At 37.1% G+C, this 72089-nt stretch overlaps 2 protein-coding genes across 4 annotated transcripts; one reads left to right on the top strand and one right to left on the bottom strand.

The window, feature by feature from the left end:
• Positions 1-14156: 14156 nt before the first annotated feature.
• LOC140162643 (peroxisomal carnitine O-octanoyltransferase-like) lies at positions 14157-60749 on the bottom strand. 3 transcript variants are annotated; one of them, XM_072185920.1, is made up of 18 exons: positions 60618-60749; positions 59900-60024; positions 54658-54832; positions 52939-53063; positions 50334-50515; positions 49614-49744; positions 47899-48010; positions 46509-46599; positions 45540-45653; positions 43840-43944; positions 42974-43057; positions 41512-41622; positions 37616-37663; positions 30612-30742; positions 29551-29674; positions 26499-26671; positions 15446-15565; positions 14157-14645 (listed from the first exon to the last, which is right to left on the bottom strand). In XM_072185920.1, exons 2-18 carry the CDS (start codon positions 60005-60007, stop codon positions 14525-14527), a joined length of 2055 nt encoding a protein of 684 aa, XP_072042021.1. In that variant the 5' UTR covers positions 60008-60024; positions 60618-60749; the 3' UTR covers positions 14157-14524. The 3 variants fall into 3 exon arrangements, with proteins under 3 accessions (XP_072042021.1, XP_072042022.1, XP_072042023.1); XM_072185921.1 differs by lacking the exon at positions 37616-37663; XM_072185922.1 differs by lacking the exon at positions 59900-60024.
• A 263-nt stretch (positions 60750-61012) lies between these two features.
• LOC140162157 (uncharacterized) lies at positions 61013-70309 on the top strand. Its single transcript, XM_072185429.1, has 7 exons — positions 61013-61089; positions 63284-63413; positions 65256-65405; positions 65774-65964; positions 66586-66699; positions 67737-67802; positions 69778-70309. Exons 1-7 carry the CDS (start codon positions 61074-61076, stop codon positions 69849-69851), a joined length of 741 nt encoding a protein of 246 aa, XP_072041530.1. The 5' UTR covers positions 61013-61073; the 3' UTR covers positions 69852-70309.
• The last annotated feature ends 1780 nt before the right edge of the window (positions 70310-72089 follow it).

Below are 72089 nucleotides of genomic sequence, written 5' to 3'. Positions count from 1 at the left end.
GATCGATCAAGCATCGATGGCCGGTCGATTGAAAGATCAAACTAATTTCTTTCTGTTGCCTTTAAAAATCTTGAGTATATGTTGAGATTTAGCTCATAATTTTAATATTTTAGGTTGATTTCGATCATTTGTTATATAAAAGAGATTAGAAAATGTGTTTTTCAAAAATTGAAATTTGTTTTTGTTACTTGTTTTTGCATCTAATCCTAATTTCTTCATTTTTGAATGGTAAAAAGATCATTTCTTGGAAAAAAGAAAGTCTACCCGGTGATTTCTCACTTACCAGTTAAACAAATCTGCCAAGTAGTCATCTTCTTTATGTGTTCTTTTATCTGAAATCAGGGGAAATATCAAGACTGTTATTTTGGGACTATTTCCCTGGGGTAGTGGATAGGGTGTGCTGCACAAGATTCAAAACCCATTTCTAAATTTTTATTCAAAAACTGCTAAATTTTGCCCTTTTAGGGTGAGACATGGACCTGTTTCTAAGGATTTTTTGTAATTCGTTTTTGACTAATGACCCTACAGACCAATGGGCTATTCCCTCTCCATCACCTACCCAGTCCCCCTCCCCCCACACACACATGTACTTGCACACTCATGTCACTCATTGACTCAATTCCTCATTTGGTCTCTATTCACTCAACCCTCTCACACACACAATAAACACACTTGCACACTCTTTCACTCACTCATGAACTCAGTCACTCATTGACTCTGAACTTATTCATTGATTCCATTGCTCATTGGGTCACTCAATCACACATTTCACTCATTCACGCAGTGACTTCACTCAACGACTGGCTCACCCATTCACTCACTTAATTAATATAGCTCAGGCAGCTAGCTCACTTGCTCACTAATTCACCCCATTAATGACTGATTACTGATTGACTTACACTACTTACTTATATCCTTATACTTACTTAATATGAATGGAAATATGGGTTTGCGTATTGGGCCTGGGCCTGCTCGATGACGACTCTTCTGTCTGGGCTCTGTTGCCACTGAAAGGAACACAAATTCAAAAACAAAATTTTTGGGGCTGAATTTTGTTTTTTTGTTTTTTGAGGATGGCAATCATGAAGATAAAACTGACAGTGCCAATAGCTGTGAGTGTTCGCAGCCGCTTCGCTTGCCAATGATGCGAAATAGGCCTATTATTATGATTATGATCAGTGCAGAAAGTATAAGAACAAGACTACTCTGACATGAATGGAATTGGTCCAGTGTGACATCACGAGGTGTCAATGTGGCTGGAACATATAGGTACTGAAGATATTACCATAGCAATATTGAATACTTTGATATCTATTGAAGAGTGAAGATAGCAACATAGCATTATTTAACACTTAGCTATCTACTGAAGATAGCAACATAGCATTATTGAATACTTTGCTATCTACTGAAGATAGCAACAGCATTATTTAACACTTAAATTGCTATCTACTGAAGATATCATCAAATAACATTATTTAATACTTAGATATCTATCGAAGATAGCAACATAGCCACATTTATTACTTTGCTATCTACTTAAAACATAGCTATCTACTGATAATAGCTAAATTGCACTATTTTATACATAGCTATCTACTGAAGACAGCAACATAATCACATTGAAAACAGCTGTCTACCGACAATAGCAAAATCTCACTATTTAATACATAGCTATCTACTTAAGGCCAGAGTAATGGGAGAGAACATGGACCTTTTCGAGCATCATTATTTCTGAATTGTATGACCAAAGTATATAAAACTATACATTTTTGGAAAGTGAGTAAAGGAATCCCATGGTGACGGTAGATTTGTTCAAAAATCACAGGTTTTTGAAAAAATTACAAAAATTCACTTTTTTACCCCAATTGTTTGGTGACAACTTGGAAAAAAAATCTGTTCAGAGTAAAAAAAATTCAGTTAGCTTTTCATGAAGAAGAGACATGAACTTAGGGAAGGTTTTTTAAATTTTTTTGAAGTTTGTCTCTTTTTTCGAAATATTGAAAAAAACATGGGGAAAAAATCAATTTTGTCACTCTATTAAGCTAAAAATTGCACATAATGGTGTATATTTTTGTTTAAAACAAATATTTTGAAAAAATGAGAAAACCTACACTAGACTTTGATGTATGCAAAAAGTTTTCCTTTTGCTTGCATACTTTTCGAGTTATCTTGTCACAAAAATTGTGCAATATTGTCAAAAGTTGACTCTGAGAAATCGACGTTTTAGTAAAAAAATGTCAAAATTATGCACAAAACGTCCTTATATTTTAAAACGGTAAAAGACTTTCATGCTTGTAAAAGCTGAATCTGGTGCATGGTCTATAGCAAAATTGCACTATTTAATACATAACTAAAAAAAATTAACTATCTACTGGAGATAGCAACATAGCCACATTGAAAACATAGCTATCTACTGATGAAAGCAAAATTACACTATTTAATACATAGCTATGTACTGTAGATAGCAATATAGCCACATTGAAAACAGCTATCTACCGAAAATAGTGCTATTTAATTCATAGCTATCTACTGAAGATAACAACATTGAAAACATAACTAACTACTTAAGATAGCAAAATCGCACTATTTAATTCATAGCTAGTTGTCTACTGAAGATGGCAACATAGTCATATTGAAAACATAGCTATCTACCGAAGATAGCAAAATTGCACTATTTAATACGAAGCTATCTACTGAAGATAGCAACATAGTCACATTGAAAACAGCTATCTACCAATGAGAGCAAAATAATTTTTTAAATAATGCAATTATTGCACTGTTTAATACATAGCTATCTACTGAAGACAGCAACATAGCCACATTGAAAATAGCTACCTATTGCACAATTTAATTCATAGCTATCTACTGAAGATAGCACCATAGCCACATTGAAAACATAGCTATCAACCAAAGATAGCAAAATTGCACTATTTAATACATAGCTATCTACTGAAGATAGCAACATAGCCACATTGAAAACATAGCTATCTACAGAAGATAGCAAAATTGCACCATTTAATACAATGGCTATCTACTGAAGATAGCAACATATCAGAAAGCAACTTACCCATATATTGTCGTTCACGTTTCTCATATGGCCACGCCGCATCACTAAGGCAGACCAATAAGGCCAAGGAGAGAAGAACTACATACACACCTTTCATTATTAGGAATTTTTACTGTGATCTCTTGAAAAACCTATGATAGAAATATCCTGGTTTGAAATATATATCCAGCGCTGTATTTCTCCTTCAATGATCTCCTTTTTTGTTCAGCAGAGTAAAAAGAATGATACATGTAAGTTGTGTAAGTTACGTAATATTAATTCATATTTAAATGGAGCAGTATTTAAAAGAAACTTATAAAAAAACAAAAACAATGAAAGGCTGGAAGGAATGAAGTAAATACATTTAAAAAACAGTGGAAAGAAAGACAGAAAGAAAAATGAAAGGGAAGAATGAAAGAAAGTAAAAAGAAAAGAGAAAAAAACAGAAAAAAGAAAACAGTGAGACACAGAGCGAGAAAGATGCTGGAAGGAATGAAGGAAATAAATTTAAGAAGGAAACCAGAATGAAAGGGGAAGAATGAAAGAAAGAAAAAAGAAAAATGACAGAAAAAGGAAACAATGGAGACACAAAGTGAAAAAGATGCTGGAATGATTGAAGGAAATAAATTTCAGAAAGAAAACAGAATGAAAAGGGAAGAATAAAAGAAAGTAAAAAAAGAGGGTAACACAGTGAGAAAAATGCTGGAAGAAATGAATGAAATTAAAAAAAGGGAAGAATGAAAGAAACAATGAAATGGGAAGAATGAAAAAAAGAAAGAAAAGAGAGGCAGACAGAGAGTGAGAAAGAAAGGTTGAAAGAGAAATAAGAATGAAAGCAAAGACAAAAACAAAATCAATGAAAAAAAAAGGATGAGAGCAAATAGGGAAAGAAAAAAAAATATGCAAGCAAAATTGCTTTAGAGAGCTCACCTGCACAACTCCTATTAGAGAACTAGATAACAGTATGACCACTAACACCACTAGCACTAGTCTAGTAACACCACTAGCACTAATAATGATAGGGCTAACTGCACTAATATTTAAAATGCTGCATCATAGGCCTATCTGATGAAAGCAGTAGAGCGGTGAATCGAATGGTTGCACATTGGGGCTAGGTGTTATTAAATAATGTTAGTAACAGTTCTACTCCATGCCGTTATTTTCTATTTTGCAATTATTATAATCACAGCTTATCACGCAACACATACAAATCACAATTGTTCAAAATATATATTGTTTTTTCTTCATGGGAGTGTGAGTGTGCATGGGTATACATTTGGGTTTAGGAGATGTTGGGGTGAACCAAATCTGCCTGCTTATCGAATTAATCAGTGACAAGGTTATCTCTGAATTTGACAGGTGCTAATTGATGCAATAACATTTAAATATCAATTAGCACCTGTCAAATTCAGAGATAATGTTGTCACTGATTAATTTGATCACCAGGCAGGTTTGGTTCACCCCAGAAGTTCTGGAGCAATGTTAGTAAAGTGTATCTTTTCAATGTTAACAATTGCTTTTACATTAAACGTGTGGGGTGTGTAGGGTGTATGTGGTATGTGTATGTGGATTATTGTATGTTTGGACGTCACTTTTATCTTTTGTCAGCTCATTGATGAGAGTTTGCCAATAATTAATGATGATTGTGCATCTGTAAACATGCACTATTCATGTATTCCTCCCATCCCAGGAATGTGGGGAAATGATGGGACGCTGGGGAATGAGGGAAATGATTATGCTTTTAATTTTTGGGCTAACTACAGTAGACCAACCCCTGGGAACCACTGCAGGTCACACTATCCCATTGTTTTTACAATGGCCAATCCACGGGTTTGTGCAGGGTTGGTAAATCACATGTTAATAACTGCTGAATGCCCTAACCCCTGGGACACTATGATAAATAATAATAATCCCAGCTTATAACCCCCTCAGCCCCACCTTTTCCAGGGGGAGGAGGAAGTCCCAGGGGCACTCAAATTTAGAAGTGATGGGTACAAAATGTTTTAAAAAAAGGGGGGGGGGGGGGGGTCATTGAGACAAACAAAATGAAGAAATAAGAGAACTATTTTGAAAGTGTGCATTATTTATTTTGTGGCATTTTGATGATACAATTTAGGAAAAAAGGGGGTCATTGGGTAGCTGCACCAGGGTCATCGGGTATGACCTTTTTAAAAGGGGGAGTCATCAGGTATATTTGACTTCAAAAAAGGGGACCTATTAATAATAACAGGCATGTAGCCATTCATATACCTTCACTTCTGAATTTGAGCCGCTGTGCTCATTGTTTAATAGGCGCTGTGCTCATTGTTTAGAGTGCCATATAAGTGTTGATTAATAATAATAATAATAATAAGTGTGACAACTCATGACACTGAGAACTAAAAGTGAAGTGCTCTGTCATAAATATTATGTATTACTGTTGTTCTAGATCTGCTAAAGAAATCAGACATGTTTTATGATTGATGAGTTAATTGCCTATATTGGATATAAATTATTAACGCTCTACTAGTAATCCACACTGCCCACGGTCTACAGAGGAATCAAGATATCTTAATTTGTTAATTTGATCAGTTTCTTTTTAAACCTTACAAAATTGGTCAGCCTTTCCTCAATAATGGTTTATTATTATTATCCGTTGGTATTTGTACTGTTTTGTTGTCTTTCGCTGTCAATTCTTTGTAATGATTTTTATTTTAGGCAAATTAATTATGAAAATGAAGAATTGATCAACTTTACCTACACTGCAAGATTCCTTTTGGGGTCGCCTGCACAGTAGACCAGCACCTGAGCAGTACCAGTGCAGTATCTGGTGTTGGTGGCTCCTGTACAGTAGTAGCATTGGTACTCTGTAGATACTCTGTGTGTACCAGTCAGGTACCTTGGCAATGGTGTACCTGTGCAGGCGGCCATAATAGGAATCTTGTAGTGTACCTCTTAATATAAGACCTAAAATAGTTGTAAAACTCAAAAGTCAGAATCGGTCAGTTTACTATTTTCTTTAAAAAAAAATATTTTGCCACATACATAATATTAAATAACACAAGTTCACCCTAAAACAATGATATTTTTTTCAAATCCATCAGAATTGGCAGAACAAATCACAAACAGACAAAACATTTTGCAAATTGTAAACCAAATATGAGAATTTCAAATATCCCCCCCCCCCCCAAAATGCAACCCTATTTTTGGGTCGGTCAGAATAGGGCAAATACACACTTTCCTTTTTTTAGGCCTAATAGAAAGGTCAAAATCTCTCTTAATATTTTACGTCAAAACAAATCAGTCCACATCAATTAATTAAGAATATCAGTGGGTGGAATTTATAGCTGGTTGAAACCATACCTCTGTATTACTAGAAAAGTCAAGTCTTTGTATTGGTCATGTATGTGAAAAGGGTAACATACTTTTAATAATTATAATATCTGTACTTTAATGCCATAATGCGCAATCCATCCAATTTTAATTTTGTCACATGTTATTCTTCACTCAAAATGTTGAAATAATATTTAGTAATATCAGAGCCAAGTGTAAGAAAAATGGAAACCATGCATTGATTGTGTCTAAATGCACAAGTGCGCATTGAGTGTACTACGCGCAGTACTTTTGGACGTATTCATTTTTCTTGCGGGTTGATGCATTTATATTTGCTTGTATTATCCAACACTTTAGTGACAATTTTGTTTAAATCATTGAATTTTTTTCTTGTGTATGAAATAGGTTAATAAATGCGTATCACTTCTTGCTCGTGAAATTGTACAAAGTGGGAGTGCATTAGACACATCAACATCTCAGTATGCGTGCATTATTTTTACTCCCAACAAGTGGAACGCATTCATTAACCTATAACTAATAGCATATGGACTTAAAAGTGCATTTCGTGATCCACAGCCTCAACCTCAAAATAAGATTTTTATACCACTGAAAGCCTCTGGCTACATAATGCTTATGTACAAAAATTTCTTCGTTTAGCAAAAATATCATGAAATTTGAATTACGTTCTGGTGCACCAGAACAAAATTACAACATGGAGTAGTGTAATACACATAATCATGCATAGCTCGCAAATGCAAAATTGGAATCAACTGAAATTTTGGGAGCAAGCTTTTTTCATGAATATCTACTGAAAAATGTCATAAAAAGAGGATGCTGGGATCACGAAATATTCCTTTAAAGGCATGACAAGAAATAAAAGATACATTGACACTTCTGTATTGTTCTGATAATGTTATTTAACCCAAATGTCTGTTAATTGTATAGGCTATTCGACAGTTAATACATCATTTATATTGCAACATATACATTGGACAATTCCATTATATGCATGATTAAAAAACCCTTACTGCCGAATTCAAAATGACTGAAATATTTTGTGACTTTCCCTACATTTCACCCGTACAGCTCATAAACTGTTATTCATTCACTAATAGATATTCATTTTCAAATGTTATCCATTTTTTAATACCAGCGATAAAAAAAATTGAAAATGCAAAAATATTCACACCACTTGAGACAGAATGTGAAATGTAATCTGAATGGGCTAGTGAAATCCATACACCCTATGGAAGACATATGAATCTCTCACACAGGGAGTGTATATTTCAAATGAAGTCACCCATTCAAGTAACCCCATTTGAAATTCACACTCCCTGTGTGGAAGATTAGCATCATGTCTTCCATAGGGGGTGTATGGATTTCAACTGGAGTAGCAGGCCGTTGCAACTCATATACCAACGCAATACAAATAGGTGGGGACACTGTCGGCTTCCCCCGTGTATTATCTGCCGGTGCCATTATCATGTGACTGAAGAAAAATTCTGCTGCCACCACAGAATTAGAGACAGAGAACCGGGACTCGACCGCCATCTTGATACATAATGAATATATGAATATATAATTAAAGAAAAATGCTGCTGCCACCAACGATAGCTAGCGATATAGGCTACGTAAATCGCGTATTTATATAAGGACGTATTTTTTGTCACTGTCCTCACGTCGGTGAACAGAGTCTCAAGTCCATCACACTACGTGCTCTATATTCTTCGTCCATGGGAGTAGCCCCTTCACACTGGATTTCATTCCATCAAAGTTGCTTCACGATATTAGAGGGGCATTCAGATTTTGTAGTAACTGTTGTCTGAATTTTGTAAAATGTTATGGACCATGTCATATATGTTATGCCAAAATAGCGTGTTCTCAACCTTCAGATTTTGAAACATATACTGGTATATTCCTGTATAATGGTGACATTTGTCTAACGTAATTGCACAATGGCCACGTTTGCAAATTATGACCTAAAAATAACACATTGCAACCAAATTTTTTCTTTACAGCATAAAATCTAGTAACTTACAAAAGGTCAATTATGTTATCAACAGAACTCTTTACATGTCCATATTGAGCTATGCCAGTTGAAATCCATCACCCACACTTCCACAAATCATAAAGAATATGTGACCCGCTCCCATCCCACAAAACCAGACATAAGTCACTAATTTTGAAAATTGAGTTTTTGATGTCATCATTTAGTATAGGTCTTCAGCTTTCATTTGATACCAAAATTATGTTTCTGGGACATGTGGTCCTCATTCTACGGTCTTTCAACGGGAGGGGAAAAAAAGAAAAGGCAAATACAAGAAAAATGGCTTTAAAGTTGTAAAATGACATGTTTAAGGATTTGATTTGGCTCAGAAAATGCTATATTTGGGTTCTTTAGACATAAAAGAATATTTTCTTTTCAATGGTAGGTTAAAGTAAACATATTAAGAAATCAAAAAATAATAAAAACTGAAAAACAAAATCTGCAAGGTTTTTCACCCCTTTCCCAACTTTGAATCGCCGAGTGGCTGAGTGCGACTTATGGCGGGTTTGTCAGAGCGGGTCACATATTTACAATTTAAGTTTATTTGTAGATGATCTTATACAGAGGCCCAAGGTAGGATCCTCGGGGAACACCATATCACATAATATTATTTAGCTGTATCTAATTGAGCTAAATATTTCCATTCATGTCTGAGTATATATAGGCTAGCTTAGTACAAAAGGTGATATTTAATTGGTCCATATAAATGCACAATTTTCATGTTAAGACAACAGAAAAAAAAACTCCTGTAAGTCCTGCTCCACAGGTGGATGGGCTGTTCTAAGCACGGTCGGTTAGAACGGGTTTTTTTTTTATAAATGACACTTATTAAAAACTCTTTTTAAAATCACCAAAATTCTCAGTCAAAATCAATCAATCAAGAGTGCCCATCTCTGACCTAAAACAGCTGGAAAAAATCTTGAATTTTGAAAAAAAAAAAAAAATTGAATTCAAGCAAATTCCTGAGTAATATCATATCTGATAATTAAAACAAAACACAACATAACTTGATATGTACATGTACTAGCATGATTTGCATTGCATATGCAGGTATAATATATAGGGACACAGACTACAATGTACATATTACATAGAGAGGGGCAGTACAAATGCATTCTTAATATAACATATTGATTAATTTGTATTACATGGGTCGGTCAGTATGTAATAAGAGTTGACTTGTGACGCCATATATGGATTGTTTTCATGGCATTTCTCAATGATCACATGAACACTATACCTTTGTCTAATCACGGATTAAAATATTTCCTAGGAAGACTCCCGTTTTAATGTTTGGGGATTAGTCAACAGAACTGGCAAGAAAACTTAAATTTCCACGTTTGCTATTGTTGGCAGTATCAAAATGTTTATAGAAAGAAAAGCCTTGTTTTTGTCACACAAAAAAAACATATTTGACCATGCATTTTAAATAAACTAAAACCTTTACAGCCCAACAAACATGGTTTAATGAACTGGAAGTTTGTGTTCTATAATTGTTCCAAAAGGCAGCATTCTCCATACTTTAATTCCCGGGAAAATATCAAATATACAACAATACCTAAAATGACTCATTTTCAGCAGGTAACTCTAGACCATTGATTTTATGCTAATGATGTTACGTAATCATGTGTGTGATACAATTTTAACATGTGTTGTTTGAAAGACATGAGTACAGTGTTTATGTAATCATTGAGAAATGCCATGAAAACAATCCACATATGACGTCACAAGTCAACTCTTATTACATACTGACCGACCCTTGTATGTTCATAAATGTATTTGAGTGTGACTTCATTCACATGGAGCCTCATGATGACTTCTCTTCTCAGCCAAGGTCCCTTTAGACGTGCTAATGCATGGCCTGTTGATTGTTTGAAGAGAACATGGTCATTCTTGAAGAGGTTCATTAGGTTTATACGAACTCATAATATCAATTTCATCTTGTCAAAACAAATTATATTTTACTGACCTGACAGTTCAACCATCTTGGGCAATGGCCATCTGTTGATGTACAGAAGTTGGATAAAAAAACATCACTCTGTGGATGGCCATCACCCAAGGTGATTGAAACTGTCAGGTCAGTAAAATATAATTGGTTTTGACAAGATGAATTTTATATTAAGAACATGGCCATGCTTGTTGATCACATTTGATTTTGTTGAGTATCTCCTGTACACAGACTTTCAACAATTCATGCAGGTCAGTTCTCTATATTATTTAATTTTGTATTCATTATTTGTGTTTTTACAACGTCGGCTTGTTCTGTCTTATTCTTTCTTCTTCTTCTTCTGGCAACCAATTTCAAATTTTGCGTGACTTGCCACGTTTCGCCCTAGCTCTCTTATGCTTCGACAGATTTCAACCATACTTGAGCCAAATGACCACTGGACTAGGCCAAACCTTACATTTGACTTTGACCTGACTGTGACCTTTGACCTTGACCTTATGGCCAAAAATGTTGATTTCACAAAAACTGCTACTCCTTCCACAAATTACATGCAATGATCATGTGACTCATGCATATGAATCAACATGTGGCAGTGCTTAAAACTTATCAAAAAGAATTGAGGTCAAAGGTCATTAAGGGGTCATTTCCGGTCAAAATCTGAAAAATTTGTAAAAAATATTCAAAAAATCACTGTCTGTACAAATTACATAGCAGAGAGTCGCCATTAACACACATGCATTGCTATTAGCCAGGGTCTTTAGGATGTCTACAGTTTTGGGGTCAAATGTCATTAAGGGGTTACTCCGGTCAAAAACCAAAATTATCAAAAATGTTCAAAAAATTTTATCTCAAAAGATAAACAGACCAGAATAATATAACCATCACACATGAATCAGTGTTCCCTGATGTATGCATGGTATTTTTATTTTGGGGGTCAAAGGTCATTAAGGGGTCACTTCCTGTTTTTAGCTGAATAACTTTAAGAATTTTTATCTCAAGAACTAAACATGTTAGAATTTTTAATTAAAATTGGAACAATGCATTTTGTCGGTGTACATAAGGGTTTTTTTTATTTAGGTCAAAGGTCACAAAGGGGGTCAAAAGGTTAATCAAAAATTTAAAAAAAATCAAAATCCATGTATAAGTTCCGATTAAGCTGAAATTCACCAGGAATCTTTCTTATGACATCCTAAGCACAATGCAAGAGCAGTTGACCCCATCCGTAACCCAGGGGTCAAGTTATAGGGGTCAAATTGCGGCTTGTATTCAGCGTCTGTTGACTCTAGTCTTTTATGAATTATGTAACAGGAAAGGAAAGCACTCTGTGTTTGGCCTTAGAAGTATATTTTTCTTTCCTGAATTACCATTTACCTGCAAGTTGTATTATATTGTTTGTATTTTTGTAATTCAAATGTTTCCTCTCAAAGTTAAAATGGACTTTCAGCACAAAAAATGTAACTAACCTTGAATTTTTGATGTGTAACACACACATCTTTATCAGAAGAAGTCCTAGGATGTTGCGATGGACTTGTCCTGTGATTGACCATTGGCAACATATGGTCGAATGAGGGCATTGTGTAATGTTGCTAGTTGTAAGGTCCACTATTAGTCCTAGTCCTAAGTGCTAGTTTAAAAGTTTGCTGGTAAACCAAACCCTGTCTTTTGGTCTAGAGGGCCCTTTTATTTTTTGGATTAGCGAAGCTTTTTATTTTGGACTAGCGAACTTTAGCACTAGCGGTCAGTCCCAATTAGTTAAAGCCTTAATACATACGAATTCATTCAAAATATTTATTTGGTTATTCTTTGCCAAATATTATGAACTATTATTAGTAACAACTGTCAGAAAAATTTTTCTGGTGATTTTAAGCCAAACTAACTAGGTAAAATGAAAGAAAACTCGCTTACTATCTTAGACGCTTCACTATGGTGTTATGGAGGATTATAACTTTAATTCAAACTTGCTTCATTGTCCTAAAAACACACTGAATGTGGTCAAATCCAATCAGGTGTAAGTTGGGACATGTGTGTAAACATTACAAATATGCCCAAAAATCAGGTTTGAAAAAATTGAACAACCTCATTTTAAAAGATCATACATTATTGATAGTACTGCATGATATAAATACACCAACAGATACACTTAAAAATATCAATTTCTACAATGAATTACCTTTCCTCAATAAAAAAAATATACACCTTATTTATACAATATACACAATATTACCACCATTTTTCTAGATGTCATTCATATTTAGATACATCTTTAAAAAAATTATATTTACCTTCTGTACGGGAGAAGGGGGTGGGCCTGAGATGAATATAGCTAAAGAGATACGAAGCCCCATTCATTCATACCTTGTGCAGTGTCCCACGGATATTGTTATGCAAACCACGCTAGCTCTACACTTGCCTGCTTACTGCGCAAATCAATTACATGCCTTCACTTCCGGGTTCAATACACTAGGGTCGAGAAGTTTACAGTATTCGCCGGCTGTGTAAAAAGAACTAACTGGATGCACAAACCAAATTACAAAAACTAACTGTCAGATGACTAGATATGTTAACATTTATCCATAAAGCTGCAATATTGATGCACAAATTGACTCACATTTAGTTCCGTGTTGAAGCTACTGTGGAAGACCTCGAAATATGAATACGATTGATACTTTATAACAATATGGTTGTGCATTGCTTCATAAATAGTTATATTCATCTCAGGGTTGGACAGATGGTAAATCAAATCTGGTTAAAATTTTCAACCGTTGTTGGTTGCCGGATTATGAAAATTGTGAGAAAAGAGGTTCAACCTGGGTCTCTGATCAGGGAATAAAAAACATTGGGAAATGACAGTGGAATTCAGCAATAGTACAGCTATGCAAGTTGCCATTAACCCCACCATCATGTATCATGGAACAGCCCGTCACATATGTTTAATGGGAACACATACTGTGTGCTCTGCTATTTGTGTAGTAGGCTATGTAGAAACTAGAAGTTTCTTTAGCCCCCAATACGTTTCTTCAGCACCTCAGCAACCCAATGGCAACATCCAGGTACATGTGTCTGGTTTCTGACTGCCGACAGTTTGCTTTCAGTTAGGCTATGTAACATGCAAACGAAAGACACCTACGTTCAGTCAGGCCCTTGCTCTGCGCCTGATGATTAGCTACAATCCATTGTAAATTTTGTACCTCTCAGTACCATTTACCCTGCATGCTCTACCACATTACTTCACTATAAAACTTGCATAGAGGGTGTAGAGAACCCCCTTGTAACAGAAACTGAACTCATTTTCATGATTTTGTGACTTGAATCCTTTTAGATCTAGAATACATCACATTTTTGCAAGTTGATAATTTCTTGGTGGGCGCTTATTAAGGCATGGGTGCAATTAACAGAATGAATACAGTAAATCCCATCAAAAGACTACAAAATATAATACAATTCTAAATAAGAAAATAATCTTAATCACAGCATGATTACATATGTATATGAAAGGCAGCTCCAATTGCAAAACATAATGAAGTAAAAGCATACTTACTATATCTTGGCCATAAAACATGGAGCTCTATTAATTTAAAGTTGCTTTGTTGTCTTACAAACACAACACATTTGACTGACTGATTCCATGTAAGGTGTAAGTTGTGACATGTGTAAACATTACAAATATATGACATGATTTGTCCGTGGTAGCCAAAGGCAGCAAATTTGAAATTGAGATAATGGCAATGGAGTAAAAAAACCATAAAATACATAAGAAAATAGACATCACAAAACTTCATAACTTAAGAACCAAGTAAGCTAGACCTTTGGTGTTTTCAGTATTTCAGCCTATAATGTTTGTATAAGGAAATAATTATAGTAACTCAATTTTCAAAAATGCCTCCTTTGGCTTCCATGGACCAGATCGTGTCATATATATGTCTAAACAAACTAACCAATTTTATTTTAAAAGATCATACATTATGTCTTTAACTAGTAACTGATAATACCAATTGCTGACTGCTCTCAACAAAGCAGTTACCCGTCATATTGTTAGGGTTGCCAAAAAAATTGCCCAAATGGGCTAGCAAATGGTGGCTTTGGCAACCCTGGATATTGTCCTTTTATTTTCAGTTGATAAACATCTTTGATGCCACCAGCATGCATTCCATATCCAAAAGGCTGACATTGTTTACATCTTTGATGCTACCAGCATGCGTTGCATATCAAGAAGGCTGACATTGAGATGTTGAAAGAATCTCTTGACATCCGTCTCTGGGCATGACTTGAAAGCTGCCATGTTAAGAGTGATACTGCAAAATGTCGACAGAAAATAATAATTAGTGGAGGACTGACTATGAAACATTTTACAATATCTACAACCCTGGACAAAAGGGTTGGAATGAAATTAGTATGGTATTGCAAATGAGCCCTTGTTCCCCGATCAATGTTGAATCCTGACATTTAGTTCATATGCGCTCAGTAGTTCCCAACATTGATTGGTGGGGTACGGGGGTATTGGGGGTGAGGGTAATGTTTAGACTTGACGCTAAAGAAAGCATGTCATTTCATCGCTCTAAAAATAACAAAAATATGGCCATTACAAAGTGCACATTTTAATTTTTATTCCAACCTATTTGGTCTGGCATTGTAGCTACATTTATTATCGATGCTTCAAACAAGGCTGTTTTTTTCAATACTGATGACCAAAATAACCATTTTCGTTTACATGTCATAGTGATTTGCACAGAAAAACTCAAATTTTGCAAAGCAAATGCAATTGCGCAAGAAAAGGGAAAATTTTGCTGTGTGTTGGGGGATTTTGCCCTGTGAAAATCGTTGGAGCCTGGTCATATCTCCAAAGGCTGCCTTGTGTGATTTTTATTATCACTGTTGTATTTCATAGTGTTATTTCATATTTCGATTTCAATTATGAATAGAGGTCAAGAGGTTGTAATATTGTGATAATACCTCAAAATTAATATGTAAAGTTAATTTTACAGTTTAACTCGCAATTAGATGGCAATAATAATAATAAAAAAACCAATTCACACAAGGCAGCCTTTTGAGATTTGATAATATCTGATGCAGATGATGAAAAGTGATCACCTACCTGTCGTCTGCAAAGCAGTAGAAGATTCCATACCCATTGTAGGTCATCGCCATGACCATACCATGAACGCCAATATAGCCTGTCAGACTGGTGGAGAGGACAAAATTACCGCCACCTCCACTGAAAGTAACAATCAAATACTAGATTTATACAACTTTATTCCAGCAATATGCAAAAAAGCCCTTTCGCAGTCTCAGAATCAAAGTGCACTGTGGGTAATATGCTCGGAAAAGATAAACAATGTGCACATGCCACAATGAGGGTGAACTTTGCACTTTGTAAAAAAACACTTCCAATGTGTGGTTTGCATATTTTTTGGTCTTGATGTCTTTAATTCTGAACACTTGCATAAGACAAGGAAAGTATTGATGAGCTGGCTAGAAACTGCTAGCGTGAAAACAGGCAAAATCACAAGGGAATCCTGTTCAGACACGGTTCATCACACGCATTGTGTGTTGTTTATCTCTCAAACAGACCAATGCGCAGTCTGGTATTTCTAAACTTGCAAAACCCCTTATGTAAACAACAATCTCTTATACATACAATGTAACACGTACGTACACTACATGCTTGATCGTCTTTTATGTGTGTATATTCAAGCAGTATCCCTAAAAGGCTTTTGCAAAGCATATGCGGTAATTAAAGCATGTGTATGAAAGATGTACACCCCTACACTTTGCAGGTAGAACCTTAGGTCCGTATGCACAAAACACTTAGAGACCAGGTCTAAAGTTAGACCTGGTCTAAGTGGAATTTTGTCTCAGGAGAAAGGACAGTTTCCTCTACATTTGCTTAAGTTATTTTGTATTATTTTTGAACTGAGCATTAAAATCTTTAGAATTTGCTAGCTACTATTGGAAGGAAATAATAGTAAAGGACCACTCCTGATGGAACTAAATTCCGCTTAGACCTGGGGTCCATTTCACTAAACTTTTAACCCTTCGTATCTTAAGTAACCGTTCGTAAAGTTACGAATACCCAATACTAGACCTAACTTTACGAAGGGTCCCTGTAGTAAATCCCTATTACTTACGAAGGGTATCATTCGTAAGTATGTTTAGTGAAATGGAACTTACGACTCGTCGTAAGTTACGAATAATTTTGAGACTTACGAAGCTTCGTAAAGTTTAGTGAAATGGACCCCAGGTCTAACTCTTTTGTGCATACAGACCTTATTATTGTTTTGACCAAATTTTGATTTTGTTTTGAGCTGACAGTGCAAAGGGTCAATACCAATCAGGTAGAACCAAAGAGTACCGACTCTGCCATGTTTGCGTGTCACTCATGGAGGGCAAATTATGGACCTCTGGATGTCACCATGCACCTGGCAAACTTCAATTTCAAAAGGCATACTTTTGTTTGCGTTCTACGTGTAACGAATTGTGCCAAAAAAAACACACTAAATGCAGACTTTGCAGAGTGCACAAACTTGCAATGCTAAAGCTTAAAGATGCAAATTATTGCTCTTGCCGAAAGACACTAGAGGTACACTATATAGACGATTCTTATAATTGGCACCTTTTCGCCGTTGATGGCGTTTCCGGCTCGGCTAACTCCAATTTAGCGGAACGGAAAACTGAAGGCGAGGCAGATTGGCCAGGAAGAATATAAACAAAAGTTTCTGATGAACATCAGTTTCAGAAACGTAAGTATATTTTAGTACTTTTTAGATATGTGAGCTGCAAACGAATATGCGCAAAATGAATTTTATGTTATCAAGTTACGTACACATCGAAAATTAGAATAAACGGAAGTGCCAATGCTTCATATGCAGTGTTTTCTTTGCGAATTTGCGAAATGACATGGGTGTCGAATTCGGCATTTATACGTCGAAGCCGTCTTTCAAACAATTGCCACATCCTTATTCTGTGTGGAATCAACGTAAATCAACCTCGTTAGTATCTGTAAAGAGTGATGTTAAAACTGAAGGGGTCGGGAGCATGTTTTGATGCTTGGTTTTGAACCACGGATACTGAATAGGGCTAGGGTCAAATCATGTGGAAATCACAGGGCCCCTGGGCGGCTAGTCACATTCACAAGCTGCTGGGACAAGCTTACATTGGTTGAAAGTATTGTATGGATTGAGAGTCTCCCGATGCGATGACTGACTGAATAAAAGAAAATTGTAGAGTTGTCAAACTGTTTCCTACAATAGTTCCTGCCTTATTTTACTTAAGAACTCTAGACTTCCACGTCCAACTTAGTTTCGTCTGCAGACATTGACTGTTATCACTGACGTTTTTTTAACGGAACACGATGTGACTCTCCACTAAGTTGGATAATAAATAGCCCTGAAACATGTAGCGGAAGATCGTGATGGTCCCCAGTAAGTATGATCCGTACAGCATGCTTGGAGATGGAGAGCCAACATGGCGAACTGCAGGAAGGTTTTACCCGCAGTAATTGAATTTGTGTGCCTGTCTGCTATCGGAGAAATGTACACAACAAATTCCCACCGTAGTGACATAGACACCCATATGATAAAGGACTTAATGCGACGGTGGGATTGGGATGTTTCTTGTAGAGAACTCTAGAGAAATTTGCACACGACTACGCATTCGATGTTAGAGTACGTTGCTATCGTTTTTCGGTCAGGCTGAGACAGCGTTGACATTTTTTTGCAAAAGTTATTTCGATGAGTCAACTGTATCTTTCGAGTAAAATATGCCTGGGGAACAATCCCCGGAACAATCTAACACTTTGTTAGCAACATTTTTGATATGATTGCCCGTCGTGATTGGCTGTGTTTACTTCTGAACTTCCATTGCTTTACAGTGTCATACTTCAGCAAATCCGAAGTGAATGCAATGGTCTTTAGCCTCGAATGTGAAGCTATCGGCAGGGGTGCAAATTGTGAATTCTTCCTCAGGAGCAAGGTTTTTAGGCTCAAGATTTCCTCAATCATACCATGCATAAAATAGGTTTATTCTGCACTTCAAAAGATGAGAATGTTAACATAGCCTGTATTTTAGAGCAACTCTATGTTAAGTCTTCAAGCTTCCAAAAAGGCAAGTAAGAGGACAATGTGCGCGCATAGCGCGCACAAATATTGGTATTTTACACTAGTTTGGGGTCAATTTTGGTGGGACAGAGGCTCCTTTCCCCTTTTATTTTCCTTTGCCCACCATTTCCTCATTCATTTTTGTCAGAGCTAGGAGCACAACTTGTTCAGTGCTTTATGGTTCTTCTTTTTAAATTTCCTCAATATTTTCAAATTTGGCCTCTTCTCAGTGGCATTAGTATTGATACACTGAATTCCTTCATTACTTTTGTTCCCATAAAATCCTCATTGCTGCCTCTCTATAAATTTCCTCAGATATGATTGCCGCCTCTCTGTAAATTTCCTCAGATATGTGCCCTGTTTCCACCTGCCTTCATCCAACCTTTTTTTCCTGTTAAATTACATTGAATACCTCCTATGGGATTGGTGATGAATTGTAAATTTCCTCATATCCCATTACCACTGAATTCTAACACCAACACCTTTCTCTTTTTGCTCTTATTTCTTGAACAATAATGTGAATTCCTCCAAATTTTGCACAACCAGTGTCTTTAAAGATTTCCTCTCTTCCATTCAGTAGCTTCACTGCCTCACAGCCCTCCCCTATTATCTTGTACCTCACTCCTCTTCTTTTTCTTAACTCTTTTCTCCCGTCCTCTCCCCTTCTTTTCAAATCTTCTCTCTCCCTCCTTTTTCCTCTCTTTCTTTTTTCTTCCCATGGCATTATTTCCTCAATTTTGACTCTCATTTCCTAGGAGCGGTGCTCCCAGCTCCCGCACAATTTGCATCCCTGGCTATCGGTGAGCAAATTTGTGGCTAGACTTCTCGAGCAAGCCTTATTAGGGGATAATTTACATTTTTCACCGTGGCTAGTCAGTGTGCGATCTTTTCATCTTCTTCTTCCTTAGGGGTGATGCAATAATTTTGTGTACCCCGGAGAAGAGATGTTTTGGTATCGTACGCCAAAAGGGGAAGGGGCAAAGGTTTTTTGGCAGGTCAAAAGGGGGAAAAGATTTGTTGGCACAGCCAAAGGGGGGGGGCAAGTGAGTTTTGGCATCTGGTCATTTTGCAAATTCACCAACCCAGGGGAACACATAATTATTGCACTTTAGTGTATTATATACAGAGCAGCGCTCAGTGTGTTTGTGTATTTGTATGTAGTATCAATTGGATACCGAGTACGGCCACATGGTTTTCACATGAGGGTTTGCTGATCTTTCACAAGATTGCGATCCATCTGCACTCATTCGCTGCATACACAGTTTCGCATGTTTGTGATCTTCCCACGCTCATTCAAGCGTCAAATGGTTCGTGATATTTATGCGCTCGTTCTCTGGCAAACACATTTTTGCGGATCTTTACACAGTTATCAGGGCGAAATCCCACAAATTTTGTCCTTCTCTGCGCAAACGTGCAAAATTGTTAAAAATCATGCGAATTTGCACAAAAAACAAATTTTACCACAAAGAATCACTCTTGCCCCTGCAATATTTCAAAATATTGTGTTTTCATGTTACATGTGGCGATTTGATGCTGCCTTGAATTTTAATAATCATCAAGATCTGTGAGAAAATGAGACATCTAATTCAGTTGTGTTGTCAGCATCCCATGGGGTACATTAGTGTTCAGTACAAAAGTGAGTATGAGGATATGCTGCTAAATCCCATTCAAAACCCACACATTGTCATACTCACTTGTTTTTCTCTCAAGAGCCCTGTTCTCACAATGTTTTTTTTTTGTTTCTTTTATATCCTTTTTGATCTTATACAGGAAGAGAGTTTTGCAAACTACATGTATAGCTTGGATGAGAGACATTCAAGTTGGACTACCTGGGATCTGATGGGTAAAGGAACCAAGTGGACTACCTACATACCTGGTAGCTGTGGTGTAAAGGACATGGACATTATCAAATAGATACATGTAGCCATGGTGTGATATTGGGCTAATGGGCTTGCAACAGTGCATTTTTGCAGGTGAACTTTTAAAATGAGTGGACTCTAAATTATAACATAAAGCAGAGTGACTGTTTCATGGCATCATGTGAGAAATTTGTTCATGGACTACATTAATACAAATCATGCAAATCATGAAAGAGTGAAGACATAAAGAATCATTTGTCATGAAAGGTAAACCCTTGTTTTTCCCCATCAATTTGTGACACTATATGTAATTCACTAAGCATTCTTAAAGCTAGAAGTGTTTTTTACTCTCTTAATGTGAAAGAGTGAAAACTCATTCTCCAAAAAAGTGACAAGGGTCAAAGGGAGTGAACATCACTCCTAAAAGAGTTAAAACTACTCCTTAAAGAGTGAAAATCAATCCTGAAAGAGTGTTCAAGGTATGATTTAAGGGCCATGAGTTTGGAGAGTGAAATTTTCACTTATTTCAGTCAGAGTGTTATCTTCCTGATCCACTGACTCTCCAAAGTATTAGATCCACATGCTTGGTGAAAATTGTGAGTAAAAGGGTGATGACAAAAATGTTCCTTAAAAATAATGAGCAAAATTCTAGAGTCATATGAGTATAAGAAACTGAGCATCAGTATTTTTATACTTTTTGTGTCTTTTATAGGATAAAAGACACAAAAAGTACAAAAAAACTTCATATTATAAAAGTCACAAATTTAAGTACAAAAATACTGATGCACAGTTTATTATCAAAAGCTACTTAATTCACAAGGATTTCAGGCAAACTATTTTGTGGTGGACAAGGTATTTTGTGCACATACACACCCCACACATATTTCTACCAACCCACCCCTACACACCAAACAGCCCAAGCTAGGAGCAATGTTTCACATCCCTTTCCACAAGCATTGCATTTCAAATATCTTGAGAGTGACATGGCTAGGAACTTTTTACAGTGTGTTTATTTTTACAATACATTGTAATTGTATGCCAATGATGCTATGTTATTATTAGATGGACCTGATCCAAAATTAAGAAATTTTGCACAAAATTGCCACAAAAAGTGGAAATTTGTGTGATTTTGCCTCAAAAGTGGGGAGGAGGCAAGAAAAATATTGGGGGAAAATCCTGCCCTGTAGCCCTGCCACTGCCAAAATTGCAAATACACCAAATTTGCACTTTTATGATACCTATGCTTTTTTGAAAACAAAATCGCCCGGAAATTAAAGCAGAGTCAGCCAAAAACTTTGCACTTTTTTTTGGAGGGGAGGGGGAGCATGAGGGGGAAACTCCCCCAGTCAGAACTCTTGCCCCCCCCCCCGTTACCCCCCAGTAAAAACCAAAATTTCACCATTTATATTTTTGCGGTAATTTTGCATAAAATTTGTTGATTTTCCCCCCCCCCCCATGAAATTTTGGGCACTGTTTGACCCACCAATAGCTTATTGTCAATGTTATATTCCTATATGATCTTTTTTTTCAAGTTTTGAAGCAAAATAAAAGTTCTGGAGTTTATCACAAGTTATTGTATTCTTATCTTTATTGTGTCTTTTGCAGATCGAGTAATTACACATAATCGTTTAAAAATACAGCACAATGGAGGGTAAAATAAATGCACAACCATATTGTGTAAAAATGTTTTACCCATTTCTGAGTAAACCTGGTTACACAACAGTGGGTAAAAACTGTACCCTGCATGCATGAATTTGATCAAACTTATACATCAATGGGGTAAAAAAGGGAACTTGGACACTGTTGTGTAAACTTTACACAGAATTATGTAAAATACAGCACAATGGAGGGTAAAATAATTGCACAACCATAATGTGTAAAAAAGCTTTTACCCCTTTCTAAGTAAACCCAGTTACACAACAGTGGGTAAAAACTGTACCCGCATGAATTTGATAAAATTTACACATCAGCGGGGTAAAAAAGGGAACTCTGTCATCATTGTGTAAACTTTACGCAATTAAGTTGGTGTAAAGTAATTTAAACATAGTGTGGTAAAAAATATATCCCACTGAATTGTAAAAGCTGTACCGCACCATGGTTGTGTAAGGTTTACCCCACTGGCAACTGAGTTCCCTCCGCTTTGTTCCTTTTTACCCCACATTGAGTTTTTCTGCTGTATGACTTACGAATATACTTCTTTCTTTTCCTTTACAATAATAGAAATAAGCTTTAAACAGAGCCAACTACCAATTTACAGGTGGTACTATGTTGCAAGGAGTTATGTTAAAAGAGTTCCCAGTAGGCACAAATTGGGGATGGATTCTTGATTTTTCTTGAACCGAGAACAAATTTTGTTCTACATTTGTATCTAACCAGTCAGTCTAGACAGAGACACGCTTGGGCTCTGATAGGAACAGGCGCAAACAAATTGCTAAATCCCAGGCTAGTAAAAGCACATAAGCATGATATAATGCTCTCAGCTAGTGTCTATCCAATCTTCTCAATACAAAGCGAAACTTAGGAAGCGCCTTCCTGGGAAAACTTGCCAGAAATGTCAGTCACACAATTTTTTTATTTTTATGTTTTTCCTCCGATTTGCAGAGTCATTAGACCTAGAGACAAATGCTAGGATCATTAGTGATTGATTTTAAAAAAATGCCAAAAAATTATAATTTTGTGTTCAGAAAGGGCAACATTTAAAATTTGGACACAAATTGCGATGTTGCCCTTTCTGCATGTTCTGGACATTTGTTTTTAGCATTTGTTTCTAAGCCCAGATAGGCTCTCCAAATCAGCAAAAAAAAAGCGATTTTTTTTTCCAAATGTCAGAAAATGTAACTGGACCCAAAAAACACTGATTTGCTCCACAAATAATGCAATTGAGTAATTATAATAATTATATTTCCTTTGCACTTGCTGTTACAGTCCACTGCTTAGATTTAGTTTCTAGATTGGAACGCATTAATTCAAAAGTTGTTTGTTTATTGTTGCCACACATGACACTACACTGCTGTACACCAGTGTACACATAATACTGTAAACAACTTAATTTTGCAAGCAATTTTGCTAATTTCTGCCTGCTGCTGAAGTTATCGGTGACAGATATACATGTAATCAAAGGTAGCCGAAGACTCAACCCCGTAAACTGCATAGTGCTGCTGCTGAAGTTATCAGAGATAGATTCTCTCCCGGGGGGGGGGCACTCAACACAAATGACCATAATGACCGGAAAGACCCCCTTTTTGGGTTTCGCAGCTCCGAAAGACCCCCTATGTTTGACCAAAATAACGCTCCGAAAGACCCTTGATTTTGATAATTTCAGCTCTAAAAGACCCCAAAATTGCTCATTCCTCATATTTCTTGTTTTTTCAGGCGATTTTCAACCAAAAAGCCAAGAAAGACCCTTGATTTTGACTTTTCGCAGCTCCAAAAGACCCCATTTTACTTGTTCACAGCCCGGTTCGCAGCTCCGAAAGACCCCCCTTTGCAGTGCGCCGTCAGCTCCCAAAGACCCACCACCTCAAAATTCGGGGAGCATACCCACCAAAAATTTTGATGTGCCCCCGGGATTCTCTAGCTATGGCTGTACGTCAAAGATAGCTGCAGATATTAAGGTTTTCATGAACATGTATTCAAAATCCATGGCTGTAAAGAGAGTCTTGAATGGGCTTCAGTCAACCACTTGGCTTACCACAGCAACCTGTAAATTTGAAAAGAAATAGAATAAGATATTTTTATTCTTTCACATTGTCAAACAAGTTTTTTACATGTAAATTGAAAATATCATTTTCACTGGTCACATGCTGCATGTTGACAACACAAAAACATTTTGTGACTATCAGCCTCAGTTCTACATGTGTACTGCATGTACAATTTTTGTCATATTTCTGTCACAACATTTGGTTTACTTAGAGTGAAAAAATTATTTCTTTTTAATATACACATGCAACAGAAAACATGCCCATTTACCCAAGAAAATTTACAACTTATCATTAAAGCAGACTTGCTCGAGAAGTCTAGCCATGAATTTGCTCACCGATATCTTCACATTCGAGGCTAGAGACCATTGTATTCAAAATCTAGTTGGATTCGCTGAAGCATGACACCGTGTAAAGCAATGGAAGGTCAGAAGTAAACACAGTTATTAGCGCCAATCCGGCTTAAAGTGGGGGGGGGGGGGACAATCGGCCTGAATTGTCAAAAAGTGGCGGAAATTAACTAAAAATTGGTCATTTTGCTGAGGGGGGCAGAGATGTACTTTGCCTATACATTGGTACTGGATCATCCAAGTAAAATTTAAAATCCAAGTAAAAAAGACTGGCAACACGTCCCCCATCTCCCTCTGTCCCCCAAGATTGAGGATTGACACCCATGAATAGGCCTACAGCCGATCACGACGGGCGATCAGTGCTGATCACATCAAAAATGTTGCTTAAATTGCACTGCAACAAAATTTTAGACTGTTCAAAATAGGCAAATTTTAATCAAAAGATACAGATGACTCATTAAATTAACTTTCATCCGAATGTCAACATTAACACAACATTAACACAATAATAACACATAATGTCAACGCTGTCTGTCCGAAAAACGATAGCAATGTACTCTAGCATCGAATGCGTAACTATAGTGTGCAAATTGTAAGCTAGAGCTCTTAAAGCCATATTATAACATTTGCGGAGGAGAACGCCCTCAAAAAAATTTAAATTCAGGTTTTTGCATGATTGTAATGTACTTTAGTAAACAAAGATTCTCTGCAAAAATCAAGACTTCAGGTGCTATAGTTTTGTCAAAATCCGAGATTTTGAATAAACCGCCTGAATCAGCGTTTTATTATTACGATGGAAATATTAGTTAACGCGTATTCGATGTCAACACACCCCTACGCATACACGGCGTATGCGTGACACACACACACATGCCAGAGGATCGTACCATATTACAACCGCCGGAGTAACATGCATTGGCGCTAGTAGTAAATTCCAATTTTCTTTGCTTTACCTCACTTGTTAAAAGGGAACATATCTGACAGTAAAAGCTACCATTTTATGGAAAATAAATACTAATCTATTTTTAAAGAAATGTTATAATATGGCTTTAAAGGGCATTTCGTGATCCACAGCCTCATCCCCCACTTTTCTCAAAAAAAAGTTGAGATTTTTATATCACTGAAACCTATGGCTACATAATGTTTGTGTACAAAACATTTCTTGCAGATTAATTCGTTTAGCAAAGATATCGTGAAATTTGAATTTCGTTCTGGTGCACCAGAACGAAATTACAACGTATTGTCTATGGAGCAGTGTAATACACATAATCATGCATAATTCGCAAACGCAATATCGGAATCAACTGAAATTTTGGGAATATGCTTTTTTCTTGGATATGTACTGAAAAATGTCATAAAAAGAGGATGCTAGGATCACGAAATACTCCTTTAAGTAATAGCTGACATATATTATGATGTACCAAAATGATCCCTAGAATGCTAGCTACAAAATCAATTCTCGAGCTCTGCATATGACTGCACTCACTGCCTGCAGCTAGTGCTATGTTGTGGTAGATTCGCATTGACACTCTCTTTTTGACTATTGGCTGAAGCGGAATTTGACATGCACTAGGCTATCAACAATTCAAACCTTAAATCAGAACTTGATAATCACTCTTTTCAGATATTAATGACGTCGATTCCACACAGAATAAGGAAGTTTCAATTGTTTAAAAGATCGCTTTGACGTATAACTGCCGAATTCGACACCCGTGTCATTTCGCAAATTCACAAAGAAAACACTGCATATGAAGCATAATTGGCACTTCCGTTTATTCTAATTTTCGATGTGTACGTAACTTGATAACATAAAATGCATTTTGCGCATATTCGTTTGAAGCTCACATTCTAAAAGTACTAAAACATACTCACGTTTCTGAAACTGATGTTCATCAGAAACTTTTGTTTATATTCTTCCTGGCCAATCTGCCTCGCTTCAGTTTTCCGTTCCGCTAAATTGGAGTTAGCCGAGCCGGAAACGCCATCAACGGCGAAAAGGTGCCAATTATAAGAATCGTCTATATTTGACCACAATAAAGCGAAAGAACAATATGGCGGCTGTACCATAAATTGACAGTGTTACATACAGGGCAATTTTGAATTGGTACTCTTTGAGTATTATCTCTTTGGGTGGTCAATACACACCTTTTTGTAAAAGCTGGATCTGTGAATATCTCTGGTATAGATATGCCTTCTTCTTGAGCAAGGATTAGAAGGCCCAGGAGGTGTCGGTCACAGCCGTCTCCATTGGCACATTCCTTGAGTAACAGAAGATGCTTGTCATGTGCTGCCTTGAAGAGTGATACTTTATCTGCATTCTGAGAAAAAACATTGATTGATTGATTGATCGATTGATTGGTTGGTACTTGACTATTGATTGATTGACATAAATGGACAATAAGTTTGAAGTTACACCCAAGACTTTTTAGAATAAATCAAAAGTTTCTTACAAAATTAAAACAATTATGGTCATGCGCCATGAATTGGGGTATAGGAAAAGGTGGCGGTGTTACATTTTTTTGTTTTTTCCCAAACATTTTGTCCCAGATCTCAAGAATGGATAGGTGTACTGAACTGGTTTTGGTCTTATTTTCTTGCTAATTTATCTGGCTAAAATTGTGGAAAGTAAAACTTTCATACTATTTTTACTTTGTGAGATATTGCCAATCAAAGGATGTTAAGTCAGGGGTGGTGGAGCCTACGGATGAGGAGCCACGGATGAGGCATGTGTTAAAGTATAGGGAATATTGTTTTTTGGTGAATCTCAAATATATTTTTTACTGTAACTTCATAACCCAGCAAGGTATTGAGATGGATTATGTACCATTGTTTTGGTAATTATGTCTAGTAGGTAATGTGACCAATTTTACTTTAAGCAAGTTTAATTTGTTCTAAATGTGCTGCATTCTGTGTCATGGTCTAGGTTTTTCCTATACGTTACTGTACTAAGCATGCATTTATGCTCCGAAATGTTCTGAATGTCATATTTCTTGAATAAGGTACCCTACTTCTGTAAAAGTTATCATTCCTTAGAAGGAAATTTGATGAGAAATTCAAATATGCTATTGGTTTTTGTGTAGGGCATGAAGGAAAAAAGTTTTGATTGAAATTATAATAAAAATCATAAAAATTTTGTACGACTTTTGAACACCCTGTATCTCAGTTAGGCAACATAACTTGTCCTTACAAGTTTGCTTTTTTTGAAAGTCTACAATGTTATTAGCACATCTAAAAAGGTTTTAACAGACCAGGTGTTTATGTTAGTAAATAAGAGAGGAACAAAATTGTATACTTTTTTGACCCAAATTTAACTTTTCCACCCTATATGACATTTGTGGCACCCTGTATATTGACCAAATGTTTGTATGTGTGTATTCCTGGTACTCTAAGCTTTACAGTGATATATAATTTTATAGGGTTTTGATGAACAGAATATGAATTAGATCAGTTTAAGTACAAAAACATGTAAATTGTTGAATTTTTTATTATGTAACGCATTTGGCCCCCAATTCATGGCACACGACCTTATATATAAAGGTAGTTGGTAGCACATTTTGCTTGACACAACTAGTCCAATTTACAGTTTCATGTATTCATCAATCTTCCATGTGAATTTTGCATTATTTGGATCCTGACTGAGCCTTTCCTTCACATACTGCCATATTTACAGCATTGGGCTATTCCAGTTGAAATCCAAACACCCCCTATGGAAGACAGGACCTTGCTCTCCCACACAAGGGAGTAAATTTCAAAAGAAGGCACTCATTCGGGTAACCCTATTTGAAATACACACTTTTTTGTGACAACTTAGAAAAAAATCCGTTCGGAGTAAAAACAAATCAGTTAGCTTTTCATAAAGAAGAGACATGAACTTAGGGAAGGTTTTTTTATTTTTTGAAATTGTCTCTTTTTTCAAATATTGAAAAAAACATGTGAAAAAAGCAATTTTGTCACTCTATTAAGCTAAAAATTGCACAGAATGGTGTATATTTTTGATTAAAACAAATATTTTGAAAAAATGAGAAAACCTTCCCTAGGCTTTGATGTACTCTAAACGATAGTGCAAAAAGTTTACCCTTTGCTTGCATATTTTTCGAGTTATCTTGTCACAAAAATCGTGCAATATTGTCAAAAGTGAACTCTGAGAAATCGATGTTTTAGTAAAAAATGTCAAAATTATGCACAAAACGTCCTTATATTTTAAAATGGTAAGACTGTCACGCTTGTAAAAGCTGTATCTGGTGCATGGTCTAAACATGCATCTTTTTGCACCAATGAATCTATAATGTCTGCTTTCAGTGCGCCAAAATTCAAAATAATTAAAAAATCTAAGTGGCATTTTGACTGCAAATTTTTGTTTTGTTTACACCACATTTGCTGGCGTGAACAACAAACCGAAAGCGCCTAGACTGCGTTGGACATACGCGCAGAGTTGCGCGCGTCACGCTAAGCGAATGCTGGCAGTAATCAAGATATTTCAGATTCAGCGCATTTCTGACTCATTATTTCCGCCAATTTACTAAGCTGTCTTGAGCCATGTGACTTTTTAGAGTTGAAAAGAGTGAAACAAATCAAGCAAAAATACGAGTACATAATTATTAGCAAGTTGTATTTTATCAGTTTCAAGTGAAAGAATATATCTTAGTGTTGATAAATATCAAGAAATTCGGGCGTGAACGAATGTGTCTTCCATTACTCTGGCCTTAAGATAATGGGGGGGGGGGGAGAATTGATTTCAACTAGAATAGGCCATTAGCCTATATTTATAGCAAGACAAAACCCTTCTATGTTACACTTTAGGGAGATGAAAACAGTAAACACTCCTTTCTAATTGTTTCAGTAGATTGAATCATCAAAATTCAATCAAGTATACCAGTGGTGTAGCTAAGCCCCTACAGTACATCACAAAGTCGATGTTACATGACAATCCACAGGGCTGAGTGTACCAACAGTCCAGGGGAATAACTATACATATTAACAAAATTGGCTACAATCTGTAATGGGCTTCTACCCTTTCATCTGTTTCAGACCAAAATTAACCAAATGTTTACACATAAAAGCATTAATATTGCAAATTTTCATACATTCCATGCACTACCATCATAATCCTCTATAAATGCAAAGATTGACTAATCAAAAAACCAAACCCTAATCTTCATCTCTCAGGTTATTCTAAACTCCTCCCAAACCTACTTACTGTTTTTGATTTGTCCAGCATTGCTTTAGACCAGGTGATTGCTTCCATTGTGCAGGACCTCACTGTTTCTGTGCGTCCATGGTAGTATTTCCGTGTAGTAGCTGTTTCATATGTGGGTGCTGGTCTGCAATTAGATTGTAAACAAATATTTTGTTCAAAAATATGACAGGGGCAATCATTTTGAAAATTAGTTGAGAAATAGCCAGAATCAAAAATATTAAAAAATATATAAAAAATACTTGAAAGGGCCCATTCAGTGATTTTCTCATCCGGACAATTGTCAAATTCATCAGAATTCGGATTTTGATACCTTGTCATTGTCATTGTCATAGATGTGCTAACATAACCTGCTAGTAGTTCAGCCGAAAGCCATGTAAGAAAGACAAAATAAGACATTTTACATGAATATGTAATTATATACATGTACTGACAGTATATAAATTATATGTGTAATTCAATGGGGTTTCAACTTTGTCAATAATGGTGTTTACTTATTATTTTTTGCCTAAATTCATTCAGATATACATGTACCTAATGACAATTTTAGCAACTTATCCTTCACTTGTAAGAGATTTATAAACAATTTTATTTTTTTTATAATTTTGCTGGGATCACTGAATGGGATTTTAATTTATTTGAATCGGTTGACTGGTTTGAAGAAATGAGTGATTAAACAACGCAAGCATCAAATCACTTCATTCCCAGTTTGGAAGAAAGATCCCTCAACACAATGTACCCTAGGTGAGTCCGCCCTCCAATCCCAATGGGCTATTCCATTTAAAATCTCACTCCCCTGAGGAAGACACAGGGGGAGTATGAATTTCAAATGCAATGAACAAATTAGCAGCTCCATTTGAAACTTGCCTTCCCTCAATGGAAGATTCAGGTTGAATATTTCTCAGAGGGTGTATGAAATTCAAATGGAGCTGCCTCATATGTTCATTCCATTGAAATTCATACTCCCCCTGTGGCAGATGTTTCAAAAATCTTCCACAGGGGTGGTGTGGCTTTCAAATGGAATAGCCTAATGAGTGCTACTTTTTACCCAGAATTCTACTTACTTGTTGTACATGCGATAGTATGTGTACTGGAATGCCATTTGCAAGAATGCATCCGGATGAAAGCCCTGAGCACGGATCCATTTCTTTCCCATCAATGAATTCTGACAGTTCATTACCTCTGTAATGTTGGCCTTTATTAACAGAAAAAAAATGATATATTTATCAGTATTATTAGCCATGATATTTTGTTTCACCTCAAAGTGAAGTAAAGTGTGACTACTCCCCATTCCAGAAAAATACTAAATTTTTGGGATTAAGAAAATGTTATCAAGTTCTGGCAAATGTCAAAACATAGCTCAATCCTAATCATTCCTTTAGTACTAACTGGAGATAAAAGAAAAAGTTTACCATTTTATCAATTTCTTGAAAAAAAGAGCTAAAAAATGCATTTTTAGCATGTTTTCTGACAATCGAATCACAAAAATCAAAGACTTGCATTCAAAATCTTCGTACAAGTCTCTAGACTTGATTGTCACAGCATGTGAAAAACACCCTAAACATGTTTTTGGCCCTTAATACACAAGTCTGGCCAAATAGTGAAATTTACCTTTTATTGTCAGTTAGAACTAAATGAAAAAGTTTGATTGAGCTGTGTATCATTTGGCAGAAGTTCATAATATTTTTTAATCTCAAAAAATTAGCGCTGTATTTTTCTGGAATGGGGAGTAGTACATGTCAGTGCTTTCGAATGGTTGCATCCAAAGCATACAAACAAAGAGCCTTGGATATACATGTGATAACTCTGCAGGGTTACCTCGTGTGATTTTATTCTGGGGATATGATTCTGCAAGCAGCAAAATGTGCACCTATGTCGATCACTACCAAACTCAAAGTGAAACAAAAATTAATTACATCACAGGTGAAAATAAAATGTCATAGCAGTAATAGTAAAATAAGAACTCTACATTCATTGATCATTTATCATGGTCTACAAAACTTGCGGTAAAACAAAGTGAGGGTACCAACGTTGAATTACATGGGGTGACATTTTTTACAAAACATTCTGTGAAATCTACACCTGTATAGGAAATTAAGGTTAATTAATTGTAATCCATAGGGGGTGTATGGAATTCAACTATCTCTATCTAATGACTTGACATTCACTGCTCGGGTATCACATCAATACACTATGTAATACCTGAGCAGTGAATATAACAATGCATAAACTTGTAAAATACTGTACGTGCTTGTCTCTGAACTTAAATCCAGGACCGCTTGCTTGCTAGGTAGGTGTTCTTAACTGGTATGTTACATGCATCACATCATTCATGATACTACAATGTGCATGCAGACAAGAACACAAATTGTACCGATGATCAATAAAGCTTAGACTTTGGCATATTAAATGCAGCTATAACTTGTAAGATGCACTATGGGACCACTGGGAAGGGTGCATCATTTATTTGTCTGATATGCCATGATGTACCAGCGTCAAAGTTAGGACTTGCATTTACATACAATTGACATTGACTGTCCTTCACGGTCTTAGCTAGAAATTGAGGTTTGCCTGTTATTTGAATAAAATTGCTTGTCCTATAATTTGACCTTTAAACATTTACATGTACCAGATTTAACATTCTACAGCCCATGGGGGTCAAAGAGTTCAAAATGTGTTGGTCTTGTTTTACAATAGCCTTTCTCGATACCTACAATTGTAACGTACGTAGCATCTGTCAAAGGTATTAATTTTGCCCGTCCCAGGAGCAAACTCCCTGTCTAAAATGATGGGCAGACGGGTGGCTAACTAAGACACTGCTGTCCGTGTGACGCACCATATAACACACACATGACTTCTACACGCCCTTGTTTCTTGGGTGAGGCCTCACCAAATAAGTGTTTTAATGATACCATCAAATCAAAATTTTGCTGGTAAATGACACAGCCATGACACACCTTCGCTGGAGTCACATAGTGACTGATAGTGTATCTTACTACAACTGATAGGTGTATGTGACACAATCTGCTGCAATGGCGAATTTCATGGTATACAAGTGTGCACCATTGAAATTCTTACTTATTTGTAAAGTTATGAGCTTTAACAATGCCATTATATGCTATTATCTGTTCCAACTTCGATGACACCTTTCAAAGAGATATTAGAGTGATTTATGAGACAGGTGCCCCAGCTGTTCAATTCTCGCTATTCAATAAAAGGCGCCGCCAGCGGTTTGCGATGTAATCGTGATGTATCATGGGAAAAGGTCGACATCCAAGTCCGCATAATACTGAATATTACCATGCTATTACATAGGAACACGTGACAATATTTTTTAGTTTGTCAAAATAAAGGTGTTACACGCGAATCGATACTCAATAATACTTAATAATGTGATTTGAAATGTGCACAATTATTTTTTCTCTATCGATTTGCGTGTAATACCGTTATATTGACAAACTAAAAATATTGTCACGTGTTCCTATGTAATAGCATGGTAATATTCAGATTATGCGGACTTGATGTCTAATTTTCCCATGATACATCACAATTTTCCCATGATACATCACGATTACATCGCAAACCGCTGGCGGCGCCCTTATTGCGAATAGCGAGAATTCTGAGCAAATCAATGCTGAATTGATTACATGTTTATTCGCTCCATTGCATTCATACCCACAAACTTCCTCTGACAGCGAATGGAATTTGTCCAGCGTGAAGTCAGGAGGTGTCAATGTAGTTAGTATGTATAATTTCTTTTTGCTCCTTGTATCTAATTTTCACAGATTGACTTGGTTAGATCAGAAAAAGTTACAACAAAAAAGAAGAATTTGATTATAAATGTGGTTTTGCATCATATGATATGAATGATTAATATACTACGAAACATTAATGATGGTCAAGAAAGAAACTTCTACCCACAGATTTCCTGGAGGGGAAGTAGGCCCCCTGAACACAAAATAAGCATCACTACATGAAATGTGGCTACACATAAAGAATAGCTACTCTAAAATTAAAGAAAAACTGCAAACAACAATGGTAACATGCTATACAGTGTGTACCAAACAGAGAAGTCGGCCCTATTAAAGTCTGTATATCTACCACGAGTCATCGGCACTATATAGCTTTTGAGTTCAGCATGTTCTGTGTTAGCTTAGCGTTACTTAGTGTGTGTAAATACTTTTCACGCGCGATCAACGTGCCACATATGTACACGCAAGAAGCTACGCTAGGCTAGCACAGCACACGCTTAACTTCAAAGCTAGTGCCGGTGACTCGAGGTAGATATACAGACTATAGCAAATGATGTTTGACTAAGCAAATTTTTGTTTTTGCTTTTAAAGAAATATTTTGTTGGGGTCTGCTTTTTGAGAACACACTGCAGAATCAATTGTGGGTTAGCATAATGTCACTAGCCCGGATTTGTGTGGCAAAATCAACCTATGCTATAATTGGAGACAGAGATAAAAAATACTAGTTTGCGTCTGACATCCTGCCAATCAAACTCAGAAACAATTTGTGTACAAGTTGTGATGATTGAATAAATGAACGTGGCAGCAAAACAGTGTGCCTTCTTGTTAATTTTGTAACTCAAAAGTTAGATGTTAGTAATGGGAAACTTCCTTCCTTAATAAGGCAACATGTCAACAATGTCTAGAAAAGTTGATTTTTTTTACCTTGTAAAAGTATCATATGTTTTCTAGACTTTCTGCAATTCCTTTTCTTTGATGAAGGCACCAGATAAATCAACCTTCCTTTTACGTACTACTAACCAATCAAGGGTCGTGGGGAGTTTGATTGACAGTGACGTCAGATACAAACTAGTCTTTTTAATTCAGTCTCAGATTATAATTTTTCTTTCATCGTACTTTTGCTTTGCCATTTCAGATACCACTTGTAATGCTCTTGCCTTAAAGATTGAATCTTATGAAAGAGCAAGCGCTATACTCTTTATCCCCATTCATAACAATCCAATTGAGCATATTTCCATTTGTGTTAAACAAATTATCTTCTTCGTTTTGGCTATAAATCTTAAGATGTACATGAAGCTATGAATTCAGTTATAACTCTCTGTTAGTGTCAACGATATTATAACCAAAGTTTATCAACTCAAAATTACACCATAAGTAACACTATGACAAATCCACCATCTTGGTTTGTTGCTCATGGAGGGCAGATAGTGTACCTCTGGTATTTGTCTGCAAGAGCACGAAAGTGAACTATAATTTGCGCCTTTAAGCTTCAGCATTTCAGTCATGTGCATGGGGGACACCCCGTCAGTCCAAAACTCTGTCAGTCCGAACCCTCATCAGTCCGAAAACCCATTAGGGTTAGGGTAAGGGTTATGCTGGTTTCATACTTTCCTGCCACTTGCCGCTTTGCTGCTCTGAAGATAATTTTGTTTCACTGTGTAGTCATACCAGAAACACTAGCGGTGACCAGCGGCAAGCCGATATATCAATCACTCCACCACATTGCCCAAGCGGCAGCACCGCTGGGAGTTGAATTCAAGTCAACTCGGAGCCCGCTCTGACGTATGATAACAAAATACAATTTTGGAGCGGTGCTATAGCGGCAACAGTGGCTTTCAGAGTCATGCTGCTGCCACTCAGCGGTGTGCCACTCCATTTGCAGACAAGTGCAAGCGGCATGATGAAGCATCACGCCGCTCAGCATCAAGCGGCAGAAAGTATAAAACCAACCCTAACGGGCTTTTGGACTGACGGGGATTAGCATTGATGGTGTTTCCGACTGACGGGGTGTTCCCATCAGTGCATGCATGGTTTGGCACAACGTGTTACACACAGATGCACACAACCACATACTCTGAAATCAAGATTTGCCAGGTGCATAGCGAAATTAAATAAACATTATTAAAGCTGCCTTCATGAGGGACACACAAACATGGCAGAGTTGGTACTCTTTGATTCTACCTCATTGGTCAGTATAGACGAATCCAACAAGCCAAATTCCTACACCTCACTGGCGGCCATAGCTGGGGGTCATTCATAAATTTTATGCGATGCCAGTATCATAGGCGTGCAGCATTTACCGCTCCCGTGATGCGGTGCAAGTGCTACACGCTCCGATGCGCTCGCGATAGTGGGTGTCTTGGATCACAATCTAAACAAACTCAGCTAGTTTGGCGCAGATGGCCCCAGTTATGGTCGATTAATCCTGACCATCACTTGGCTCGTCGGATTCGTCTATAGATACATAATGGATGATTGGAAGGAATATACATTTGGCACCTTTTATAACAAAAAGCCAACATTATACTTTCATTTAAATGGGCTATTCTAGTTGAAATCCATACACCCCCAAGGAAGAGATGGTCTTAATCAACCACACAGCAGGGAGTAGCTTTCAAATGGAGACGGAGTCATTCAGGTAACCCCATTTGAAATACACACTCCCTGTGTGAGAGATTGTCATGTCTTCCATAGGGGGTGTATGGATTTTGACTAGAACAGCCCATTTGCAAGAGCAAGCAACTGCTTTTCTCATGAAATTGAATGTAACTGTAAAATCATTCTCATAATTTTTAAGAGGTCTCTAAGGAAAGAGAGTATACTATTGTGATTTTTCTGATAAATAACTAAGGGAGGACAGTTTTTATGGTCTACTTAGCTCAGCAATGCTTTGCTGTCTTCGATAATGGTTCATGTACGCTAGAGCATTCGATAGGAACAAGCGAACAGTATACGAGTTGCTGATATCTATCGGAGCGTTCAGCAGAGCAGCAGGATTATAGACACGGTCGATGGTAAAACCAAAATCAATTTCCTTTGTGTTCAGTAAGTACATAACGACCCACTCATCAACTACTCAAGTGGTCATTAAATAAGCATGTCTCTGGTCGTGTTCGCGCTCAATAGAAAGTAAAGTGGTGTAATTAGGTTTCAAGGGGTTGTTAATTCAAGCATGGTCGTAAAATTGATTCGATCGATATTTTGGTCAATGCTTTGTATCGGAGCAGAGTTATCAATTGAGCGGAGCCTAAAAGAGTTTGCTACAGGCTTTAATGGGTTTGGGCTTTGATAAAAGCCAGGTACCTCTCCGATACAATGCGCTATCGAAGACAGTGAAGCATTGCTGAGCTCAGTAGACCATAAAAACTGTCCTCCCTAAAAGCAGATGCAAAGGATATGATATTAATGTTAAAAGAAAATATGACATAATTAGATTAGAAAATATTAGACTATTTTGCCACAAAGAATCCTTAACTAATCTCCCATGCAATCTCCTTTTAAAGACACAGTTCAGATTTCCATGTACAGCACTGCCAGAGATGAAAGACTCTATATGCTTACCAAACCTCAACCTATTATACTAAATCCTGCACTGCGATTTATCCAAATGTACTTACCAAATTAAAATCCAACCCCCTCCCCCCGGAAGATTTTGGAAATATCTTCCACAGGGGAGTATGAATTTCAAATGGATGAACATATTAGACCACTCCATTTGAATTTCATACACCCTCTGATAAAGATTCAACTTGGATCTCCCACAGAAGGAGGGTGAGTTTCAAATAGAGTTAGCAAATGTGCTAATTGCATGCACTATAGAAGTTCTTTCCAAAATCTTATACAGGGGGAGTGTGGATTTTAAATGGGTTAAGCTCAATGCATCACCTGAGGGCACATTATTCTGCAATAAAACGCAGTTAAGCGTAGCACATTCTACACATAGCATTACGCTTGGTTAAGCTTTCCGTGATCCCCGCTGTCACATGTACGCCCTCCACCTTAAAGTAAACAACTTAAATTATTTGGGCAAAGAATTAGTATTTTCTTCTTAAATCGCATGATTTTATGGTAATAAAATAGAAATAAAGGTGTAGCATTATCCTTTACACTCAAACAATGTGTCCTTAGCAGAAAAAACGTTTAAATAATGGGTTTGGCTGCGCCTCGCCCATTATGTACGTTTTTACTGCCTCAGACACATTATTTTGGTGTAAATAATACTGCATCATCCTTTATTTCTTACAGCAAAGTTCAACTAAATAGAGCTTTCTGAACTGTGCCTTAAAAGTGAGATTATAGAGTGCACAAAAGTATACCTCCTCCAAGTGCGTAATGATCTCATGCAGTAATTCCACATCTGAAGCCTGCAAAGGAAACCAAGTCAAAATTGTTTCATCTAACCCAAGCAGATGTTTATCAAATAACTTTCAGCTTCAAATCCCAGAAATTCTTAATTGATGTATATTTTTTCTTCATTTTTTCATTCCTAAACTTTCCACACCTGTGTCATACCTAAACAACAAAAGTAACCAGAGTTTTTGACCACGACCTACCAATCCTGAACCCTCTCCACGCGGGTGTCGACTGCAGCTGCAGACGACAATTTTCAAAATTATTTTAAAAATTAAAAAATGTCAGAATTGTACATTTTCATGACCATATTTGGAATCAGCATGAAAAATGCATTAAAATGAGTACAAACAAGCCTAGTATTGGTTCAGTGGTTCTTAAGATAGCTCCTGATATTTTGAGAAAATATCTAAAAATGTGGACTTTTTATGTACCTAATTGAAGTCTATGGCCAGCATGCAAAGCATTAAAATCTGAAATCAGTCCACCCATCCATTCAAGAGATAAAGCATCCGGATATATGGAGGTATGTACACACATCCTCATCTTCATTAGATACAGTGCATACCTCAAAATTGAGTATTGCTGCACCTTGAATATTAATATGGTGAACAATGAAGTGCTAGTGATGAGTGTGAAGAAAGTCCATTTTATAAAGTGCTTCGTGCGAGTAAAAATAGCATCAGCAATTATGGAAGCTGGATGCTAGCAAGTCCACACTGAAATGCTTCTATGGACGGAGCTGCAATGACGGATGGAGGAAGATCACTCCATACCTACGGACATTGTAAAAACAGTATACCTCATGGTATAGGCACCTAAATATGCTTTTAAATAAAGAATGCATAAAACACACACAAGAACGCAATTTACATGGAATTTAATCACAGTGACCCGAGATGCTTCACAAACCATTTTATAATCACAACCCCATTGTATCAGCTTATAGAGCACTAGAGAATCCATGATCCATTCTCTGAAACCTTGTTTTCATTGCACGAAAGTTCTTCAGGTTGGCTCAATTTCCCAAACATTTTCTTTTTGAGGAAGCCACTCTGAAACTTTCATTGGCAGCAGTTTTATTTGGAAAAATTTACTTTTTATGTACAAAGACTATCCAAAATGTTACATAATGGTTAATACTTTTTTCTTCAAAAAAAAAAACAACACTTAATAGGAGTTATTATCTTTTCCAACTTTAATGACACCTCTATCAATTTCAAAGAGGTATTAGAGGGATTTAATGAGACAGGTGTTCTGTTCAATTCTAAGAAAATTAATACTGTTTTGATTTCAGGTTTATTTGCACTATTACATTCATGAACCTCCTCTAACAGTGAATGGAATTTGTCCAGTGTAATGTCACTAATTGTCACTGTAACTGGAACGCACAATAATACTTTTTTTCTCCAGAAAAAACCAATTTGAACATTTTTATTCGAATTATAATAAATCTGGAATTCCAAAAAATCCGGAACTCTTACATCTCTGCACACACATCCCAAACAAATTAAAGTACCCTGAATGCAAGAAACATCAAGAACATTTTGACTTGCTTTCTATTTTGCAAACAACAGACAGTTAACCAAATTTGAAAATTCCATTCATAATGCACAGCAGCCACTACTCATCAAGTGTTGATAAAGGTAACAGGTGGTGCTGAAACGCATTACACAAGTAAGTGCACTATCTGTATTGTCTATTATATACCTCATATATAGATTCCTGTCATCTGATTGGTTAAGAGTGGAGTCGTTGAAAGAGCTGTGCCCTCTTTTCTATGAAGGTGACGTCATACAACAACTGTGCCCCGGCACAGTTGATTCTATGCCCGAAAATAATTGGATATTCGCAACCCGAATACACAGATCGTCAGTATACATTGCGCACTCCACTATACGGCCGGCGTTGATTACGAAAGTGTTGAGACTATCGCGGTCACAGTTCGCAATGAATTTGACCTCTCCTTGACGACGATCTTTCACCGGCCGCCGTGAGTGCAGTGATTGTTTACATTCTGTTACATGTCAAGGATTTATACCTGCCAAATGTCACTTTTTAGACAAATTACTACGACCTGGAGACTCGGCAGTGTGTGATGTTAACACAGAAACGGTAGGGTTGTTTTAGATATGAAATCGGTAGATATCGGTCCAAATTCTGCACCCTTGCTCTTGCATGCACTGTGTGCATTTAAGCCTAAGGCCTATGCAGTTACAAAGCTTGCAGGCCTTGTCAGTCAGGAAATCTTTTAACCAATCAAATGAGAAGAATCTATATTATTCGGTATATAAAACAAATATTGACTGCTTAATATTCGGGCACAGTTTAAAATTATAGGTTTCGGTGATGTCAAAACCATGACTATGCCCTCAGCTTCGCTTCGGGCATAGTCATGGTTTTGACATCACCCGAGGGCCTATAATTTTAACTGTGCCCCTCATAGCAGTCAATATTTGTATACTGGCATCTAACCCGTGCAATTTCTCAGGCTGAATTTGTTTATAATACGCTGGCGGTTACATAATAATCGGATTAACTACCATAGCAATAGGTGAAAACAATTTTTGAATATACCGCGCTGCACTGATACTTTCACACGGTACCTCTGCATTGAACCGTATCATGCTAATCACTTGCACCTGTAAGATTAGTATTTTTGAAAAGACCAGTATTGTGTTCAATCTATGATTGCAGACATACACAGGTGATTAGTTCAACCTGCTTGTAGTGCAGCACGATATGTTCAAAATTGTTTTCACCTATTGCTATGGTAGTTAATCCGATTTATTACGTAACTTTGCCAGCGTATAGACCTTTCAGGAGAAATTTTAGGAAAAACACTTCCTGGCAATTTGAATTTATAAGAAATTATTTGGGATAAATTAGTAAAGAGGCTTTCAGGACACAAATACATTTAAGAAACTTTTTTCAACAGAAGCATCGTTGGATTGAAAAGGTTATTGAACCTTTGTCAGGTGTGACTCTGACTTCTTCTTCAGGACTGAATATTGATTCAGAGTCACACCTGATGAGGAAACCTCAACAACCATTTCAATCCAACAGTGCACCCATCAAAATCTTGTTGCTTGTAATATGTTTAAGGTGCAGAAAATCTGCTCAATTGATTAGCACAAGGGAGCAAACCGAAAGATCAATGAAACCCTATGAACCAAACAAGTTTGAAGGGAGAGTGCGGCTCAGTACATCAAGGTTCACGTTCCAAGCAGATGGACCAATAACCTCATCAAGGCTATGAGAATGTCAGCAAAAAAAAAAGTTTTTCATACTAGCTGATTGATCAACTAACCTGATGAAACCCTTCAAACAGATTTGGCTATTATAAATTCTGTTAAGGGGGTACTACACCCCTGTGGTAAATTTGTGACTATTTTTACATTTTTATCAAAAAATAATAACACACTGGTAACATAAGTTATGTATATTATTGGGGCAAGGAATCCAATTACTTCACCGAAATTTCAGCGACTCAAGACAAGCAGTTCGGTATATATGATAGGAAATGAGGTACATCCTAGCGGTACCTTATTTCTTATCATAAATAACGAACCGCTTGTATTAGGTCACTGAAATTCCAGTGTAGTAATTGGATTGCTTGCCCCAATAATATACATAAATTTTGTTACCAGTGTGTTACTAGTTTTTGAGAAAAATGCAAAAATAGACACAAATGTATTGAGGGGTGTAGTACCCCCTAACTTTCCCTTTCACCACAACAGCAATTTTTCAAGAATATCCAAGTAATCACAACACATTCCGATTACAACAATAGGGTTCCATTAATATTTAGATTTTACCTCTAAATCATGATATTTTTATTGTTATGATTTGTGTAACTTACATTTTTGTTGTATGTTTCTGTTGCATGTGCTAAGTCATTCTTCACCCGTTCATCAACTGCGAATACCATCTTCTCTGGCATAGGTAGATCTGGTGTGACACTATTGGAACCCTACAGAAGTAAGTCACGTAATACAGTAAGAAATCGACAACATTAAAACTTGCAATCCCGGGAGGGGGGTTTCTCATCTTTGGTTTGGGTGGAACTGTGCAGCTGGGATTCCGAAAAGCTACCCGACATTAACCAAATTTGATGAAAAATTATACAAATTTTTTGAAAATTTTCACAAATTTTGTTAAAAAACAATAAAAACTTTTGGCACTTTTTCAAGAATTTTGAAAAAAACACCCTTTCTTATTCCAAATTTTTATGAAATTGAGGGCCATAAATAAATCAAAATGGCTAAAAATGTCTGCCGAGTCTGAACTAAATGGCTAAAAATGGTACCCTCATTTCCACAAAAACTTTTCTAGGCTTTTCCAATGACCTATTGACAAAATGGGCTATTCCAGCTGAAATCCATACACCCCCCATGGAAGACATGACCTTAATCTTCCACATATATAAAGTGTAAATTTCAAATAAGGTTACCTAAATGAGTGATTCTTTTTTGAAATCTACACCCCCTGTGTGGGAGATTAAGGTCGACGTCATGACTGGTAGACAGGCTCAGACAAATTATTTAAAATGACTTGCCCAATCAAAACAACTGGATGTTTTATATAATTGTAATGTTAATTTTTCCTGAGGTAACTTAAATATTCTTAGCCATACTAGATAGGGTCTTTTGACTATGGCAATCCCTAAAAACAATCTACACCCCAAGAACTCTGCTAAACCCCAGTGAACCCCCCTTGGAAAATAGTTGCCCTATTTCCCTGATATTACCGTAACCACTCGGGTATAAGCCCAACCCCTCTAGATGGCAGATTTCACTTCAAAAATGGGGGTGGGCTTATAACCGGGGAAGGGCTAGTGCTTGAATTTAAAAAATAAGAACAATCACCCCCCGTTTGTATATGCCCAATGTACTAGTAATTTCTATCTTTTATTTCAATTTCTTAAAATTATAAGTGTGGAATGTTAATTATCAACTGATATTTTTTATATTTGTTCTTAAATATGAGAGCAAAGCATTGATTTGATTTAAGAACTTGGCCAAAATTTAGTACTGGGCTTATACCTGAGTGCACCCTTGTTCCCAGAATGTTTTAAAAAATAGGGGATGGGCTTATAGCCGAAGGTGGGCTTATACCCGGGTGGTTACGGTAAATAAATCCATGTAGAATTTGTTTTATTACACCAAACTTTGGCTATGGGGTGGAGGTTGTCGGCTATGGGGTGGAGGTTGTCATGTAGATAGGGAAAACAATCGCACAGTGAAATAGGTCATTTGTGATTGACTAATAAAGTGGCATGATTTGCTCATGAATATTTATGAGGTGCAAGAATATATACTTACTGGCCAAGCGCCTGCCGTGTCAATTAGGTTCTGATGTATCCAATAGAAATGATTCACTAAAACAATACCGTCAGCTGGTGCATGCTGCAAACAGAAACAAATCATGCAATATACAATTTAAACAATAAATAACATTTTCATATTGTCACAATTACAGTACATGAAGCTTTGATTTTTGCATGGTATGCAAGTTTATTACATAGTATACATTACAATTGTGTAAAAATTTAGGAAAAAAATTGGGGGGTGCTTCTCAGCAAATGTTACTATCGGGGGGTCAAGATTGACCAAATTTTGACATCGTCATTGGTTTACCACGTAAACACAAAACTATGACAATTAATTCCAAAAGTGTATCTATGTTATCAAGCAATATATTACTATTCTAAATCCATTGGGATGTAATAGTGATATATAAAGTATTATTTTTCACTCTTTTTCGTGTGTGGCGGCGACGACATGTTATGATATACATGTAGACAAAACATGTGCATATCTATAACATTGGGCGGTTGGTGCAATGGTTAGAATGTTAGACTGCCAAGCAGGATTCTCAAATTTTTTAATTCCTATTTATTTTTAATCCAAAATTTAAGCCAAAAACGCACCTCTCAGGGGAAAATATAGCATCCAATGTGACAAGCAGTGTTGCCATCACATTGTTTGTTTTTTGCTTACGATATTGGCTGTTGCCGTATTAAAATGATATAGACCACAATCGTCTGGTTACTATTGCTTTAATAACTGCAAATCATGGTAATGTCTGCAGTAATTATATAATTAACTGGCATTCTTTTAGCTGCAGATTACTTTATCTGTTGTGAGGAATTTTTGTAAAGAGTTATTTCTTAGTTATTTCTACTCACATCACCATTGCAGCATATAGTCCCATTTTCATGTACAATAACACCGTAAATTTTATCAAAAAATCTGTTATGCACATTTGGTCCATGCATTCCCATGGAGTACAGCTGAAGCAGCAAGAGAAAAAAACATATAGTGGTGATTTCAAAAATTGTCACAAATGAAGGTTCTTGATTTTTTTACTATACCTTATTCCTCAAATGATTTGCTAAGCATTTGTTTTTTGTTTTGAAGATATAATGTAAAAAGTTACTGTGTATCTAGATAGGGGTACGGACAGGACAAAATATATATTTCTTGAAAATAAAAGCAAAATAAAGGCATTGGCTAAATTTGGCTTACACATCTGCAATGGAAATAACATTTAGCCTATACATGAAGCAGATATGATATCTACCCATTTGATAGGTAAATGGAATGTTTCTTCGGGGATTTGCCATTTGGTCTAATACCATTTGATCTAATATCCATTTCGTCTACATCCATTTCGTCTAAACCCATTAAGTCTATATCCACTACGTCCAATAATCATTTGGTCCTTTAACCATTTGGTCCGATAACCATTTAGTCTAATAACCAATAAGTCTAAAACCGTTTAGTCTAACAACAGTTTAGTCTAATACCCATTTGGTCTATAACCAATAGGTCTAATAGCCATTTGGTCTAATACTCATTTGGTCTACAAACCATTTAGTCTTACAAGCATTTAGTTGATTAATAAATAGACGAAATGGTATTAGACAACTGGTTATTAGACCATATGAGTATTAGACCTAATGGTAATTAGACCAAATGGGTATTAGACCAAATGGTTATTAAAAAAATATTAGGCCAAATGGTTATTAGACTCTATGGCTAGTAGACATACCGGTTATTAGACCAAACAATATTAGACTAAATGGACATTAGACTATATGATTATTAGACTAATTGGCAATTAGCCTGTCTGGTAATAGACCAATTAAATATAGACTAAACGGGAATTAGAAGAAATGGTATTAGCCCAAATGGCAATAGACCGTTTCTTCATTTGGGGATATGGACAGGATGAACTACAAAATTATTTCCCATTCATTTTGAGGCAGGCAAAGTTACACTTTTTGTTAGCCTAGTGGTATATTTCTGTCAGTATGTGATACCCATTATCATACTAAATCTGCCACTCTCTAAAAACAAATTCATAGTGCCAAATCATGCCGTTTCATAGGATTTATACACATATCTGCATATAACAGTACAACACATTTTTTCTCTAAAATATATTTTCTAGTATTGCTCATGATATATCACTAAGTGATACACCTGACAATGTCTGTTGGGGTGGGCTTGTAAACACTGAAGAATTAGGACATATTCTGGACTAAAACCCACCAAACGGGGATATCTAATGACCAGGGATGTTCCCGGTTGTAGAGACTTCTCCCTCTGCACCCCCAATGGCTCAAGTTACCAAAAATGGCATTAAGATGTCCTCGGTTGTCAGGGGGTATAGGGCATGTACACGATTGTACGTTTTAGACCAGTGTCCCCAAAATGTCCCCAACTGGCACCCAAATGTCTCCAATTGGTGGGTTTGGGCTAGAATTGGGTGTCCCCCTTTTGGTGGTTTTATGCAAGTGACCCAATTTACATACTGTACAGGACTGGGGTTGGGGGGGGGGGTTGGAGAGGTGTGTGTGGGGGGGTCAATGTCAATCCATACCTCTGACATGTTCTTGGGTGCTCCTTCTTGTAACTGTACAACATTAATAGCAGTCTCCAAGGTCTTCAAGTGCTGTGCATTGGCTGGGTCTAATTCACATAGATAATCATATGCCTACAGGTAAGATAAACAGTTATGCAGTTGTAAAATTAGAAACATCAGAATAAATCACTTTTTCAATATTTTCAGAAAATATTTGTATTTCTTTTCTACAAAATATTACTTTTCACAGTCAGATATGTCCCCTTATACATTTTGTGCTATTGTTTTTTTTGCATGGTACTGCATGGGAGCAAAAAAAGCCAAATATGCACCTCAGAAAAAATAATTGTGTTTGACTTGCGGGTTGGCTGCGATAAATTTCAACCAGGAAAGTGCCCTCCCATAAAAATCCCACCAATAAATACGAGCAATGGCCATTAATTCTTGTTAGGATTTTCAGAGGGGCTCTCTTTTTGTATGTGACATTTACCCTAGGTGAATCTTTACAGTACTGCTTTGATTATTACTTTCAATCTAAGCAAGATAATATGTGACATGATGAAGGGGAATGAGTCACATGTCGGCCCTGGTCGAAAATGAGTTTTACACTTGTTTCTAAAGAGGACATTTAGAGCTTTCAAAAACTGAAAACACCATGTTGATACGACTTTTCTTTGTGAAGTTACGTCAATTTATCAATCGCTGAAAACAATATAAAACAAAAGAATTTTAACACTTTCTTTGCCAATATCTCAAAATCAATATTGGCGACATCCGACTCATTTCCCTTGATCGTGTCACATATTCTTGATTGTTTGGTGATTGATTGTTTCATTGATTCCCTAAATAGATAACATTAATGGATGGATTATGGCCGACTAACAACTTGACTGGAGGATTGATTTTTTCGGGGGCACTTACATAAGTTGGGGATTTTATTGGGGGAAACTGGGAAGGGGGGAACTGGTTGATTGATTGATCACTTACCTTAGCATAAGTTGTTCTATCATCAGCAGATAATGCACCCATTCCTTGCCCTCTGGTATGAGAACTTTGCTCTTTGATGTATGTAAATTGCCTGTACAAGAGAGAAGACAATCATTTTTATTTTATCCGACAAACTCTAACACCAATAGCATTAAAAATGCATGGTCCCATTAAGGAAACATATATGTTTATTAACCCTAACCGGCCTGAGTTATACAAAACGCAACAGCACCAAAAATATACTATAGCACAAAGCCCCTGGCAGCCCAAGCACGCCCAGGGGTTATTGCTCATGAATCAGACCACTTATATATAGGCATGAAAAGGTTGGCCGTCCGTGGCAAACTATCACTGTCAGGGTGCTCCAAACCTAAGGGTTTGTTTGGTGGTTTAAAACCGGGCAGAAAGGACCACAACATCTTCCATCTTTATCTTCTTTTCTTCTCCCAATCAGCTCCGCCCCTAAAAGCAATTAGGCGTGAGGCTAAAAAAACAGTTTTTCCACTGATTTTTCTTCTGGGGTTAGGGCTACCAACCTCGTTCCCACTCCATCCCCCACTTTTTTCCCGATAGGAGAGAGCGGACTTGGGTTATTTTTAGCAAATTTCCCTGGCAACTTGCAGCTCAAAACAAAACATTCCAAGCACACACTCGGCGCAAAGTGTAATGCTTGCGATGCGCAGTGGGCGCATGGTCCGTGACCTAATTTGATTGATCTCATGCAAGTTGTTTTCACCGCACTTGGTTGTTTTCACCGCATGACGTAGCTCCGCCCCAGCCTATAGAAAGAAGAAGTTGAAAAGGGGAAACCCACATTTTTCCTATTAGCTGAGGGCTTGGCAGTTGATCAGATTGATGTACTGGCAGGAAACTCCATAGGTAGGGAGTGGAGATCAAAAAGATTCAACTAAACTGGAAATAGCCTTGGAATAGGTTCATCAGGTTTGGTAATTAACAAATGAAATTTTTTGTTTGTTTGTCAAAACCAGTTGAAGAAACTTCCATTTCTTGCTGACAGTTTCGTCAGTGAACCACCGACTTTCTCGAAGCTTGGTGTTGTTGTGATGATCCAACAGCTGATGACTGGCGGGAAGTTATATCACTTCCGGTAGCAATGTTAGTCTTGCTACAAGTCTCCAACAGTGGATCAAACACGTTACTCAGATTGTAGACCCCCTCGTCTCTGTTCATAACTCCCCGCGAGATGGATAAAAGAATCAATTCAGATCAGGAGAAGGGGGCGAGGAGATTATGAACAGAGACGAGATTCAAAGAGGACTACGTGCACGATTTTACTAACGCGCAGGGCAGCTTTGAGACAAAGGATTTAATTAAGATGGCTTTACCGATCAAAACCAGTGTGTTCCTGCTGATTTGTGCAGAGTCTTACCTGAATAAATCATGTGAGCTCATTAGCTCCCCTGAGTCTGAGAATGGCCTCATAATAAACATATGTCCATTACTGATGACAACTATATGGTCTGGACAATGACCTTCACTTTCTGCAAGAGAAAGAACATGATAATGCAACATTAGAAGTCAGGCTATCTAGGGGTTTCAACAATTCAGAATTCATATCTTGGTGTTCAAAATAGTATTGTTAGAATTAAATACAGTAATGGAAATTACTTTTTATAATTTGCTACATTGCATCCATTGGGCTATTGCAGTCAAGTCTCAAAATAAGCAGAGCTGGACCAGGAGCCACTCATTTGGAAAAAGCAGCTCCTTGTCCTGAGATTATCTAGTGAACCAGGAGCCATTTAAAAAAAGCTAAGAGTCGTTTAAATTTCAGTTGTACACATTAAATACAAAACCTGCTTTAACTACCAGGATCTATTAAAAAAATGTAGAGCCTGGTTCATATAATTTTGGAGTGGACCAGGAGCCAAAATGTTATTGGGTAAATGGCTCCTGGGTGCCTGGTTATTTTGAAGCTTGATTGCAGTTGAAATCCATACACCCCCTAATATGGAAGACATGACTTTAATCTGCCACACAGGGAGTGTGAATTCCAAATGGAGTCAGTCCGAGTCGCCCATTTAGGTACATGTAGTCCCATTTGAAATTCACACTCACTGTATGGAAGATTAAGGTCATGATTTAAATATGGGGTGTATGGATTTCAACTGCAATAGCCCTTTATCAACACAGGCAAGGGACTGGTATATCGATATGCTTTAGCGAACTGCATACACCCACTTCACTGTTCAATAGCCTGATATTGCGATATGGCAGTTTTTACTGAACATATGACTACACTTTCAGCATAAGAATAATTACCGTATTTCGTCAAATAGCCACCCCCTCTCAAATAAACGCCCCCCCACCACTTTTTTCAACCAAGATGTTTAAAAATGCCGATATTTCCATGCTATCTTGTGTAGTAAGCTTACCAAGTCACCCACATGGTCGATAATAGCGTCAATAATTGGCGAAAATCTGGATTGGAAACCCGGAAGTGAACCAGAAGTCCGTGTTTCGAGTTCATAGTTCACCAATTTAGGGTGAGTTTTAAGTTTACCTAAGGATTTTAACAGGAATTATTGTTCTAAAATTGACCTTGAATAAACGCCCATTGGGAAAATGTAACGCCCCAGGGGCGTTTATTTGACGAAATACGGTATGTACAAACTAACTGAAGAAAACACAAGGCTTTACAAAAATGTTACTGTTTTTTAGCACATCATAAGGGCCATTTCATGGACATTTTAGCCTGCTAAAACTGAACACAGTACCTCCCAAAGATGATTATGCTACCCCAGCTGATAACTACATGACTTATGTGGCCAAAAATCATGGAATTCTGTAGCTTTATTAGACCACTATGGATCAAAATGTTCAAAATCCAAAATTACACCCTTTACCATGAAAATGACCATATAGTAATTGTGTGAGTCCATGTTTTCCTGCATTTTTCCCTGTGTGCATCCTTGTTTGGATAAATATAAAAATGCACACACCCTCCTACTCACACACCTCACACCAACTTAAACATCCCCACGCCAAAAATAGTAAACAATACCCTACCAAAATCTACCAGAATCTCAACAATTTAACTTGACTTTGAACGATCCTGATGAATCTCATGCAATAACACCTTACCTGTCTTGAAGTGTCTGTACAAGATATCCTGTTTAATTCCAGGTTTGCGTCCGGTATTAAACAGGCCCTTTAACTGTTGCATAGACCATACAGTTTTGCCATCACGACTACGGTCAACTGGTACTTCTTCCCTGTACAAAATCAACATTATATATAGAACATTAAATAAGTCTGATCTAATCAATAACCTCATTCCCACTCCGCAGTTGAATGAAATGAAATGGTGATCAAACTGAACTTCTGAGCTGTGGAAGTGACTCAATGTGTACCTTATGTGAAGATGGCTGCCCTCTTTAGCTGATTGCCTTCCTGAGGGGTGGGAAGGCAATCAGGTGGACCGGAGGATGAGGGCTTGTGTGCGGTAATGAACATGTGGGGGGGGTTGTCCAGAGAATATGCTGCAGGGTATCACCCCCTCCTAATTTTTTCTTCCTTTTTTGGCTCTTTTTATGGCAAAATATCATCATCCAATTCTGGAAATATTTCTTTATATTTCTGGATATTTTTGGCCAAATTACCGGAATATCCGGAAGATTTACATCCCTGTTCTTTTAAGTGTCTGAGAGGGCCAGATGCAAAGCATACTATTTACCCCCCCAAGTTACTCAGTGTACTATATGAAGATTGTAGCCTTCTCTAGCCGAATGCCTTCCACAGGGGGGGGGGGGCAGATGACCCAAATACTATTGATAGCACCCCCACCCATCTGATAAAACCAACCTTCGTAAGGTCTGGAAGTGGCTCAAAGTATACCATGTGAAGATGGCTGCTCTCTCTAGCTGAGTGCCCTCCTCAGGGGGCCAGATGTCAATGATACTATTGATTCCGCCTACAATATTGCATAAAACAGCCGCTGGAGCTCTGGTTTCCATATACGCCTTTTCTTCCCACCATTTCTCCATCTGTTCAAAAAAATAAAATAACCAACAAAATGTAAGTCCATGAGATATGAACAAAAATAGTGCTCAGATATTTATACATGCCACCTCATACTTACTAAAATGTTCTCTATAAGGCCAAAAAACAAATTGTTTGTTTGTCCACGTCCTACCGACCGTGTACCCTGGTCCCGACCGTGTCTTTTTTTTTTTTTTTTTTTTAAATTTATGTTGAATGTGCTAGTAAAACAGTGGTTTAGTATAAATTTAAAGAAAGAAAATGTAAAGAAAATGAACAGTATAACATGCAGAACCATCTCAAGAGTTAAACCAGTAAAGTGCTGTATGTTTTTACTTATTTAAAAAAAAAAAAAAATCCGACCTACCGACCCAACTGTTTCATAAGCCTCTATGGACAAACAACCCTTTTTTTTGTTTTTTGGCCTAACCTCTAACAGCCCAAGTGGTATGGGACTCATACAAGGCCCTACATGTAACTGTGAAACCAGCCAAATTGCACACTACAGAGCCTGAAAAGAAGCTGCAGCGAATCACAAAATTTGACACACACATACATGTATGAGGGGTGCCTTTGGGGTGCAGAGATCGCATTGGCCGTCGCCAGCACGCCATGTACACGATCAGCAGATTTGAAGGGGGCTCTCCAAACGTCACCTAGCTACCCCCAAGAATTGAACAGACATACACATGAGTCAAAATATGCTATAAACTGAGAAAGAATTAAAAATACTAGTTGCAATCGAACTCATAAATGATTTGTTTACAAGCTGTCGTTGCGTGATGATTGAAATAACAGAACTCGACAGTAACACAGTGTGCCTTATGGTTAAGTTTGCATCTGATGTCAACTGTCAATCAAACTCGGAAACGATTTGTTTTTGAGTTGTTGTGACAATTGAAATTTTCGAATGTGGTGGTAAAAAAGCATGTCTTATAGTTTATTTTGCACCTTTAAACATACAAACCATCTCAAGAGTTAGGTCTTAGTAATGGGTAACTTTCTTTCTTGAAGGCACCATGTCAACAATGCCTTGTAAAATTGCTTTTGCTTTGTAAAAGTGCTGTATAATATTTCACCATTTTTTGTGATTCCTTTTCTCTGATGAAGGCACCAGATGAATCAACTTTCCTTTTATGCACTACTATAACCAATCAAATGTTGTGTGGAGTTTCACGCAAACTCACAGAATTAAAACCAGAGAACCAGGACTCGACCGCCATCTTGATACAGGCATGGAGCAAAAATTGGGGGTATTCGGTTTCCCTCGGAATGCGCTCGAGGCCTTGCGATGTCATGCAAGCGCGACATGGATGATGGGCGCATTTAAGAGACGTACTTGATGCGACCTGCACGTGAGTACCAAGACGCTTCAGATGAGAATTGTTTTCGTTCGTCTCCGCGCACCATCGGCAAGGACCCGAATACCCCAATTTTCTCCCCATAGCTGACGGCGCGATTGTACGTGGCGGTATAGGGAGTCCCACGTGAGTACCAAGACGCTTCAGATGAGAATTGTTTTCGTTGGTCTCCGCGCACCATCGGCAAGGACCCGAATACCCCCAATTTTCTCCCCATCGCTGACGGCGCGATTGTACGTGGCGGTATAGGGAGTCCCTGTTCTCCTTTTCTAATTCTGTGCACAAACTACATTTAGTCTTTTTAATTATGTCTTTGATTCTACAATGCTATAAAACTGTAACACACAGATCAAATTCAACTAAACGTGTCCATAAAAGAAAAAGTAAAAGATATGTCATTAATCATTAACATCGTAAAATTTGTTAATCCATCATAACATCCTATGATGCAATTATGTCAATCATATGATGTCATCAATCCTGATTTTAGACAGGATATCATCATAGCATCGATCATCATCTGCTGAAGATGCTAGTCGACCTAGCGAAAACATTCGAGTGAAAATAAAAGTTAAAATCATGTTTATATGAATTTAAAAAGATTATTCCAAATACGCACATAAATAATGGTTTATAGGTTTTTAATGTGCTGATTGTATGATATACTAAGATTTATAAATACACATAGTATAAAGGGGCATTTCATGATCCACACCCTCAACCCCCCCACACTTTTCACAAACTCATGTTTATGTACAAAAAATTACTTGCAGATTAATTCGTTTAGTAAAAATATCACGAATTTGTATTTTGTTGGCCTATGGAGCAGTGTAATACACATAATCATGCATAATGCGCAAACGCAATTTAATCGGAATCAACTGAAATTTTGAGAATAAGCAATTTTCGTACATATCTATTATCTACTGAAAAATATCATATAAGAAGAGGATGCTAGGATCACGAAATACTCCTTTAAGGAATACACAAGTTTTCACAATATCTCTCTTCCCTTCTTGCCTAAACAAGAAAAAAATGAAAATATTAAGTACTCCTAGTAATCTCACCCAATTCCTTGATGTGTTGGCTTTCTGTACAAGTTTCTCGTGTAGTTGTTTCCCTACTCCTTTTTCAAAATCAGACACAATTTGGACCGTTTTCTGGTACTCATCTGGTGTTAGTACTGGTTCCGCTGCAATGGGGAATAATCAATGGTACGCAGACTGATGAAACTTTCATTTTATTATGATGACTTTACTGAGTGCTCTAACAGCAATGTACCAGGGTACTCAATATAAAGGGTTCACAACACAGAATATAATATTTTGCAGTAAAACTTTGCCGAGTGTGTGCTACCGTGATGTTGCAAAGTCAGAGCTAACAACGCGTACTGCGCCAAGTTCATTCATAAATTTCCACTCGGCAACAGATATCCTCAGCAGCCAATCAGAGACAAGTGTGCTTCAACGCAGTAATTACGCATTGGACAGTTAAAATACGCTCGTCAAAGGTGCACAAGCAGTCATAATCCCCAAGCTTTATATGCTGTAAATTCTCACGTTACATGTACATTCATGAGGGCCATATATGTGATAGAGTGTAGCATGTCTTCACGTTTATGCGAAAGACTGTAAATATATGGTATGTGCATAGCAGTTTCATCTGGAACGACGGCCCTCATTTAGGGTGATGCTGACATTTTGACTGTTTGTGGTTAGTCTGTAGTAGTCTGTGGTTCACAAGTTTTAAGTACCCCTTTTTGTCTTAAAAGACTTTAAAAATTAAATCGAAAAGTTTTTAAAAATATATTAAATATTAGGCTACCAAATTTCGTACATAATTAGCCATCGTGCATTCGATCACAATGGCTAATTATGTAGAATATTATAAACTGTAGATTACATTCTGCTAGTCAGCAAATAGATTCATCAGGATTGTCCATTGAAATTATTTGCAATGTTCTAAAACAAATTCAAAAATACAAATTTGAGAAAGTGCTGCATCACAGCAGGAAACACCAGAGGTATGTCAACATCACCTATTTATTGGATTAGTTTTAGAACTTTGTAAATAATACATTCTGCATGCTATGTGAGAGTTGAATGGACCAAAGTACAACTTTTAAAACTGCATACCTTTTCTTAGTAAGACATAATAAGCTATTAATTGAGACCGAATGTAATATAATGATGCCTGACATTGTAAATTGGACAGGGTATATGTAAAACAAAATAGGCGACCAATTAGAGGTTAATAACTGCGCATCGGTTATTTGGAGGGCATTGTGAAAAATCTAAACATTTTGCCTTTGGAACCGAGGAATATCTCGAGGAGCGCAGCCCGAGGGATATTCCGAGGTACAAAGGCAAAAAAAATTTTCAAAAAAGACATAAAAAATTTAGGTCTTTTGGGGAAAAAATTTATTTTTAAATGATCATTGGCTTTTCCTCCCAGCAACATACACTTTACGTACATATCATTAGATTTATAAATTTTACTTTGTGGACTGATATATAAAAAATTAAAAAAATGTCAATTTTTAATAATTTGCCATAAAATGTGTATATAAAAAATCACCAATTTCAAAAAGTCGAAATTATTAGATATCAGAAGGACAATTCGATAAGTCTGATGCGCTCTCATGTCCCACAAAAAATACTGAGCAAACATTGTTATCCGATCCCTCGATAAACAGCTTTTCAAATTAATTTCAGTTTGACGGTGCATACATTATACACTGATGCACGCCACAGAGAAAAACTGAGTGCTTTGAAAAAATGTCATACCTGATGCTAGATATCGCTGTAAGGTCTTATCAAGTGGAGGCACTGGAAGTGAAGGGAGGGTGTCCTCTAGTTGGAATGTCTTGATAGGGGGGTTCTCTGATACAGCTGCACTCCCTGCCATTGTTGAGCAAATTCCTGCTGCAGTTCGGAAGGACACTGGTGGCTGATGAGCAGTCTGTGGTCAAAAATTCAAAATGACATTTAAAGGTGATAAAAAAACAGTATCACAGAATTATTACTTTTAAAATCTTAAAATGTGATCTACTCTTACGAAATGAGAGTAAATTTGCAAGTTGGGAGTCTCGAGACGCTCCACATGAGTTGATGGTCTTTGCTTGAATTTGAAGACACTGTATTGGCAGTGATATGTCCTACATGTAGCTTTGTGGGGACATATTTGAATGGAGTAGAGCATAATTATGTATGTATGTCCCAAAGGACATTATATGTACCACTGACTACACACATACTACACAGGTGTCTTCAAACAAGAAACAGCAACTCAACAATTGGAAGCTAGGTCTTGAAACTCCCAACTTGAGACTTTATGCTCATTTCGTGGGAGCAGGTCACAAATAGGGCTACTAGATTGCCAAGATATAAACAAAAATAAAGTGAGTAAACATAGTTACAATGATAGGGTCATACCATTTTAATATTAAAATGTTTGGTATGACCAGGCCCATATCGCTTGAGGGGGCGATGCAACCCCCAAATTTGGAAAAGTATACAAAGTCCCAACATTTCAGAATTTGCAAGCGTAGCGTGCAAAAAAATCAGGTTTTTTATGCTATTTTGAACAAAAAAGATCCAAATTTTGTCCACTTTTCACAACCCCCCCTTGGAAAAAGGTCCACTTTTTCAAAATCAGCACACCCCCAAATGAAATCCTGCATACGGACCTGGTGATGACCTAAATGTATTGACCTTTATTGTTATTCATGAAAGCATGAAAACAATGAGCAAGCAAATACATGATAACACATACATTTGGATCAAGAGAAGATATCTTACCCTTCCCAGAATCCTTTGCAACATAATACATCACCTTATTTCATAAATGATTATGACCAAGGCATTAGCCAGAGAGGTGTCAGGGTGTCCAAAATGGTCAAAAATACCTTATTCTACAAAATCAAAATCTGCTACAAAGATCTAAATTTGCTCTATTCGTTGCTCTTTTCATTGCGGTATATAGGCTATACATTCGTCACTATCGACCCCCCGGGATCAACCCATGTTGCACCAGATAGCAATCAGTCCCAGGGAAATCAGTACAGAAAATTAAAATGAGAGAAATGCATTATGGGAAGTAAGATATCTTCTTCACATTGTACCATTGATAAATAATTTATAAATAACCTATATGGTCAATACTCAATTCATTATTTTTGGTTATCTGTTTCCAAATGTTAATTGTTCGCTACAAACAAATATATGACAAGATCAGTTAAGGTACATGCAGTCATACATGCACCTTGACCTTGTTTAAACAAAGTTATCAATGGTATCTAAACACCTACCCCAGGGACATGTAGTCACATACAATTGATAATAATAATAATAAACAAGGATTTCAAGGGTGAAAGCCTGCCTATAAAATGTGCATGTGAGAAATACTTATTTCTGAGCAAAAACTTTGGTGCAGCACTGTATGGGTTAGGGGTGGTGCAATAATTATGTGTACCCCTGGGGGTGAATTATCAAAATGGTCTGCCAAAAATGCTTGCCCCCCCTTTGGCCATGCCAAAAAATCTTTGCCCCCTCTTTTGACGTGCCAAAAAACCTTTGCTCCCCCCCCTTTTGTCGTGCCAAAAAATCTTTGCCCCCCCCTTACACATGCAAGACTTTGGGGAACCCAAATTTAAAACCTGAAATTGTCTTATCATATAATGCGAGCGCAGCGAGCAGGACATTTTGCATATTTGAATGTGTTCCTAACGTTTTCCTACGCCTTTTTAGGGAGAAACGGTACCCAAAATATCTGTGCCAAAATTGCTTGCCCCCCCTTTCGACCTGCCAAAATCGCTTGACCCCCCCTTTGACTGGCCAAAAATGCTTGCCCCCCCTTCTGGCCTGCCAAAAATCTTTGCCCCCCTATAATTCACCCCAGGGGTACACATAATTATTGCACCACCCCTTATAATCCACATAAATTCAAATATAGGCCAGAGTCTACATATCTGCCCGTCATTTTAGACAGGTAGTTTTCTCCTGGGGCAGGCAAAACTATTGCCTTTGACAGATGCTCCATTATAATTGTTGGTGTTGAGAAAGTCTATGAATAGTAGACCAGATTTGCCAAACCCGGGTGCAAAACAAGGCCATAGCAACAAATATGTGAACTCTTTGAACCCCAATGGGCTGTAGAAGTCTGGTAAATGTTTTAAAGGTCAAATTAGGACAGGCAATTTTATTCAAATGACGGGCAAACCTGAAATTCCTAGCTAAGATCCTGATGTAGGCCCAATTTATTTCTAATGTTTGCTTCCTTTTATACTCAAATCTACATGCATGTTGTTTGATGAAAAGAACTTGAAAATGAATCTGGTTCATGGTAAACATGATTTGTGGTGAACATGATTTGTTTCATCATCATTTTAATACATCACTAAGGCTAATGAAAGTCAATTCCCAGTTTCCCATTAAATTATTTTTCATGACTGTGTAGGTGACCATTTCATTATTCATTATTCATTATTTTATACCATTTCATTATTGCATCTGTTACAGGTGTAAACCAATAACTACCCATGTATATATGTGATAAATCACAGTTTGTAGTTTACAGATGTAGTTTACAACCACATGAAGGTGACTGTACAACTATTATCAAAAGTTTCACAATATTTTTTACGGGATGAGATCAGAGCAGATCAAAAGTGCGGGACAGAGAATTGAGTAGGTATTCATTAATAATTCATTATTAACCATATACCATGCTCCTACTGCAAAGAAAATCCCTGAAAATCAACAGAAAGAGATTTATGATATAAAACCACAATTATTTATGTATGTTAAAGTTTGTTAGATATCAACATTTTATTCAAAATAATGAAATATTTGGCCAGCAAATTGTTTTGAGCGGAGTAGGGTAACGGGAAACTGGGAATCAACTTTCATTAGCCTAATCAATGGACAAAAATGGACATTATAATGTAAGAGCGTTTATAAGTGTGACATGGGAGCTATATATTATTCTGGATCTGGATTTATTACTCTGTAAAGCACTGAGCAGGCACCTGCATCTCATCAGAGATGACCTTTGAATGCCTATTTTATAGCTTTGTGCTGTATAAATAAACAATGCACTTTAAAAATCATTGATCCTACACTCCCAGGTGCCAACATTTTGGATGCAATTATCTCTGCATGCATGGACTGTTAGTTCCCAAATCCCAATATTTCTGTTATGAATATTCAGTAGGTGTTTATGAAAAACTTTATTGTTGTAAAACTTGTAAAGTCTATAATAATATAATACCATTACATAACCCCTCCAGGCAAAAACCCCATGCTCAAAACAAATTCACTGAACTAGAGCTCTGGAAAATGCTCCTTTTCACTGATTTACAATTGAAGTGATATTGATTTGCTTTTTATTCCATACATTACTGTACCCATTAAAATACACCCAATGCTGGTTTGAGATTATATAGTTTGATCAGCTCGTAATCGGCGGACCTTATAACATCGCGGATTAATATCAATATATTTTATTTCAAGAGTGGTCTTGTATGTCACCAGAAGTATCACAAATTATTTATTCAAAATCCTATACTCAATCTACTTTATTTAAAACGCACAAAATCGATCAGATAGGCCAACTACATGTATATCACTCTTAACGTGGGTCTACTTTTCGGCGTATTGGTAAAAGCCTAACAATTCCCACTGATTACAAGCTAATCCAACTATAGTAATAGTATTGAAAATTGAGTCCACTTTTCTGCAGCCCTACATTCCGGGTATAGCACCCAAAACTGAGTTCAGATTTCCTGGGGAATCAAGCTTCTGAATTGAAATTTTGACACGTTTTTGAGCCAAATTATAGGTTGCAAATAAGCTACAAAAATGCATGTTTTCTTCAAAATTTGTCGGCTGTATTCCTTATTTAAATTGCGCATAATGGGGCACCACGAATAAACAACTTTTCGAGAAAATCGGGTTTGAAGAAATCCTAATATAAAATCAAGTTGTGTAAATCAGACCAGGGCTGTCAACTCTCACGCATTGGCCGTGAGTCTCATGCATGGGATCATGCACTTTCTCACGGTCTCACGCTAAGGTATAATCTCACAGCTAGGTAGTAAATCTCACACAAAAAGCTGAAAATGAGTAAAATCTCACGCATCGTCACGAATAATTTGTTGTTCCTACCCCCCCCCACTTTTCACATTCTCGAGCGCCGTGGCTCAAATAATCATGGGTCAAAATGAACATTGGAGACGGCAGATGCCGGTACGCCTCTGTCTCACGCCAAGCAATTCCAAAAAGTTGACAGCCCTGAATCAGACATGCATTCATTATATTTTGTAATTGATGTGAAATTTCTGTAGTAATAAATAGATTTTATCTTTCAAAAGAAATAAAGACACATTATAATATTACTGGTAAATTGAAAACAAGAACAAAACTATACGTTACTATGTAAAACACACAAAACGCAATACCCTAAACCTAAAGTCAACCTTATGTCTCCTCAATCACCGTATAATCCCTGCACGGCATTACTTTTTATCGGCTTCATTGCATTTATTATAGTGGCGTATCGGTCCGTTACATCACTATGGAATGTTGAGGTAAACACCACTATGACATGCAATGTTTTTCATTTTCACCAATGTAACTAAATTATAAGATGTGTGTAAAATGTGGCGTATGGCCAATACGCCACTATGAAAAACACAAAAATTCACTTTGTAATGATTGCTGAGCCTGAGACTAGCAAAATGATAGCGAACGTTATTAAAAGCATTATAAAATGCTGATTTTCAAAAAAATTAGCCACTATGGAATTCAGCCGAGGAATTGTGGAGCCAATGAACTGGCGCATGATCCACAACAACTGGCCATCGTGTATGAATTGAAAGGGTACGTCTGGCGTGCATATGAGCAATGACCATGTGCGGTTTAAGGGTTATAATTATCAATAATCATCAAAATTAAAGCCATAGATGTCATGTGTAATGGATTATTTTTGGCTTAGCAATTTTTATCTTATACACTGTATGCTACATACCAGTACTTTGCAATTTGCAATCAATACTTTGTTACTCTGGTTACGATATCTACAGCAGCTGATAGACCATGAAAATGTGCGCAAATTCTGGAAGAGCCTACTCCCCATTATTAAAAACCACAGAACTGTAAAATATAACATACATTTATGCAGATGGAATTTCAGAAATTTGATAAATTATGCAAATTCAAAAATAATTAAACAACTGATTTATCATCAGTCAATTTGAAACTTGAATTTCGCGGTTCTCGACTTGGGACGTGAAACATGTTTTTTATTTTACTTGGCCTAATGTGATGATTTTTTGCGACTGTGCTGCATTCATATAATTAACGCTGCGGTGAATCCAACCATGCAAAATGACATTGGTTAGTATATTGTACGTATATCCAAGGTCGTGCGTTTGTGTCTTGTAGTTTGAATTATAATTATGGCAATATAATATGCGATATACATGTACGATCGCGGTTGGATCGTGCTGTGTACAGCTGCTGAAAGCTGATGTGTTCATTCAATTGAAATTCCCCATCAGACATAGGGCCCTTGTACAGTAGGTCAATACAACAAATTTTACTGAGTCATGATGACAGATCAACATCATATGCAAACAAAATTAACATGATATGATCACACATGTCAGTTGTCACAAATTCAAATTCAATAAAACAAGACTAAAATATTAGTAGCCTCTACCGTACCAAATAATTAATAAACTTACCAAATAACAGGTCAAATAAGAATCGGTTTCAAAGATCAAGAAATCCCACCAAAACAAAACACACACCCAGCACACACCCAACACACACCTACCCAGCTGATTTTATCCAGGGAGGTGTGACGGTGACCTTCACTTGTCCTTTTATATTGGAAAAGGACAAAATAATACGAGCTGCATTTAAAAGCCAACTTAAAATTTATAGCCTAAAGAAAATAGACACACTATTCATTATACTATATGTAAGGTCAATAAAATATCAATATTCAAATTACAAATTTTAATCAAAAGTTATATCACCTTCAACATGTATAAATAATAAATAATGTGATGGATTTTAACCTTATTCTTCCCCGCTATTTATACTGTTTCTAATGTTTGATTAATTGGAATACAGGCTTTATTTAGCATCTACACACGCGAGCAACCGAATTCGACAGTATTGCACTCAGATTCACAATGAGTTCAGCGTCAGGTATGTGGGATTTTGTACCAATTTTGTCTCCATAAAGTCATCCAAATAATGCTGTTTCGGATTAAAATTTGATTTAACCCAGAATTATTTTCTGTTGATGCTTTTAAATTTAAAAGTTTAAGCTTTAAAAGCTTATCATTATCAAGCATGTCACGTTCAAGAATAAGTTGAACATGTTGAAGGATGATTTCGTGATCATCATCATGATCCTAGCTTGACCTAGCAATAATTTGGTTCACCTCAAGTTTGGTAGTGACGTATCATCGTATATGCATATTTCGCTCGTCGCAGTATCGAATCGTGTGCGTACAGACAGTTCAATGCACTGAGCCTGAGACGTGAGTGTACACGCACGCGCGCACAGGAGGGTTCGAATTCGTTTTAAAATTTTGCGTAGCAGTTTTTGGCTAATTCCTCATACTTCCTACATGTATACCAAAAAGCAAAGCACTAGTGCTGCACACGTACAGGCGCAGGGGCGGCTTCAGACATAGACCTTAAGGTGCATATTTTAGGTATCCTAGGTGAATTCAAATTTGCCATCAAACTGCATCATTTAATATATCAAATTAAAGCCCTTGAGTAAACAAAGCCAAAACTGAAAACCATTTTTTTCATAGCACTTTCCGTAGCAAAGTTACATCTTGTCAAAGATTGACTTTCATCAAAAAGTTTCAGCTAGCAAAATTCCCCAAAACGGCATTTCGGGGTGTTTCTAGATCTTAAGTCTCATTATGATAGCAGCTTTTTTTAATGGAACTGCTATCAAATCCCTCTAAAATTCCATGTGCGGGTGACTTATCACCATAAAAAAATCACATATTTGGGTCAAGTGAAGTATAGAAAACATATTTATGTAGGTTTCTTTCTTGGGCACTTGTTTTAAATTTCTATGTAAAAATGCATTGACATTGTCGGCGAATTTGGCTGACTAGCAAATGTGTTAACTAAGGTTTGCCTGGGTTACCTACATATTTCAAGGAGCATAACAAACACCAAATTGGTGTCGTATGACCTTATACGCCGAACAACTGAATACAAGCACAACGTATGGACCAATATATTTTTGTAAACATTTTAGGCCTATAACAAAATGTATATTTCGTACAAATTGTACAACTATAGTTTCTACCCTATGACCTATAAAAGTTACCTGTTATCAAAGCGTCCGCAAAAAACTGGTCATCGCAAGTATCTTTGATGCTGAAAACTAAGAATATTCACGCAGGGACAGGCCAAAAACCTTACCTCGATCGTAAAATCCAGCCGATGCATGTCATAAATAATTCATTATTCCAATGACAGTGATTGTGTCCATGTAGGCCTATTGTTATTGCACCTGCGATCTCGCGCGAGAGCAGTTGTCAAGCTGAATTTATACTCGATCGCTGGATCACTACGTGAATTCGCCTCTCGAAAACCTCTACGAGGTTGTTGCATCGAGCACACTGACTGGCTTAGCAATTATCAAAGTAGTTTTGTAAACCAATCAGGTTAGACGTACTTTACTGGCGAGTCACATTAATTAATACCGTAAAAGGCCGTCGCGTTCATTGATTGGCTTACGATTTCAAAGAATCGCTTTTGCAACCAATTACAATACGGGTTATATGACGCCCGTCAGAAATTTTGCACGATGACGTCATGCCCAGCGCCACGAGGCTTGCTTTTCTGCTAAAGCGAGCGAGTGGTATAAAGTCGGTTTCACACCTGTGATTTATGGAGCACATCCACAGCGCATTTGACAGATAAAAATGAATTCCCCCCAGTCAGAACTCTTGCTCCCCTGTTCCCCCAGTAAAAACCAAAAAATTCACCTTTTGCAGTAATTTTGTGCAAAATTTTTGATTTTGCCCCCCAATTCACTTTTCCCCTCAATGCCCCCCGGAAAAAAATTCGTGGCACCGTCACTGTTAATTTTATATAAAATGATGTGGTTTGATGGGAAAATGAAAAGAAATGGGATTTTAAATTGAACTTTGGAATTTGTAGGTCTAAGGCTGTGCTAACACTTTTCTTTGATGACTTCGACCATAATTTTTTATTTTTTCAAATATCATAAAAATACAAGAATCTAAGATAATTGAACAGACAGTAGCAAGAATCAAGTTTGATTCTCGCACTGTGTGATGAAATTCTACCCCTGGCATATGAACTAAATAATTTTCAATAAATGTAATTTTGTCCTTTACAGAAGACTCTGCTATCTCTGCTGAAGAGGAGAATGAAATCAGTGAAGACGAGGCGCCAGAAAGTGTGTCATTTGGGAAGAGTCGACAAGATGCCCTGACATCCATATCAGTAGCTCTGAAAGAAACAAGAAGGTGATTCACTGCAGCAAAATGGGGTCTCCCCATCAGTCCGCAACACTGTTAATCCGAACCACCGTCAGTCCAAGTGAAGTTCGGGTTAAGATTAGGGCACCACCGTCAGTCTGAATATCTAATTGAAGTTGGGGTTAGGATTAGAGTTTGGGCTAGGGTTAGGGTTGACATCTTTTTCAATTAGATTTTCGGACTGACAGGGTTTGGATTGATGGTGTTTCAGACTGACGGGGTGTACCCACAAAATGTTTTAACTGTTGATGCTGGTGCAGTAAGTCTTATTATTGTAGGCTAGACGGAAATTATGGATCATTAGCTTCCAATTGGACACCTAAAAATATGGATGAGGTCGTTTTTCATTATAAATATAACCGAATAATCAGTCCCAGGCTAACAAAATATTCATTTCCTGACATGATCGTGTTCTGGGTCCAAGGACTTAGGCAGCTAGCCGTGTAGGGAGTGTTTTACACACCCAGATTTGTAAATACACACCCAGTTTTTGCCCACATTGCCTATACTTTGTACACAAATCTTAGATTTACACACCCAGTTGTTTTAATTTACACACCCAAACATTCAAATCCTGCCTAAGACCCTGTCTGGGTCTGAACTGTTTGCATTCAAAATCTTGATGACAAACTGGACAATAGATAGAAGTACATGGTCCTACCTCACAGTTTTTTAAATCCTTATTCATGTTGCGAGAATCAATCTATTGTGAACCATCCTTCTGATACTTGAGTGTTTGAACAACCGGAACAGTTTTGACAGGTCTTTTGTCTACTTCTCTGTTTGTAAAAAGACTTTAGGATGTCAAAATTGACATCCTCGCTGAATATGAAGGTAACAGCATTATAGAACGGCACTGATAACAGTACACCAGTCCTACACATGTAGCTGATGTATTAGCTTTTACATACCGTATTTCGTCAAATAAACGCCCCCGTTTATTCAAGGTCAATTTTAGAACGATAATTCCCGTTAAAATCATTAGGTAAACTAAAACACACGCTAAAATGACGAACTATGAACTAGAAACACTGACTTCTGGCTCACTTCCGGGTTTCTGATCCAGATTTTCGCCAATTATTGACCATGTGCGCAACTTGGTAAGCTTACTATACAAGATAGCATGGAAATATCAGCATTTTTGAAACATATTGGTTGGGGAGTTTATTTGAAGGGGGAGTTTATTTGAAGGGGGCGTTTATTTGAAGGGGGCGACTATTTGACTAAATACGGTAATTATATAATTGTTTCAGTGAATAGATTCATCAGGTTTGTAAATCAAATCAAGTAGTAATTTTTGTTTGGCAAAACCAGTAAGTTTTACTTACTAATATTTAGTCCATCTGTCGGAGGACTTCATCAGATGTGAGCATCTGATCCACTTTCCGGAGACTGGAAGTAAGACTACTCAAAACCGGAAGCCAGTTTCCGGAAAGTGGATCAGATGCTCACATCTGATGAAGTCCTCCGACGAGATGGACGAAATATTAGTAAGTAAAAACTTACTGGTTTTGCCAAACAAAAATTACTACTTGATATATAATTGTTGTTTTTGTAAAAATCTATCAGCAGTTCCATACACATTATAAAAAAAATGGACTATTCCAGTTGAAGTCATATATGCCTACTATGGAAAACATGACCTTAATACACCCCTATGGAAGACAAATGACCTTAATCTTCCACACAAGGTGTGGATTTCAAATGGGGTTACCTGAATGGGTGATTCCATTTGAAATCTACACCCCCTGTGTGAGGTTAACTTAGGTCAATTGGTTTTAGTTTCATGCAAATTAAAAACATATTATTATCTTTGCTTTCTACTTGCAGATTAAAAGAATTGAAAAAGGAGAAACGGAGGAATAGACATGCACTGCTAAAACAACAAAGACAAAGTAAAATAGACTTGTCATCAGCAAGGCTTCCTGAGAGCGTATTGAAAGGCATCGCTGATCTGGATGATGCACAGTCCGAAAACAAGTAAGCATACTTTTTTACACAATGCATTGTGTCCCAAAGATTAAGGGGCAAGCTTTATAATTGAAAGGTTGCGGGTTTCAGCCCCATCACAGCCAGTGTGTTGCGTCCTTGGGCAAGATGGCTTAATTCCCAATTGCTTCACTCCACCCAGGTGTAAAATGGGGAGCTGCTGGAATAATCACAGTCTGCTGAGAGTATACAACGCTCTTCAAAGTTACCTAATACTGGCTGTGGATGTTGCTTTATAATCTTCAGTGCCAGCTAATGCCACTGCAATTCGCCACTTTCCGGATCAAACCTAAGCCCTCATACGTGCACTGTCCTTAAAATCTAAACCATTTGATTTCTTATTGTCTGTTAATTTACAGGAAAGCACCAGATGACACACCCAGGGTAAGAGGAGAAGAAGAATCAGGGTCATCAGATGATGAAGGTGTAAATGATGATGAGGATGATGATGATGAGGATGATGATCTGGAAGAACAAGATGTTTTTGGAGGTGCAGATCTTGGAGATGAAGATACGAGATCACAGGCAGAAGATTACATAGCTTTTGAAGGTAAGAGTTTGTTTTATTAGGGATTTGACTTCCAGGCTGAAAGGTTTTTTAAAAAATCCTCCACTATGACTAAAAAGAAAAAAAGCCACACTATGACTACAAATAGACAAACTTTGGCCACCTAACTGTATACACTAATACATCAAAATTTAAAAAAAAAAAAAAATCCTGTTCTCTTTTGGTCACTAGCACTAGCGAGCTCTCCTTTTAATCCAAAGATCCTGGATTCAAATCATGTGGCTTGAGAAGGCGCAAGATACTTCCGTGTGGCTCATAGTTGTAAGTGAGCGGTTTGTGACAGTACATCCCTAATTCCAAAGAGATTAGCCCAAAGAAAACCAACTTAGAATTGCCCCTGTGTATAACCCTAAGATAAATGTGCCATGTTGTCAGTGTGATTGAGCTCCTAAAATATAAAGGCCTGCTTATAGTCTTTCACATAGTATTTTAGTGCACCATTGGGCATTACAATCATGCAAAAAGTAGAAATTCAAGAAAAATTGAGGGCATCGCTGTTGATCAAATCACATATTATGACTTTAATAACTACTAGTATGATATGGGCTATAAGCTTCTTATGTCTTATACCGGTTTATATTTCTTTACATCCTACATTTAAAGGATTCCAGGCAGTCCCGCTATCAGATACCAAACATAGAGCGCCCTCTACAAAAGAATCTGCACTAGAATTTCTAGATAAACATTTGTACGGAAGCCGGATACATCGAGAATCAGGTACGTATAAAATAGTTTTTGTCAAGTCTGCTGCCTGCGTAGTTTTGTCAATAAGGCAAGAAAAAAAAATCTGTGCATAGTTTTGTCAATAAGGCAACAAAAACAATAACTGTTCTACGTGCCAGACTGAAACAGATTTTGCATTTTGGGTTTTTCTTCTAGTGGTTTGAAATTAAAAACAGCCGTTTATTGCGTGAAGTGGATTGATTGTGACTGAAATTGTTAAAAAAAAAAATAGAAAATTATCAAAATGTGTTTGCCAAAACATTTTCAGTGATTTTTTAGTGTACAGTATTCATTCCAATAAGCGCCCATGCCCCAATAAGCACCCACCCAGGGTATTTTCAATTTGCTAAAGGGTACCATTAATGTTGAAGTGACAGATAGATGTCGATACAGTGAAATAGCTGCAGGACTACACAAAGTCCTGCATAAACTTGCAATATATTTTCTGCATCAGAAAAGCTACTAGAACGTCTCAGGGCCCTTTTATAACATATGTAAATTCATCTCCAATGAACGCCCAGCTCATGAAAAAATTAGGTACAGTAAAAAAATAAGCGCCCACCCAAAATGACTTGGTTTAGCGCCCTGGGCCCTTATTGGAATAAATACGGTAATTTAGCCTCTTCCATTCAAACCGTCTGTCCGCCCGTAGAATGTGGCATTTCGCATTTATTTTTTCAGGCCATCTACGGGCAACAATCTTGTTTTATTTTATGAAGCCTAAGCTGGTGAAGATATTTTAAATGTTTATTTTGCTTATAATTTAGGACATTAACTCTCTCCATGCAGGTGTCGACTGCAGACTTTTTCAAAAATTTTCAGAATTGTAAATTGTCATGACCATATTTGGAATTAGCCTGAAAAATGCATTAAAATGAGTACAAACAAGCCTAGTATTGGTTCAGTGGTTCTTAAGGTAGCTCTTGATAATTTGCAAAAATATCTCAAAACTTGTACTTTTTACGTTAAAGCCTATGGCTAGCACACAGAGCAGAAATGTTAGCTTTGATTTTCTTTTATTTACCCCACAGTAAATAAGCATGTGTCAAGACTACGCAAGAGGGATCATAAACCAGCACTACATTTCACAAAACAAGGTAAGTATTATTATGATAGGATCCACAACCTAACTCAAGAACGGTATGTCGCAAGTAGGTCAAACTATTTTTTTTAATCATGCTTATTTTTTTTACTATACTTATCTGAATCCTTGCAATGAGAGGAATAATTTGGTGTGCTTGTTAAACAGATTTGAGCAACTTTGAAATTTGACCACTGTGTTGACCTTGATTATGGCCGGAGTGTGGGGAATTAATTTGTTAACATTCTGAATGTGTTATACGCTGGCGAAGTTATGTAATAAATCGGATTAACTACCATAGCAATAGGTGAAAACAATTCTGAATATATCGCGCTGCACTACAAGCAGGTTGCACTCACCACCTGTGTATGTCTACAATAGATTGAATACAATACCGGTCTTTTCAAAGAAACTAATCTTACAGGTGCAAGTGATCAGCATGATATGGTTCAATGCATTGGTACCGCATGAACGTACCAGTGCAGCACAGTATATTCAAAAATTGTTTTCACCTATTGCTATGGTAGTTAATCCAATTATTACATAACTTTGCCAGCATTTAGGACCATAAAAGGGTGCTAAAAAAGTTGGTTTGGTAGAGTCCTGGGGGCAGTGGGGGGATGCACATTTAAACCCTGGTATGTATTGAACTATACCAACTTGATGTGGGGAACAAGACAAAGACAAAATTAGATATAAACTAATGCAGTATGTAATTTTGTCTTTGGCTTGTTCCCCACATCAAGTTGGTATACCTGGCTATTTTTAGGTATCCTCTTGTATCATCCTTTAATTGATCCTTGGTGTGTTTTGTACCTCGTCCGTCGGAGACACCATTAGCTACTTTGCATTTAGAAGGACATAATTAAATACCTAAGTGGAAGAAGGACCCATCCACAAAATCTGCTTTTCACTACAATAAACTTTCTTGTTAACAGATTACAAAGCTTCTACTTGTGCAATTAGTGGATAATTACCAAATTTCTGTAGCTATTTATAACACATCTGCTTAGGATGCCAAAAATTATTGGTTCCACTAATGTAGCAAGACAAAATCCTAACTCAAATATCACCCATAGCGCCCTATACTATGAGCTTGTTTTGACGTATGGCCCATTAAACTTCTCAAAAGGCAATAGAAACCAAAGAATTTCTAAACTCTTCTCCTGATTTTTACTACCTGCAAACCACAACAGGGACATGTAATATATCGATATACAGCTTATTTTGAGGAGAATTGCAGGGCTGTCAACTCTCACGCATTGGCCGTGAGTCTCACGCATTGGGTCATTTTCTCACGGTCTCACGCCAAGGTAGTATAATCTCACCCCCCGCTTTTCACATTCTCGGCGCCGTGGTTCAAATAATCAGGTACAAAATGAACATTGGAGTCAGCAAATCCCGGTACGCCTCTGTCTCACGCCAAGCAATTCCAAAAAGTTGACAGCCCTGGAATTGGCATGTGCAGTATCTCAAAAAAGGGGGAAATGCCTCCATTACAGCCCATTTGTGGTGGACAGGGTGTTAGCTAGCCACCTGTCCACCCATCATTTTGGACAGGCAGTTTGGTCTTGGGACATGCAAAATGAATGCTTGTGGCATAATGCTAAATTCTACATGCTTGAATAAGTTCTGTGAACTCAAAACAAGATCAGATAAATAAACCAATGCTATAACAATAGCTATTTGAACTGACAGAACCCCCAAAAGGGGCTAGGTCTAGTTTATGTTTTCAGGGTCAAATTTTGGACAAGCAGTTTTGGTGCAAATGACAGGCACTTGTCAAATCCTAGCTAAGACCCTGGTGGTAGGACAGTCAGATATTTCACTCCTCTGGATATTTCGCTTACCCTGTCAATTCTTGGTCGTGTCATGTCTGGGTAAAAGATTGACTGTAAGTAATTAATGTCACATTTTAGGATGAAAGCTGTACCATTTCATGATTATTACATCTTCTGGATTAATTTTCTTTTGTTTTTCCTGCATTTCAGGCAAGAAGAAACTAACTAAGAAGAGGAAAAAGCAAATGAAAAAAGGAACGACTTTGGGATCACCTTCACCATAATGAAACCATCATATCTGAAATGGATTTTAATAATTTTACAATGTGCATTGTAATTCCAAACTCTTCTTCCTATATATGTGCATACCTTAATTTGAGTATTGTTGCACGGGCTTAACATGCATAGTTTACCTGTGCACGATCCTGGAACCTAGGATTGATTGCAGATATCAGAACCGGGATGGTCCCCCTTCTCTTTTCGAATAGCTCTGACGTGCACAGGGTTCGACTCTTCCTGTACGCAGGACTAATGGCTTTACGTGACTTCCGAATCACGGACGTCGTACATACACTACCTATATCTGTACAAACTAAGCAGTGTATGAGGGCGAGAAGAAATTCTACAATTAAATTCTTTGATGTAACTGAACTTAATTGAAGGATTCCCGATCATATAGGAACTTTTTGGGAGGGAAGAGAATTTTCACCTAAGGCAAGCCCAAGGCTCGAACCCATGTCGATCGTATCTCCTGGCCGGCAGCGCAACGCCTTAAGGTTACACAAAGAGACGTATAAAAAACGTATAAAAGACGTATAAAGTTGTTCTCTAAAACAGAGTTTTCTCAGTAATCAAATATCGCAACGAGTGAAATGTTGGTGCATTGGATGTAGCTTAACATTTTTGTGTGTGTTATATACAAATTATTAGAATAAATTTTAAAATCCTTCGTTTAAAGCATTTTTACCCACCATGTTCACAAGATCAAAAACACGTTCCATGAGGTTTTTTTCAAATGTGCGCTCCGTATAAATCCACACAGAGCGATTGTTTTCTTCTTTTTCTTATTGTATTACAAATCGATCAAAGAAATAATGTTGCCATGGGGAAGAACCAAATACAGTACCGATTAAATTTTAAAAGCCCGTTTTGGGGGAAAATTTTGGAGAATTTGCTTGAGAAAAAGCTGGTTTGTGAAATTATCGATATCTTGATTACGAGACGTTAATTTAGACATCTGAATACCTACATTATTTCTCAACATTCTGCCAATTGTTATTCCATTTGATTTTCACTCCAAATTGAAAAAAAAAAAAAAAAAAACGAGGTTTTCCTCCATCAGTTCGTTCAAAATTTCAGCGCCGACATGCGTGTTTATTCTAAGAGCCATAATGCGGACGCGATTGTAATCATATGTAATTGCATCCAATTATATTTATATCATCCGCTTTGAGAACAGTCAATTTGTGTAAGTTGATCGGTGGCCGAGTGGATAGAGCGTTGGACTGGGAATCTAATATGAACTATTTTTGTGGGTTCGAGTCTCCGTGTGGCTGAATTTTTTTTTTTTCTCTTTTCTCATTTTTACTTCCTTTCTTTCCTCTTTTCTTTCTCCTTTCTTTTATCATTTCTTTTTTTTTTTTCATTTCTTTCATTTCTTTCTTTCTTTCTTTTTCGTTCATTTTCTTTCTCTCTCTTTCTTTCTCTTTTTCACTATTTCTTTATTCTTTCTTGCTCCTTTCTTTTTAGTTTTATTTGATTGATTCGCTGAGTGCAGTGAATCGTGATTGATTGTTTTTCACTTTGTAGGCCTGCTAAGTCTGTCTTGTTGATTTTCATCCCAAATTCAATTTACAAATAATTGCTTTTTGATATTGTTGTTGTTGCCTACCCTTACATTGTAATCAGGGGAATAGCAGCATTGATTTCATCAAAGATATCAAGGCTATAAATTCAAAATCAACACATTTGCCAGGGCGTAGCTTGACGAAGGGCCCCAATCAATTTTAAAATTTATAAAATCCTTGTGAAAATGGCCGAAAATGGCATCCGAGCTCGGACACGAGCTAAGCCAAGTTTCATAGCCTTTTCATGTCTTGACCGTGGATCGATATTCTATTGTAAGTAGGCCTACGTCCCGGTACGCTTGTTCATTTCCTGCATGGCTGTTTCTGTTATGAACTTACGCCCCTCTGAAATCAAGCGCATGAAAAACTCTCGGCTAACCTTAACCACTCACCATCATAATGTAAATCCTATGGAAGAGTTATGATTGGTTTAGGACTTAGGATCGAGTACAGCCAAAATGGTTTGTTGAGCTGACGATACTAACAAGCGAACAGTATACCAGTTTGCTGATATGTATCAGAGCCTTCAGCAAAGCAGCAGGGTTATAAACACTGGTCGATGACAAAACCATGTTTAATTTGCTTTGTGTTCAGTAAGTACATAATCAGTCTCTCCCAGTACTTACAGCAATAACACACTTTTGTTACTGCTACAAGTAACACACACCAGTCCAT

Source organism: Amphiura filiformis, chromosome 10 (genome assembly GCF_039555335.1).
Source record: "Amphiura filiformis chromosome 10, Afil_fr2py, whole genome shotgun sequence".
Classification (NCBI taxonomy): domain Eukaryota; kingdom Metazoa; phylum Echinodermata; class Ophiuroidea; order Amphilepidida; family Amphiuridae; genus Amphiura; species Amphiura filiformis.
The sequence above is the reverse complement of the archived record's forward strand: the minus strand, read 5'-3'. Positions and strand labels throughout refer to the sequence as shown.

What these genes read in the sequence shown, in the direction of transcription:
- LOC140162643 (XM_072185920.1), bottom strand. Translation starts at nt 60,007, where the DNA reads ATGGGGAGTAGGCTCTTCCAGAATTTGCGCACATTTTCATGGTCTATC. An exon ending in CACCCAAGAACATGTCAGAG is followed by an intron (nt 43,945 to 45,539) that starts GTATGGATTGAC and finishes TTGCTGCTTCAG; the next exon opens with CTGTACTCCATGGGAATGCA. An exon ending in CTATATGCTGCAATGGTGAT is followed by an intron (nt 43,058 to 43,839) that starts GTGAGTAGAAAT and finishes TTCTGTTTGCAG; the next exon opens with CATGCACCAGCTGACGGTAT.
- LOC140162157 (XM_072185429.1), top strand. An exon ending in AGATTACATAGCTTTTGAAG is followed by an intron (nt 65,965 to 66,585) that starts GTAAGAGTTTGT and finishes CTACATTTAAAG; the next exon opens with GATTCCAGGCAGTCCCGCTA. An exon ending in CCGGATACATCGAGAATCAG is followed by an intron (nt 66,700 to 67,736) that starts GTACGTATAAAA and finishes TTTACCCCACAG; the next exon opens with TAAATAAGCATGTGTCAAGA.